The sequence below is a fragment of the Pelobates fuscus genome, chromosome 1 (assembly GCF_036172605.1).
Source record: "Pelobates fuscus isolate aPelFus1 chromosome 1, aPelFus1.pri, whole genome shotgun sequence".
In the NCBI taxonomy this organism is placed as follows: Eukaryota; Metazoa; Chordata; class Amphibia; order Anura; family Pelobatidae; genus Pelobates; species Pelobates fuscus.
In genome coordinates this window covers 178,938,627-179,010,715 of record NC_086317.1, presented here as the reverse complement: position 1 = coordinate 179,010,715, position 72,089 = coordinate 178,938,627, and the positions used below count along the sequence as shown (strand labels likewise).

Sequence of the window (72,089 nt, the reverse complement as noted above, 5' to 3'; positions counted from 1 at the left end):
GACCTGAACCAGACAAGCCAGACCCATAGACTCACTTCGTCTTGCTAACGTTAGACAACATAACGGTTGGATTATTAACCTACTCTATACCATAGCCTGTTGACGCATTTATATTTGTATTGTAATATAAAATTGTGCTAGTTCCATATACTACCCCAATGTAAAGCATGACATGAAGCCAGAGGAATGCCTTTGGTAAACATGTGCAATTTGCTTGCTTCCGAATGTTAATTCGGATGAATTTCAGGCAATTTGGATGAATTTCGGGCAATTCGGACATTCGGATACTTCCGAATGTCCGAATAGCTGAATTGCCGAAATTCCGAAATTGCTGAATTTCCGAAGTGTCGAAGTTCCGAAGTTCTGAAGCACAGTATTGCCGAAGTACTAATATACCTACCCAGTGGAAGAATTGAGAATGTTCAGCCTGTGGCTGCTCACTGTAAAAAAAAAGAAAAGAAAATGTTTCCCCCCTCCCAAGCCCCCACCCATGCTGCGCGAGTGGGGGCTTCTAACCTGAAGGGGGGACCTATTGCCACCCCCAGGCCCCCACCCATGAGCGGTGGGTGGGGGCCCTAAAGAAGAATGAGGGGGACCTATTGTCCTCCCCTCCAGCCCCCACCCCTGAGCGGCGAGTGGTGGCCCAAAATTTGAATGAAGGGGGGACCTTTTGTCTTCCTCCCTGGCCCCCACCCCTTAGGGTGGGGACCCTAAGTTTGAATAAGGGGGGACCTATTGTCCTCCCCCCAGACCCCACCCTGAGCAGCGGGTGTGGGCCCTAAATACCAATAATGGGGGGGACCTATTGTCCTCTCCCCTGGCCCACACCCCTGAGAGGTGGGTGGGGGCCCTAAATACCAATAGGGGGGACCTATTGTCCTCCCCCTGGCCCCCACCCCTAAGCAGCGGGTGGGGGCCCTAAATAAAAATTTACCCCCCCAGGTGTCTAGGGGTCCCTAAAACCCTAGTCACCCCCCTCCCAAAAAAACAAATTCACCCCTACCTACCCCCTCACCCTAAAATAATGAGGGAGGACCATAAACTAGGTACCTGTAAAAAAAAAAAAACCTTACCATTTAATGTCTTAGTTTTTTTTTAAAATCTTCTTTTTTCAGCCCAAAAGGGCAAATAAATAATAACCGTCGCACTTTGAAAAAAAAAAACCAGAGCGCAAAAAAAATGATCCATGTTCACCCATGGAGGGCTCTGTGCAGACTGAACTCTGCAGGGCGGGGGAAGACTTATAAAACCTTTCCCTGCCCTGCAATTAGGCTCAGACCACTGGTTGGTTGGTTTAGGCCATCCAATCAGAGTGCTCTGACAGGTAAATGAAGAGACTGACAGGTAAGTCTCTACATTTACCTGTCACAGCACTCTGATTGGTTAGCTTGAAATCCAGCCAATCAGAGTGCTCTGTGTCATTTTACACAGCGTGGGAAAGTTATTTGGAATTTTCCTACGCTGTGTAATTTGACACATAACACTCTGATTGGTTAATTGAAAGTAACCAATCAGAGAGTTATGAGTCAAATTACACAGCATGGGAGTAGGACTAGAGTAGGACTTAACCCTTCAAGGTAAATATTGCTGTTTATGAAAACTGCAATAATTGCACTTGCAGGGTTAAGGGTAGTGGGAGAAGTGTTCTGGGTGCCTGGAGTGTCCCTTTAAATGAGTCCAAGACCCAGGCCCTTTCATTCCACTTAAATCATTTAGAAGTCACCACCCTTAAGAGATTGTATCAATTTGATTGGAGAAACGAATATTTGGAATACCAAGGCATCAATTTTTGCAAAAACCTAGTAAATATGCATATCCATAACCTGGGGAAAGCCTGTCCGGTCCTACAAAGAGAGAAGGAGAGATGAGGCGGGATGAAACTCTTATGGTTGGGGAGGGTTAAGATGACAATCCTTCCCAGAATTTTTTAGTATTTCAGGACCATACCACTGTCCATCCTGTTATCTTTTTTCAATAAAGTTAATTCGGTAATGTTAAAGTTTATATGGGGGAATAAACTTAGCAGGGTTAAACTTACTTCCCTGCAGCATCATAAATCTGACGGCAGTATTGGTGTACCGGATATCCGCAAATATTATTTTGCAACTAATGCTGCAGCGATTGTGAGTTTTAATAGTAAAGGTAATAAGCCAAGATGGATGGAAATGTAAGAGTCAAAAATTATTCAATTTAAACTCACGGAGACACCTTGGGTGTGTCCTGAAAAAAGACCTAGAATTACTAAATTATTTTTATCAACTAAAACTGCGCTCAGAGCCTGGGACATTGTTTTTAAGAATAATAGCCATAATATAAGATTGTATAGAGCAATGCCAATGGAATCATTGAAAGACCATATACCATCTTTGAATATAGAATTATGGAAAAAATACTCCATAACAAATTTAGATAGCTTTTTCCATGGCAGTGCCATTCTTTCATTTGAAAAATTGAAACTTAAGTATAAACTAATGAATGACTCTGAATCTGAATGCATATTATCGAAAAGTTTAAAGACTTGTAAAAAGTATCAGAAACTGACAAAAACTATAGGTCACTAGAGATATCAGCACTGGAAAAATTATTTTCATATTATCCAAACAGAAAGGGTATAATATCTAGGTGTTATTCACTTTACAACACCAAACCTATAGTTAAATTGAAACATATGGTGTCATGGGAGACGGAGTTAGGTACACAAAATGAGCAAGAGGAATGGTTCAGTTTCTTTAAAGCATTTCGAAAATCATTACAAACTTTTATATCACTGGTACTTGGCTCTGTCTAGACTTCTCAATATGAATAACAGGTACTGTAACCGGTGTTGGAGTGGGGGTATGGGACATATGGCCCATATATGGTGGTACTGTCCCAAAATAACTAGATATTGGAAAATGATTCACAAACTAATTTTCAAAGTGGATAGATCCGCTGGTATCTTAACCTCAGAACTTGCACTATTCAAAAAATTCCGTCAATAGAACATATAAAATAATAATAGGCCACATTCCAGTAATCAGCACACCCCTTCCTTCCCTTAACCCCTAACACTCAGTCATCACTCTTCTTACTTCTGCTCATTATGCTTTCCTCAAAGTGCCTACTCATAGGAGCAATGCTCTATCTTCTCCTCTTCTCCTTTTCTCTCATCTCCCTAAGCATCAAAATATCTCCTTACACCCACTTCCCTCAACAACACAATCACATTAACATTAATCCCTCATTTCTTCACTCCCCCTTCTCTCATCTCAAGCCCTGCACTCCTTTCTCTATTCTCTCTCTCCTGCTCTAACTCAATATCATCCTAGACCCCACTCATACAAACCCCACTCACACCTTCTGTCACTATCTCTCCTCCTACTTCTAGCAGCTGGTGATGTCTCAGCCAACCCGGGGCCCTTCACCTCATCCGCTTACACTAAGACAACCAGAAACCACACAAACCTCATTCACATACCCTGCCGTTTATCCTCCTTTGCCAACATTCAGTGTGCACTCTGGAACGCTCATTCAATCTGTAGTAATACTAAATCAACAGCTATACAAAACCCTGTTATCTTTAATTCACTCACAATACTGGCACTCACTGAGACCTTAATGTCTCCCTCTGACACCACTACCCGTGCTTCTTTATGTTTCGGTGGATTACAATTCTCCCACACTCCCAGACTCAACTGTAAAGGAGGCGGTGTAGGCATCCTTCTCTTCCCATAATGTACCTTTCAACCTATCCTCCCTGCCCCATGCACTTTCCTTTACTTCCCTTGAAGTTCACACTGTCTGCCTTTTTTTTTTTTTTTTTTAATTCTTTATTTTTATTGCGCAGGTGTGTACAGTATCATTGACAAACGCCACAACAGCGTACATTTGCATACAAAATAGGTTTTACAGTGGCATTGATGAGAGCGCTTTTTGAAATTATAAATGAATACAGGCTTAATTAAAGAGTGGGGTTACAACGTTTAGAGGTACAGGTAAATAAGCTATGTGCCTCAGGATTGAAGTAAGTAGCAATGCTATAGTTATGCCTATATTTCAACATACCAGTAATAATAAGGTACATGCTGGAGTGAGGTATGTTGCTTCTATAAGAACAATAAAGCAGTGTGAGGCTTTCGCTTATATGCATATTATGCATCATAATAGTGGAAGGAAAACGTGTGATTATCACCCTGGTGGATCGGGGCACCCCGAACTGCCTCCGTGGGAGAGGGTTGGTATCTCAGTGAGTCCAAGACTATTCATAGAGGTGCAGTCCTGTTTTACCCTGATACCTGCTCTGTGGTGTCTGTGTAGTGGGAAGCAAGCGTCTTGTAGAGCAGGGGTAGTCAGAGTGTAAGTCTGATCCTGTCAAAGGCTGAGTAGTAAGCGGGTACAGGGTTGGTCCGCTTCCAGAGGTGTCTTGCTGGGTGGATGGTCGACGCTGGATAACCGGTCTCCTCGGTGTCGCTGCTGTCACCCGCACCTTCCATGCGCCAGTTGCTTGCGTTGGTGGTTTGTGTGGTAGCGGGGATAAACCCGAGCATTGCTGCTTATCCTTGTGGCGGTATCTGCTAACAAGAGCTGTGTCGTGGGTAGTGGACGCCAGGAGGGAGGTTTGCCCTGCATGCATTCGGCGCACGTGGCGCCCGCCATCTTGGAGGCGGCGATCAGGTTCCCCGGCCCCAGATGTGGAATCTCGCTTGTGGCCACCGGGTGTGGACCGGGATCACCCCCCCAGTCCATAGGGGGGGGAACGGAGCCAGGTCCGCGCCGATCAGAGCTTTTGGCCGGGCTCTGTGGTGCAGGATAGCGAGGCAGCGGCCGTCTGCCTCGCTCACCGCTGGAGAAGGCCCGGGTTAGGGCACCGCGTCCCTCTCCCCTGGGGGACTGTAGCTCAGCGATCCAGCCTCTCCCCAGGTCCAGTTGTGCCTCGGCACTGGGCATCTGAGCTGTCGGTTCGTATTTGATGCAAAAATACCGGTTTTGAGCGTGTTTGCAATGATATGTTGCCGGAGCCGCTCTGACTTGCGACCGACCAGCACGGCGGCCCCGCCCCGCCCCCACACTGTCTGCCTTTTTAAGCCCACTCCTTTAAGAATTGCCTTCATCATCCCAAGAACGTTCCTCCGGGCCATAACCTTTCCAGTATATGAAGTATTCTAAGTGGCGTATTCTGGAATCCAAAATCTCTTGGACTTTATATTCTTCAGAACCATGGACAATGACAGAAGCAGGTGGGGTGTCATTGCGCTAAGGAAACCTGTTAGAGGTCCATGGCTTTAACCCCTTAGTGACCAGACCGTTTTTCAATTTTCTTACCATTAAGGACCAGGGCTGTTTTAACATTTCTGCGGTATTTGTGTTTAGCTGTAATTTTCCTCTTACTCATTTACTATACCCACACATATTATATATTGTTTTTGTCACCTATAAATGGTCTTTCTAAATATACCATTATTTTCATCATATCATATAATTTACTATAAAAAAATATATAAAATTTAACAAATTTAAAAAACAAACACTTTTTCTAACTTTGCCCCCCAAAATCTACAACCGCCAAAAAACACCAATGCTAACGTTTCTAAATTCTGTCCTGTGTTTAGAAATACCCAATGTCAACATATTCTTAGCTTTTTTTTGTGCAAGTTATAGGGCTATAAGTACAAGTAGGACATTATTGTTTTAAAATATATATTTTTAAAATGTATCAATAGTGACATTGTAACACTATCAGCTGTCATAAATCTCTGAATCACATCTCATATACCCAGGGTATTCAATATGTGGTATGTCCAGTCTTTTTAGTAGCCACTTAGTCACAAACACTGGCCAAAGTTAGCATGTATATTTGTTTGTGTGTTAAAAATGCAAAAAACTATTATGAAAGCTAACTTTGGCCAGTATTTGTGACCAAGTGGCTACTAAAAAAGACTGAACATAACCCATTTGCAATACTTTGGGTTGTCTTCTTTTGCAAACGGTATGCCATCATGGGAGTAATTCTCATTCCTGTGCTACCATACACTCTCAAAGGCAACATAACCATTCTGGCAAATTTAAATGTGAAAAAACTGAAAATCAAGCCATATATTTGACCCTGTAGCTTTCAACAACACTATAAAACCTGTACATGGGGGGTACTGTTATACTTGGGAGATTTCACTGAACACAAATATTAGTGTTTCAAAACAGTTAAACGTATCACAACAATATCATCAGTGAAAGTGCTGTTTGTGTGTGAAAAATGGAAAAAAACGTAATTTTCACTGACAATATCATCGCTGTGATATGTTTTACTGTTTTGAAACACTAAAATTTGTGTTCAGCGAAGTCTCTCGAGTAAAACAGTACCCCCCATGTACAGGTTTTAGGTTCTCTTGGAAAGTTACAGGGTTAAATATAGTGCTAGCAAATTAAACTCTCTGGACTTTCAGCATGGGTTGTCAGGCAGGTCCCCCAAATTGCAATTAGTAAAATTACTTAATTGTGTAAAAATATTACATAAATATGCACGTAGAATTTAAATATATGCATATTTATATATTTTAAGTCTACGTGCATATTTAGGAAATTATTTATGTAATAATGTATAAGGACATATGTACACTTCATATTATTTTTATTTATATATACTAGAAATGTGCATTCGTTTTCCGTATGAATAAGATTTCATCCGAAAATTCTTTTTTTTTTCGTATTTGTTTACTAAAACGTAAACAAAAGCCCTATAAACTAAATATAAACAAAACGAAAGGGCAAATGCCGAATGTATTACCTTTTTGTTTTGTTTGTTTAATAGACTTCATGCTGCAGGGGAATGAACCCCCACAGCACGAAGAAAACAACAGTGCGCATGAACGATGAAAAAAAAAGAGGAAGCCGGAAGCACTATCAGCTCCCTCCTTGTAATAAATAACTATTCCTCTCCCCTGAATTAAAACCTATCTGGGTCACTATGACCCCCATATTAATAAAAGGTAGGTTAAATCCTCCCGCATGCCCCTTCTCGTGGTATGCTGTGAGTAAGGGTATGTCACCTGAACCAATTTAAAATTACTAGTGACTGGGCAGCTATTGCCGCCCATTATTTATTTATTTAGGGTTCCAACCCGCCGCTCATGGATTAGGATCTGGGGGGACATTAAGTCCTAAATAATTGATGTAAATAACAGTCAGCATAATTATCATGTTATTAACTATTAAGAGTACAATTCACATTTTATTGAACAAACCTCCTAATGATAACAGTATTTGTTTTAACCCCTTAAGGACCAAACTTCTGGAATAAAAGGGAATCATGACTTGTCACACACGTCATGTGTCCTTAAGGGATTAAACATAAAAAACTTACAATGCCCTGTTCCAAATTATTATGCACAGTAAGTTTCAAAACACATTATGGGTTGTAAATAACTGAAAATTGTCATTTGTTGTGTTTGCAGCATATTTACTGAAATCAAAAGCTATTTTAATCAAACTTATAACAACATTTTAACATTTTAAACATTTTTTTTTTAATTCTTTATATATGTCGTGCATGGGTTGACAAACAGAGTTACACAGCCACAATAGCTGGTGCAATCTTATCAATAAACAATAGTGAACAACAGCGTGGCTTTATGTACAGTGCACATTTTCTTTTTTTTTTTTAAACAGTAGAGGATTATTTTATGAGCTGGAAATATATGTCTAGATTACGCATATATTGCATATTTACCATAGGATGTACTGTCTAGACTGAAAGTAAATTATAGCAAAAAAAAAAAAGAGATTGAAATACACCACAAGTAAAAACAAAATTCTCTGCATTCATGAGACATATTAGTAAGGCGTGAGTGTGTGCCCTGTGTTAGACTGAACCTAAATGGCAGCAGCAGGCTGGACTTTAGTGAAGAGTAACTGCGGTGCTATGAGTTACAGCGGTACATGTCTGGCATGTAGTTTGTGTAACGGTTAAGTGGCTTGAGATTAGGCTCAAAGAGTGTAAGTATCGCTTAGTAGGGCGCTAGGACTTAAGACCAGGAGACAAAAAGCAGTGAAAGAGCAGTGTCAAACATAATATGTTAATGGTATTTAGGCTTACGCTTTCCCTGAGCGGGAAGTGCTGTGTGTGTGTGTCTAGACAGGGTTGTAGCCATCAAGCGCTAGGGGACAAGCTAGGGTGAGCTTAATCTATAAGATAAATTGAAGGGATGTAGCCGGGCTAACATTATATCAGTGTAATAACAGCGTTAACCTTTGTGAAATTTTGTTGTTCTTGTGCCGTTGGGTTATCAGCAGCTTAGGATAGAGTCCCTGTCCAGAGGCTAATCTTGGCTGGCAGTCAGCACCCACTGTTAAATAGTTAGCCGATTCCCTGGCTGGGCTTCCATCTGCCTTGTGTGTAAAGTCTGTTCCTGGTCGGCAGTGTACGATTTGGGGTGTTGAGGTATGCCGTGTGAACATGGCCCATAGAGACTGTCCTGTGGCTGCCACGGTGCGGCCCGTCAAGTCTTGCTTAGGCCGGTGCGACTGGCTGAGGCGTTGCTGGGGCTGGTCAGATGGTCTCCCAACTCGCTTCCCTTGTCTAGTAGAGGTGGGCCTGCTCATGCGGTGGGTGGTAGAATGCTTTCGCCCCTTGGTGCACCGTTTGGTCTGTGCATTTACGGGTCTTGGGGTTCGCCGCTGGGTCCCAGCAGGTAAGTGCCGGCCTGGCAGTTGCTGTGGTGGGCTCCGCTTTGCTGCTTGTGTTGCCCGCCGGCCCTGCCTGCCTGTGGTATCCCTTACGGGCGGTGCCTGTGTGTGGCCAGGGGGTGAGTTTCGGTCGCTTGGTGGGCTGTCTTGGTCCTCTCCTGGGTCTGGCCTAGAGAGGGGCCTCCACACATGCTTGCCCCTCGGGGTTATGTGCTGCTGGGGGGTTGTTTCCATGCTCCGCCCGGTCTTCCGTGGGGTGCTCTTGTCAGCGGCTGAGAGTGTCCCACTAGCTTCAAGCTTCTCCCAAAATGCGGTGAATATTTTATTTAGTCGCATTTCGGTTTCCCGCCATGCGTTGAAAGGGTCAGCAGTGCTGCAGGCGTCGGCCATTTTGGAGGCTGCAGGGACTTTGGGCTCGGGACCCCTTGGAGCCTGTGCTGGCTCGTTGCTTCGCTGCAAGGGTATGTAGGGATGGACCGGGATGTAGGGGGGGAACGAGAGCTCACCTCCGAGCGCCCGACTTGGTGTCGGCTCCAGGGAGCGGCCGTCTCCCCGTTGTCCGCCGTGCTGGTAGGCCGCATCGTGATTTGGGCTCCGTTTGTCGCTTGTGAGGTGTCGGTCAGTTTGTCTCGGTGCCCTCTCTCATGTAGCGGCCATTTAGCCTTGATTAGGCGCCGGTGTGGCAGCGTAATTCAGCCTTGAGTGCCCAGCTCAGCAGGAGCCGCCGAGATGAACGTCCTCGTGGCTCTGCGGTCAGGCTCCGCCCCCCTAAATTTTAAACATTTTAACAGGTCACGTTACATTTTAACATGGGACCCCTTATTTGATAGCAGCTTCACAAGTCTTGCATCCATTTAACTTGTGAGTTTTTGGACAGTTTCTGCTTGAATTTGTTTGCAAGATGTCAGAATAGCCTCCCAGAGCTGCTGTTTGGATGTTATCTGCCTCCCACCCTCATAGATCATTTGCTTGAGGATGCTCCAAAGGTTCTCAATAGGATTGAGGTCAGGGATTCTCTCCTTTTATCCCCATAGCAGCCATCAATGCAGAGGTATTCTTTGCAGCATTAGATGGTGCTTTGTCATGCATGAAGATTTATTTATTTATAAAATATTTTACCAGGAAAGATACATTGAGATTTCTCTTGTTTTCAAGTATGTCCTGGGTCCACAAATCATTGCATTGTTATATTAGGGTACAATAAAGTACAAAAACAATATTAATACACAATGAATACAAAATTTAACATAGAACAGGTAGGAAATATATAATCAACCATGACAGGTGCATTCTGTTTTGAGGTATGTAGAGAGGGATCTCCTAAAGGACTTTAGGCTTAGGGAAGATTTTAAATTGTGCGGGAGGTCGTTCCACAATTGCGGTGCTCTGCTGGAGAAGGAGGATCGGACTGCTTCCTTTTTGTATTGAGGTAGACTAAGTAAAGTGTTGGTACTGGATCGGAGGTTATAGGAAGTGGGAAAAGCTGGGGAAAGCATTTTGTTCAGGTGGTTCCCAGAAAAACTCTTAGACACAAGGCTGGAAAGATGAAGGGTGCGTCTGGATTCCAGCGACAGCCAGTTTAGTTCTTTTAGCATGTCACAATGGTGGGTCCTGTAATTACATTGTAGCACAAATCGGCAGAACGAGTTATACAATGTGTTGAGTTTATTAATGTGGGATTGCGATGCAGATGCATATACTACATCCCCATAATCAATGCTTGGCATCAGCATTTGCTGTACAATCTTTTCCTTTACTGTAGGGCTTAGGCAGGATTTGTTTCTGTACAGGGCACCTAGTTTTGGATAAAGTTTAGATGCAAGCTTTTCTATGTGCAGGCCAAAAGATAGATTGGGGTCTAACATCATACCCAAGTATTTGAAAGAGTGGACTGCGGTCAGTGTGCCATTTGAATTTGTTTTGATGGATAGGTGGGAATTGTGTAATTTGTGTAATTTAGGTACTGTTCCAAAGATCATTGTGACAGTTTTGTCAGTGTTCAGGAAGAGTTTGTTTTTTGCGATCCACTTTTCTACCTCTGTAAACTGGTCTTGGAGCACAGCCTCAAACTGCGGTAGATCGGATTTGCTCGCATAGATTACTGTGTCATCTGCGTATATGTGTACATTTGAGGATTTGCAGACATTAGGCAGATCATTTATAAATAATGTAAATAGTAGGGGTCTGAGAATGGAACCTTGGGGAACACCACACGAAACCAGGTTAGCGAACGATCACCAATACCTGAGTTTTTGAGTTTGTGCAGTAGAATGCCGTGGTCTACTGTGTCAAAGGCCTTTGCAAAATCAAGGAAAATAGCTCCAGTTAGGTCTCCTTGTTCCATGCCAGTTTGGATGTCATTGCAAACTTTTAAGAAGGCAGTTGTAGTGGAGTGGTTCTGGCGAAAGCCCGATTGATCAGGGGTCAGATAGTTTGATTGTTGGTAGTACTCACATAGTTGTGTGTGGACACATTTTTCTAAGATTTTTGACAATACCGGAAGCAATGATATTGGGTTATAGTTAGAAACCAAAGTAGTGTCACCACTTTTATGGATAGGCACTACTCTCGCAGTCTTCCAAAGTTTGGGTATGCATCCAGACACCAAGGATTCGTTAATTAGAGTTGCGACGGGTTAAGCAATTGCCAGCGCACTGAGCTTCAACAGCATTGCTGGGATTTGATCAGGTCCGGATTGTTTTTTCATTTTTAGATTATTAAGATTTTTTTTAATGACACTAACAGGTACAGGTCTAAAAATAAACTTGTCTATATTGGGCTTTTGCAAATTTAGTGGGGCCTGATCCACATTTGTAGTTTCAGGATGCGTGTCATTTATTAGCTTGGCAATCAGGGCAGTAGAGCATCCGACAAAATAATTGTTAAAGGCATTTGCTACATCTAAGTGAAGTTGCAAGGTTTGCTTATCCACTTTGACAGTGGAGGGTTGGGAGTGGATTGGGGGAGTTTGTAGTTTATTTATGACTTTCCGAAAGTTTCTAGGGTTTGAGATGTTATTGTTCAGATTTTCATAGAAATATTGGGCCAATTTTGTCTGTTTTGTGCATATATTTCGCCATTGTCTATATGCACAGTGATCATTCATAGAGCCAGTACGATTAAACTTTGACGACAAAGATGATTTTATTACAGAGAGCATAGTTCTTCCTTCTGTACCAGGGAAGGAAGTGGTCATTCAGAAACTCCACATACTTTGCGGAGGTCATCTTTACACCTTCGGGGACCCTAAAGGGGGCGACCAGCTCTCTTCCCATAATTTCGGCCCAAAACATGACTCCACCACAGCCTTGCTGACGTCGCAGCCTTGTTGGAACAGGGTGGCCGTCCACCAACCATCCATATTTTTCTGTCCAATGCAGCCATTTCTGCTTGTGAGCATTGGTTAGTGGTGGCCGAATAGAGGGTTTATGCACAGTTGCAAGACTCTGGAGGACTCTACACCTTGATGTCCGTGGGACTCCAGAGGCACAAGCAGCTTCAAATATATGTTTGCTGCTATTTAATGGTATTTTAGCAGCTGCTCTCTTGATCCGATGCATGGATCTGGCAGAAATCGTACTCAATGTGCCTTTATCTGCACGAACCAGTCTGTGCTCTGAATCAGCCACAAATCTCTTAATAGTGCGATGATCATGCTTAAGTTTTCGTGAAATATCCAATATTTTCATACCTCGTCCAAGGCATTGAACTATTTCACTCTTTTCGGCAGCAAAGAGATCCTTTTTTCTTCCCCATATTGCATGAAAATGGTGCTCTGCTTAATAATGTGGAACACCCTCCTTTAGTAGCTTTTCCTTAAATTGAGCTCACCTGGCAATCTAATTATCACAGTTGTCCGAGATTGTTTTCAGTGATCAAAAGAGCCCTGAGACACAATGCCATCCATGAGTTAAACCGGAAAACATTTTTTTTAATCTTTGTGACACTTAAATAGAATTTGCATAATAATTTGGAACAGGGTATATATACATAGATATATAGATACAATATCATTCTAAGTGTATTTTAATATATATATATATATATATATATATATATATTAATATCAAAATACAGTTAGAATAAAATTACATATATATATATATATATATATTATTTTATTATGATTTTTATTTTTTTTAGCCATAACCACTGGCCAGACGAGATCCAGGAGCCTCCTGCCTACAGCCGGGCTGTCAGAAGGGCCGACCGCAGCTGCATTGGCTTCCTACCCAGGAGCTACGAGTCCAGGCTGGTAGCTGCTCAAAGAGCGCTCTCTCTCCAGTGCTACCCACGTGGAGATATCCACTGGAGAGAGAGACACAAGCCACAACAGAATCCCGGGAACTGTGAGGCCGCCTGGAAGTCCGTGCCAGCCAATAGGAGAAGGGCTACTGTTCAAACTAGTTTCTCCTGATTTGCCGGTGAAACACCTCCCCGCCCAGAGCGCTGATTGGCGGGATTTGGTTTCACGCCCTTTTCCCTGTTTGGCCGGTGGAATGCCTCCCCGCCCTGAGCGCTGATTGGCACAATTTGGTTTTGTGCCCTTTTCCCGGATTGGCTGGCGCAACGCCTCCCCTCCCTGAGCACTGATTGGTGCAAATTGGTCCGTGCCTGTCTCCTAAATGGCCACCGCTTGGTTTAGGCGCGAAGTTTGAATTCACTGGCCTAAACCAAGCGATTCCATGGTTAACAAACCCCTACAATATTGCCTGGGAACCTCAACCCTTTTTCCTGCTGTAACAGATCCCCTCTGTCGTCTTTCACTGGATCTGTAATGTATGTGAACTAATCATTCGTCTAAAACGTCCGTGTAAGTTGACTGTAATGGACTACAATGCAAGACGCTCAAAATCCCGAATTATATACCGAATAACTAGACCACCCTGCAATGGAAGTGTGGCTTCAATTGACCTCCCTGTTTGTTTAATATCAGCTACATTGGAAATACACGAACGCTGTGCTGAAGTCCCTGGGTGGCCGCCATTTCGGGAGCCGAACACGTGGCGGCGGCCATCTTAAACTCCCGAACAGCGGTGTTTGGTCGCCAAGTGTCTGGAACTCAAATCGGACACTCAACTAAGCAAACACCGCTGGGACCTCCAGAGTGCCAGAACCGACTGAAGGAAACTACCGAACGAGCCACCGTTCGGTAGAAAGACTAACCTGAACATGGGGTTTCACACGAACACCAGGATAACCACGGATGACAAGCCTTTCGGGATTTCTCATTCCCTGAACAGAGATCGACTGCAAGGCCAAAACTTATGGAACTGTTTATGGCTACTGTTGCCTGTGCAAAATTTTAAAACCCCATAACTCCCGAACCCCTGGCCCGATCTGGGTGATTTTTGAATATGTTGCTCGCCCAGATCAGGACTATCAGGGGATCATGGGTGTACGCCAGATATTTGGGGTACATCCAAAACTTGGGGAAAAGTGTGTACTTGTTAATTATGTTAAATGCTTATCTAAGGGGAGGAGATGTGCTGGTTGTACTTTGTATTTCATATAAAAGGAGAATACCTGCCATTAAAATTCAGTTCTTCTTGACTCTTCAAAACGTAGCCTTGTCTCGTTATTGAAAGGGAACCTGCTCATCATAATTACTAGCTCTTTTAAGAGCTCTGCCTTGCTCTATACTTGGATCCAGCGGATGGGATAAAGCAACTCCACTACTGCACAGCATCTTGCCGGGAAGAAGGACGTCTCCAACGGCTGATAACCCCTCACCAACTGGGGTAGCCGTTACACCATGTAACTGTTTTCAGGGATGTACAGAGCCCCAATACCAGACTTTACACAATGATTTGCTCTGTACATCCGATCGCCCCACTATTTGCAGGGGTCCTATCTGGGACCCGGGACTATCCAGAGATATATGTTCCCTGTATGTGCCCCGTTCCCTTCTCAGGGTGTGGAGCCCCTACATTCCCCAATGTGTATAATGTATCTTACTGTTTGTCCTTGTTGTGCTGTTGGTATCTCCCAGTGCGGGAGATGGTTATCTGTAAGCCAACCACCTTGAGCCTGGGGATTGTACTGAATTGAATGGAGACCCCTTGCAGGGGTCTGTGTATAAATGAAGTCTGTACCAATAAAGCATTGTCAGTGTTGTACTCCAAGAGCTGTGTCTCGTCTATTTACGGGGTGGGAAATGGATGCCTGCTTGTTGTTGTCAGGACTTACCTGTCAAATCCCTTCGGCTCCGTTCTGACACTTCCAGGTATACGGAACAAGTCCCCGCCCCCTTCTCTGACGCGGCTCTCTCACGCCCTTATAGAGAAACCGCGCCAGTTTTAAAATTGCTTAGTGTATGAGTTAGGTTACTTCCGCATTCATATTGCCGGCTAAGCTCCTCTTTGTTGAAAATTGTGTACCGAACACTTGGATTGTTAAAACGGATTCCCTGCCATCTCCTCTCCTTTGATCTCGGACTGAATTTGGATTATCCTGCTCTCTCCAACCCTCAAAAAAACGGACTGTTAGAAAGTTTATGCTCCTTCCTGACTTCAGTTACCCTGCCTGTGGAAGACTACTCCCATCATACTCTAAGTATACATTTAATCATAATTCTGGGAATTGCATTATTAATGACATTAACCTGCTTGCTAACTATCTCCCGCTACAACTTTGTTGCCACTATCTCTGCTACAATTGCTATTGCTTTTGCTTTCATCTAACTACTTCCAGGATCCAAGAATCCTTAAAGCTACAGTAATTGTCCTTACTTAATGGACTTTTTCCTTTCATTAGTTATACACTGTTAAAAAAGAAGGAATTTTCTAATCTAGTTGTGTTCGACATCTATTCTACTTGTGACATAACAGTTGCAAGGGTTCCTGATGGGCTTCATTAGCGTAGGTAACCGGTCGGGTTACCTGGGGTCCGCTACATACAATATATATAGTTAAAAAAGGTATTACAAGATACGCATTTTCTCTGTTTTCTACATATATATTAAATATAAGTGTATTTTTATATTAATATACAGTGCCTTGCAAAAGTATTCACCCCCTTGGCATTTTTCATGTTTTGTTGCCTCACAACCTGGAATTAACATGGATTGTTTGAGGATTTGCATAATTTAATTTACAGAACATGCCCACAACTTTGAAGATTTTCTTTTTTTTTATTGTGAAGCAAAAAACAAATAGGACAAAATAACAGAAAAAGTAAATGTGCAGAACTATTTACCACCCTAAAGTCAATACTTTGTAGAGCCACCTTTTGCGGCAATCACGGCTCCAAGATGCTTTCTATAAGTCTCACACATCTTACAACTGGGATTTGTGCCCATTCCTCCTTGCAAAACTGCTCCAGCTCCTTCAAGTTGGATGGTTTGTGCTTGTGAACAGCAATCTTCAAGTCTGACCACAGATTTCCTATTGGATTGAGGTCTGGGCTTTGACTAGGCCATTCCAACACATTTACATGTTTCCCTTTAAACCATTCAAATGTTGCTTTAGCAGTGTGTTTGGGGTGAACCTCCGTCCTAGCCTCAAATCACGCACAGAGTGGTACAGGTTTTGCTCAAGAATATCCCTGTATTTACCACTATCCATCTTTCCCTCAACTCTGACCAGTTTCCCAGTCCCGGCTGCTGAAAAACATCCCTACAGCGTGATGCTGCCACCACCATGTTTCACTGTGGGGATGGTGTTCTTTGGGTGATGTGATGTGTTGGGTTTGCGCCAGATATAGCGCTTTCTTTGATGGCCGAAAAGTTAAATTTTAGTCTCATCAGACCAGAGCACCTTTCTCCATACATTTTCGGAGTGTCCCACATGCCTTTTCGCAAACTCAAAACATGCCATTTTGTTTTTTGCTGAAAGTAATGGCTTTCTTCTGGCCACTCTGCCATAAAGCCCAACTCTATGGAGCATACGGATTATTGTCGTCTTATGTACAGATACTCCAGTCTCTGCTGTGGAACTCTGCAGCTCCTCCAGGGTTACAATTTTGGGCACCTGTTCTAAAGAAGGATATTATGGCACTAGAAAAAGTGCAGAGGCGGGCTAAAAAATTAATAAAAGGAATGGAACATATCAGCTATTTAGTTTAGAAAAACGTCGCCTGAGAGGGGATATGATAACATTATACAAATATATTCGGGCCAATACAAACCATTGTGTGGAAATCTATTCACAAACCGGACTTTACATAGGACACGAGGCCATGCGTTTAGACTGGAAGAAAAAAGATTTCGTCTAAGGCAAAGGAAAGGTTTTTTTACTGTAAGAACAATCAGGATGTGGAATTCTCTGCCTGAAGAAGTGGTTTTATCAGAGTCCATACAGATGTTCAAACAGCTACTAGATGCATACTTGCAAAAACAGAATATTCAAGGATATAATCTTTCAATGTAAGGTAATAACTGCTTGATAGTGATGTCGCGAACACAAAGCTTTCGGTTCGCGAACGGCGGACGGGAACTTCCGCAAATGTTCGCGAACGGGCGAACCGCGCGAACCACCATAGACTTCAATGGGCAGGCGAATTTTAAAACACACAGGGACTCTTTCTGGCCACAAAAGTGATGGAAAAGTTGTTTCAAGGGGACTAACACCTGGACTGTGGCACTGTGGCAAAACTCCCATGAAAAATTACACAGTTGATGCAGAGTCTGACTTTAATCCATAAAGGGCAGAAATCACCTAACATTCCTAAATTGTTTGGAATAACGTGCTTTAAAACATCAGGTATGATGTATCGATCAGGTAGTGTAAGGGTTACGCCCGCTTCACAGTGACAGACCAAACTCCCCGTTTAACGCACCGCAAACAACCGCAAACAGTCCATTTGCACAACCGCAAACTCCCCATTTGCACATGTTTTAGTGCAAACTAGTCTAACTACTAATATAGTTGAAACATGCTACTTTTACTCATGCCAGACAACCATGCAGGCCAGACTAACAAATATGCCAGGGCCAATCAAAGTTAACCACCTCAGATAGTAACAGAGTAAACATGGCTCCCTCTATATACAGAGTAACATGGCTCCCCTCTATATACAGAGTAACATGGCTCTCCTCTATATACAGTGTAAGAATGGCTCCTCTCTATATACAGAGTAACATGGCTTCCTCTATATACAGAGTAATATGGCTTCCTCTATATACAGAATAACATGGCTCCCTCTATATACAGTGTAAACATGGCTCCTCTCTATATACAGAATAACATGGCTTCCCTCTATATACCGTGTAAACATGGCTCCCTCTATATACAGAATAACATGGCTCCCCTCTATACAGAGGCGTACCTGGAGCATTTGGCACCCGGGGCGGATCGTTTATTTGGCACCCCCCTCCCCAACTTTGAAATGTAAAAAACAACTGCATTTTTTTAAATGTATGTGTATGCAGTGTGTGTATAGTGTATGAAGTTTATGCAGTGTGTGTATAGTGTGTGCAGTGTGTGTATAGAGTGTGCAGTGTGTGCATAGTGTATGCCGTGTGTGTATAGTGTGTGCATAGTGTATGCTGTGTGTGTATAGTGTGTGTGTAGTGTGTGTATAGTGTGTGCAGTGTGTATGCAGTGTCGGTAGTGTGTATATTGTGTGCAGTGTGTATGCAGTGTGTGTAGTGTGTGTGTATAGTGTGTGTGTATAGTGTGTATGCAGTGTGTGTAGTGTGTGTATAGTGTGTATGCAGTGTGTGTAGTGCATGTAGTGTGTGCAGTGTGTATAGTGTGTGCAGTGTGTGTATAGTGTGTGCAGTGTGTGTATAGTGTGTATGCAGTGTGTGTATAGTGTGTAAGCAGTGTGTATAGTGTGTATATAGTGTGTATGCAGTGTGTGTATAATGTGTATGCAGTGTGTGTATAGTGTGTGCAGTGTGTATGCAGTGTGTGTATAGTTAGTGCAGTGTGTGTATAGTGTGTGCAGTGTGTATGCAGTGTGTGTATAGTTAGTGCAGTGTGTGTATAGTGTATGCAGTGTGTGCAATGTGTATGCAGTATGTGTAGAGTGTGTATAGTGTACGCAGTGTGTGTAGAGTGTGTGCAGTGTGTGTATAGTGTGTGTGCAGTGTGTGTTGAGTGTATGCAGTGTCTGTAGAGTGTGTATAGTGTGTGTAGAGTGTATGCAGTGTGTGTATAGTGTGTGTAGTGTGTATGCAGTGTGTGTGCAGTGTATGCAGTGTGTGTGCAGTGTATGCAGTGTCTGTAGAGTGTGTATAGTGTCTGTAGAGTGTGTATAGTGTGTAGAGTGTATGCAGTGTATGTAGAGTGTATGCAGTGTGTGTATAGTGTGTGTAGTGTGTGTGCAGTGTTTGCAGTGTGTGTGCAGTGTATGCAGTGTCTGTAGAGTGTATAGTGTATGTAGAGTGTGTATAGTGTGTGTAGAGTGTATGCAGTGTGTGTATAGTGTGTGTAGTGTATGCAGTGTGTGTGCAGTGTATGCAGTGTGTGTAGTGTGTCTGCAGTGTGTGTAAAATGTGTGTAGTGTGTATGCAGTGTGTGTAGTGTGTATGCAGTTTGTGTAGAGTGTATGCAGTATTTGTAGTGTGTATGCAGTGTGTATAGTGTGTATGCAGTGTGTGTATAGTGTGTGTGCAGTGTGTATAGTGTGTATGCAGTGTATGTATAGTGTGTGTAGTGTGTATGCAGTGTGTGTAGAGTGTGTGTAGAGTGTATGCAGTGTGTGTATAGTGTGTGTGCAGTGTATGCAGTGTGTGTAGTGTGTATGCAGTGTGTGTATAATGTGTGTAGTGTGTATGCAGTGTGTGTAGAGTGTATGCAGTATTTGTAGTGTGTATAGTGTGTATGCAGTGTGTATGCAGTGTGTGTATAGTGTGTGTGCAGTGTGTGTGCAGTGTGTATGCAGTGTGTGTAGTGTGTATGCAGTGTGTGTATAGTGTGTGTATGCAGTGTGTGTAGAGGGTATGCAGTGTGTGTATAGTGTGTGTGCAGTGTATGCAGTGTGTGTAGTTGTGTATAGTGTGTGTAAAGTGTATGCAGTGTGTCGAGTGTGTTCAGTGTGTGTAGAGTGTATGCAGTGTGTGCAGTGTGTATGCAGTGTGTGTAGAGTGTATGCAGTGTGTGTAGTGTGTATGCAGTGTGTGTATAATGTGTGTAGTGTGTATGCAGTGTGTGTAGAGTGTATGCAGTATTTGTAGTGTGTATGCAGTGTGTGTATAGTGTGTGTGCAGTGTGTAGTGTGTATGCAGTGTGTGTATAGTGTGTGTATGCAGTGTGTATGCAGTGTGTGTATAGTGTGTGTGCGCAGTGTGTGTAGTGTGTGTATAGTGTGTGTAGTGTGTATGCAGTGTGTGTAGAGTGTGTGTAGAGTGTATGCAGTGTGTGTATAATGTGTGTATGCAGTGTGTGTAGTGTGTATGCAGTGTGTGTAGAGTGTATGCAGTGTGTGTATAGTGTGTGTATGCAGTGTGTGTATAGTGTGTGTGCGCAGTGTGTGTAGTGTGTGTATAGTGTGTGTAGTGTGTATGCAGTGTGTGTAGAGTGTGTGTAGAGTGTATGCAGTGTGTGTATAATGTGTGTATGCAGTGTGTGTAGTGTGTATGCAGTGTGTGTAGAGTGTATGCAGTGTGTGTAGAGTGTTTTCCGTGTGTGTAGAGACCTACTGTCCTCCCCCCCGCCCCCACACCTGAGCGGCGGGTGGGGGTCCTAAGTTACAATAAGAGAGGGGGACCTACTGTCCTCCCCCCGGCCCCCACCCCTGAGCTGCGGGTGGGGGCCCTATAAAAGAATAATGGGGGGGGACCTACTGTCCCCCCCGGCCCCCACCCCTGAGCGGCGGGTGGGGGCCCTAAATGAAAATCCCCACCTCCCCCATCAAAGGTGACTAGGGGTCCCCAAGCCCCTAGTCACACACCCAAATAAAAAAGCCCCTACCTACCCCCCTCACCCTAAAAAATAGTGAGGGGGGAATAAAATTACTACCCTGTAAAGTAAAATTCAACTTACTATTCAATGTCTTCTTTTTTCTAAAATCTTCATTTTTCAGCCCCAAAAAAGGCCAAATATAAAACCATCATACCCGTCGAACTTAAAAATAAAATAAAAAACCCGAGTGCAAAAAAAATATTAATCCATCTTCACCCATGGAGGGCTCCGCGCAGACTAGGATATTAACATATACCCTATTGTTACAATTGTTACTTGAAAAGCATGAGGAATGCCGTTGGGGTAACACATGCTCATTTGTTATACCTCCATGCATACAAAAATAAAGAATTTAAAAATAAATAAATAAATAAATAAAAAAATAATAAAAAATAAAATAAAAAAAATGTATGCAGCTTCCAAATGAATCTAAAATGGATGCTGTCCAGGAGGTGGGAGGGTCTGCTAGGGAGGGTGTGCTGCTGATTGGCTGGAATGTGTCTGCTGACTGAGGTACGGGGTCAAAGTTTGCTCAATGATGACGAATAGGGGGCGGATCGAATCGCGCATGTGTTCGCCCGCGGTGGCGAACGCGAACACACTATGTTCGCCGGGAACTATTCGCCAGCGAACAGTTCGGTACATCACTACTGCTTGATCCAAGGATAAATCTGACTGCCATTCTGGGGTCAAGAAGGATTTTTTTTCCTAGCTTGTTGCAAAATTGTGCTTCAAACTGGGTTTTTTTGCCTTATTTTGGATCAACAGCAAAAAACAAATGTGAGGAAGGCTGAACTCGATGGACGCAAGTCTCTTTTCAGCTATGTAACTATGTAACTATGTAACTTTAGGTCTCTGTGCTGCCTCTCTGATTAATGCCCTCTTTGCCCGGTCCGTGAGTTTTGGTGGGTGGCCGTCTCTTGGCAGGTTTGCTGTTGTGCCATGTTCTTTCCATTTGGTTATGATAGATTTGGTGGTGCTCCTGGGGATCATCAAAGATTTGGATATTTTTTTATAACCTAACCCTGACTTGTACTTCTCAACAACATTTCTTCATGGCAGTTTTTGGTTAGTGATGCCTCTGGGGCCTTTCAAAAAAGGTGTGTATATGTAATGACAGATCATGTGAAACTTAGATTGCATACAGGTGGACATCATTTCACTAATTATGTGACTTCTGAAGGTAATTGGTTGCACCAGAGCTTTTTATGGGCTTCATAACAAAGGGGGTGAATACATAAGCACATGCCAATTTTCTGTTTTCTATTTCAAAAAAATAGTTTTATGTATATATTTTTCTCATTTCACTTCACCAACTTAGACTATTGTGTTCTGATCCATCACATAAAATTCAGATTAATAAGTAATTAGGAATGGCGCGGATGTACTAGGTACGACCGAGGTCCTTAAGGACCGTTTTTGTCGGACGTACTTAGTAGATCCGTGGTCCGGAAGAGGGAGACATGGAATACAGGGTGTAATTTGTACCTTGGAGGGAGTTCCAAGCGTCCTGCCACTGGGTTGATCATTTTGATTGTCTTGAACGGACCAATGTAGTGTGATCACTTAGTCGTGATTCTATGGAACTATTTTCCACATGAAGACTTTGCAGTTCCCGGTCGGTCCCCAGCGGCACTTAGCCGCGATTCTATGGAACTATTTTCGGCTAAGGGACCATGCGGTTACAGGTCAACTTGGTCCTGCGGTTTGTTCCCTGTTCCAGCTAGGAAGCGGTGTGATAATAATATTCCATATTAATTAAGAATGATTGATTGATCACTATTGAGCAAATTAAACTATTATAGATAGTTAAGATGGCGCCGGTACGCACATAAGCACACACAGGCAGTGTCAGGCCTGGATGCCACAGCTACTAATACACAGCACTGAAAATGTTAATAAAACCACAAAACACAGCACCAGAATGACCCCTGCATACCATCACAAGATAATTATTAGTACATAGCTAGTTTTTAGATAAGAGATAATTAACCGCACAGACATGGCATGGCATTGTTGGTGGGCCTGAACAGCCTGGCCAGCTGCCGGTCCCATCCAATGCTTTTGCAAGGTATTTGCTATGCTGCACTGATAAGGAGACTTGGTGGAAAAGTACAGACTATCCATCCCATTGGTAAAAAAAAAACGTTTAAAAGACGAGAAAACTTGGCACTCGCTTGGAGTACTACCCACCTGTAATACGGACGCGTATTACTGGTTCTTTCCTATTTCCCAGTAAGAGATGGTCCCCTTCAAGCCTGACTGCCAGAAGATCTCTCCAGCACTACTTCAGAACTATGGAAGGCAAGTACTGCCGGGCAGTATCCGGCTTCAAGGCCAGGCTCCAGCAGTGACTACAGGAGGAAAGAGAGACAGAGTGGAGGGTGGCGCTTTGAATCAATCTCTGTAATGAGGACCTCGACGAAATTCGACCCTTCCAGAGTGAGAAAATCCCGACCACCAACCAGCGCCAAGTGGAACAGCTAGAACTGCGGATGCTGTTCCTGGGAAACCAGAGAAATGAGTAAGCAAATTGAAAACCCTAGTTGAGACCGAGGTGGGGCTGGATGATTCATACCGTGCCTTGCGGTGGCAAGCCTACCACCTCTACCCGTGGCTGGTCAAGTATAGGTATATTGAGGGTGGAGACTATGATGGCCCTGGTTTGTTGTGGGAGCCTTTTGAAACTAGTCTGGGGTTTGGAGAACCCAACAGTGCCCGTTTATGGTCCATCCGAGCTGAGCGGGCAGACAATTGGGACCTTACCGACATAGCAAACCTACAGCTGGACCTGTCCTGTCTGGCCAACCAGGAGTGGGAATTAGAACGGGATTATGTTGCCCTATTTCAATGGGTAACGCCATCTGTCTCCGACATGATGGGGCTTATGGACTGTATACCACAGGGAGCGTTGTGTTTCATCCCTCCTCCCCAGCAGCTAAGCCTGTCATCAGGAGACCTGGGCATTGTACCACCTACTTCCCAACCAGCCCGAGAGATAAGAGACCTTATCGAGAAGACCAAGATGCGTCCATATAGAATTGGTGCTCCAGGGAGTAGGTCAATGGGGTAATCATATGGACGCCTTGGTGGTAAGACTTCTGCACTTTTTTTATTGAATACATCCACTGCATACTCCACGTACTTCTCGGGAAGAGAAACAGAGGCTGTAGAAACAAGGGATAATACAGGGGTATGACCAGACGACAGACAGGTGTTATTGCAGAGTGATGAGGAGAACGTGAGGACACCTTTTTCCCAATCTATGGATGGGTTATGGGTTCAAAGCCAGGGTAAACCAAGTATGAGAGGGAACATCGGAGAAGGTACAAGATCCAGACAGAGAGATTCAACATGGCGTTCTTCAATGTGCAGACTGATTGGTTCTGACTCATGACAGACTGGTCTTTTCTCGATGGGGGTTCCGTCTACCACATTTAGCAGTAGCAGATAGGACTTATTTCAAATGGGTATAGTCATGCTTTGTGCTGGGGTTATATCTAGGAAACATCCACTAGCCAACTGAATCAATAATAGCTGTAATAGGATGTTTTTTATTTTCCCACTGTAGAGGGAGAGAGAGAGGTAAGTAGACATAACAAGGACTGCTATATTCCATGAAATATGTGCAATGGTTCCTTTACCCTGTGATGTTGTTGGGCGAACCGGGCAGTCTCGGAGTTGATGATCATGTTTTCCACAATACAAGCAGAGACCTAGAGAGCGACGCCTTTTCCGGGGTGGCGAACCAGACCAATCTGCATATGTTTCTCAGGCATGACCGAAGACGCAGAAGAAGCAGGTGCTTCAGAAGAATCTGTGAGTCGTAAGGGAGGCAGGGCTTGTGTTCTTTCCATTCTCTGTTCGCGGAAGCGCCTATTTAGCTGGGTTACCAACAGAATCAGCTCTGCTAGGGACGCAAGGACCACTCTTGCCAACTCATCTGTCAGGGATTCTGATAGTCCTATTGCTTCTGCTGTAAGTTCCTGCGAGTTCCATAATGGCTTGGTTGTTTGTTTGTTTTTTGGTGGGGGGGTTTACACTTTGATACTCTTTAATATTTTGCAATTTGCAACATTTTTTTTTATAATTTCTTTTTATTTGTTTTTCATCATAAATGACATTTATAAGGCAACAGATAACAATAGTAAGTATTGAGCAGTTGTACATTGTAATAATGGATAGTCAACGATTAACAATTGGAATAAACTATTAAGACATTGTTACATTGGTTGTCGGTATAAATCCTGAGGTATGGAACTAAGTATTGTTAATTTAATACATTTTCTTCCAAAGTATCAGTAGGTATTAAAGTAGTATAGGGATGTAAGAGGAAAGAATTTGTAGACCCTTGGGATATCTATTTGACTAGTTTAAGTAAAGGTAACCTTCAGTCCCCTTGCATTCCCGCCTTGTTAAGGAAATTATTCCAAGGTCCGCATATATGGTGGAATGTTTGGAGGTTTTTAGTGGTAGCAAAGGTGAGTTCTTCCATTTGTTGTTTTTTTTTTTTTTATTTGACAATTTTTATTTTTCAAATGTAATGGGATACAGAAGGAAAGAGGGTTAAGGGTTATTGGGGAAAGATTTCACATGGTAGTATTGCAGATACCATTGCAGTAAATGTGCCAGGACATTAACATTTTCATGCATGCAAGTATCCGACAAAGCAGTTTGAACATACAGTAACAGTTATTGCAAAAGAGTGGCCCAAGTTGGTGTGCCACCTGTGTTTTACATTTCGCTTCTTTTTGTGGAGGTTGGGTGCATGATTGCATGCCATTGTGTGGTAGTGGGGCAATGTTTCGTTTCTGCTGCTTGCATGCTACACGTGTTATGGGTAGGGGGGGTGGGGCGCTGGGGGGAAGAGAGGTGGCTCTAGAGGAGGAGGGTGCAGGTGTAGTGTATGCCAGGAGATGATAATGAGGCGTCTTCGAATTGTATGGAGTTGGGACTCCAAACAAGGAGTGTAGTTGTCGCTGGTATATAGGTCATGATGTGTGTCTTTTCAGGTGCAAGTTTAGTTTGTCCCAGCATTCCCATGCCGGGGGCCAGTATGTAGCTGTCGGTCTTGATTTCCGTGCCATAATCTCGTATTGTTTAGTAGTTTCGATAGTTTCGATACATTGGTCGATGGAGGGGCAGGATGTCTGTTTCCACTGCCTACTAATGACTGTGAGGGCCGCAATGATGATATGGTATAGAAGGTATTTGTGGCTTTTTTGTGGGATATTTGGGAGTAAGAGCAGTAGGAAAGTTTCTGGTAGGTAGGGAAGTCGTATGTTCGTGCATTGAGTTGCCATAAACGACACTTGCTTCCAGTAATTAGCGAGTTTCGGGCATTGCCACCAGATATGGATCATGGTTCCCCTGGCTGCTTGGCATCTCCAGCATACATCTGGGATGTCAGGGTGACTGTGGTGGAGCCGTGCTGGGACTAGGTACCATCTGTAGAGTATCTTTCGGGATAGCTCCAGGTGGGTTGTGCACAGTGTGAGACGTTTGTGGGCTTGAAAGACGTCATGCCATTGTTCTTCTTGGAGTGAGTGACCAATGTCTTTTTCCCACGCTAGTTTGAAGGACGGCGGGTGTTTTGGGGATTGGGTATGTTCGGAGGCGTACATCGTGGATATAAGTTTAGTAGCTGGTTTGAGTCTTGTGCAGACATTCATCATTGTTTTCCAGTGTTGGTTCTGGGGTGTCGCATGGTGCTGTGGTGGTTGGAGAGCAAACCATGAGTGCAGCTGCATGTAGGAGAAAGCGGCTGTGCTGGGTAAGCTGAATTCTGTTCTAAGGTCTGAGAGGGGTTTGAGACGACAGTCATTCATTAACTGTGACATCGTGGTTATACCATGCCTGCACCAAAGCTTATAGTTAAAGTCAGGTATGAGTAAACGAAGCGTTTCGAGTGGGAGTGCGGGTGTAAGTAGGGATGTTTCACCTAGTCTTTTCCTATATCCCAGATTGAGAGGGTAAGCGCTGTAGTCGGTAGTATGGTTGAGTGTTTTGGTCTGTGCGCTTTCGGCAGCCAGGCCAGTAACGGTAGGGGGAGGCCGTGTGTGTAGGCACTTTCCAGAGTTGCCCACGTCGTTGGGTCTCTGCGGTGTGATGCTGCGATCAGTGGGGCAATTTGAGCTGCGCGGTAGTATCCCACTATATCAGGCATTCCCATCCCCCCTTGTGTAAATGGTCGATACAATGTGGTTTTCGCTACTCTAGGTTTTGAGTCGTCCCATACGTGGGCATTCAAAAGGTTTTGTAGGTCTGATGGGTATTTTGCGGGTATTTTGAGTGGGAGACTGCGGAATAGGTATTGTATTTTCGGTAGGATGACCATTTTTATCGAGGCTATTCTTCCCGTCCAGGAGATGTATTTTCCTTTCCAACCTTGCAGAATAGATTTGACTTCGTTAAATAATTTGATGTAATTTGCTTTAAAGAGTGTGTTAGGTGTGGGTGTAAAGTTCACCCCTAAGAGCTTAATGTGGTCATGTCTCCAATCATAGTCAAAGTTTTTTTTCAGGTTTGTCAGGTCATGGGCTGGGACATGGATCCCTAGGGCTAGGGTCTTGGCAATGTTCAACTTGTAGTACAAGCATTTGCTGTATTGAGATAAGATCATATGGAAGTTGGGCAGGGATATATGTGGTTGTTCTAGGGATAGGATATCGTCTGCAAATAATGATAATTTATGTTCGTGGCCTTTGACTTGGACCCCATGGATATTCGGATCATCACGTATACGTTGTGTTAAGGGTTCTAGAGCAATGATGTAGAGTAATGGAGAGAGTGGGCAGCCTTGTCTAGATCCATTAGAAATGGCGAACGGTTTAGACATGAAGCCCCCGTTCACTACTCTAGCAGTTGGTGTGGAGTACAGTGCTTCGATTAGTGATAGAAATTGGGGCGGGAAGTCGAATTTTTTTAGGACTGCTATCAGGAATGGCCTATTGAAGCCTATCGAAGGCCTTCTCTGCATCTAGGGATAGGAGGATACTGGGGGATTTCGTGCTCTGCATCCCGTATAAAAGATTAAGAGTTTTCCGTGTGCCATCAGCTCCCTGTCTGCCCCCCACAAACCCCACTTGGTCCCCCCCAATGATCGTTGGGATGATATGCGCTAGCCTATTGGAAAAAAAATTTGCAATGACTTTTATGTCAGTGTTTAACAGGGATATGGGTCTCAGGTTTTGGCATTTGTTCGGGGCTTTCCCGGGTTTGGGAAGGGTGGCCACGTGTGCCATCAGCATTTCAGTTGGTATCGTCCCCGTCTGGAGAATGAAATCAAATAGGCGTTTTAAGTGCGGGGCAAGGATAGGGGCAAAAGTGTTTATAGTATGAGTTGGTGAGCCCGTCTGGGCCTGGTGACTTCCCTGGTGGGAGAGAGCGAATTGTGTCTAGTATTTCTTGTGTGGTGATTGGGTCTTGGATGGCACTTCGTTGTGAGGCCGATAGTTTGGGCAGTGGAATAGGTCGTAAGAAGTCGTCAATGTCCTGTATGGTGGGTTGGTGTATTGTTGGGTCTGATTTGAGATTGTAGAGAGAGTGGTAGTAGTCTGCCATGTTGTCGTTTATTTCTTGTGGATTATGAATTTTGTCCCCTGAGGTTGTGAGGAGGTACGGGATTTTGGAGTCCGCCTGTTTTTTTTCTAAGTAATGTAGCTAGATGTTTCCCTGCTCTATTGCCCTGGGAGTATGTAGTTAGTTTCAATTTTGTGAGGATGTGGGTTGTTTTCTCCAGGGCCAGGGTGTTAATTTGGGTGGTAATGGTCTTTATGGTGTCGGCATGTATGTCCGATGGATTCAGGAGTTGTGCTTCCGTCGCATCTCGTAGTCTCTTTAGGAGATCTGCATGTACTTTGTCGCGTTGCCGCTTGAGAAAGGACGCCCGGCTTATTAGTAGGCCTCGCATGACCGCTTTGTGGGCCTGCCAGATGGAGGCGGTTGAGGCTTCAGATGTGGCATTGCATTGGAAGTAGTCTTGCATGTGTTGTGTCAGTTTGGCTGTGAATGTGGCGTCGTGCAGGAGCGTATCGTTAAGGCGCCATGGACGCCTCCCCCGGTGTTGGTATTGGTCGTGTAGGGCCATAGTGACCGGTGCATGGTCTGACCATACTATATTCCCTATGGAGCAGTTTTCAATTTGTGGAAGTAAGGAGCCTGATATAAGGATATGGTCTATTCTGAAGTACACTTTGTGGACTTTGGAGAAAAAGGTAAATTCTCGTGCTGTTGGGTGGGTGGTCCTCCAGGTGTCATACAGGCCAAAGTCGTGGATGAGTTTCCTAAATGCTGTGTTATGGGATTTGAGCTGGAGGTGTCTAGCAGAGGTGTTAGGGGTTGTGGAGTCAATGCGGGAGTCCATAGTGTGGTTTAAGTCCCCACATATCATCGTGGGGGTTGTTGAGTCTGTTGGTAATTTTGTTAGGACCTTGTGGAGAAAGTTGCGTTGCTGGTCGTTAGGGCTATATAGGCAGACCAGTAAAAGGGGGTTGGAGTTTATCGTGCAGTGGAGGAGCACATATCTGCCCTGGCTATCTTTTTTAACATGGAGTGTTTCTACCGTAAGAGATTTGTGTAGAAGAATGGAGACCCTACTGGATTTGGACGAGTGGGTGGGATGGTATTGTGTGGGGTAGTCTTTTGTGGCAAACTTAGGGGTGCGGTTGGTGACAAAGTGTGTCTCCTGTATGCAGGCGACATCCGCCTTAGAGCGTTTCAGGTCTTCTAGTAGCATGCGCCGTTTATGTGGAGTTTATGTGGAGTGTTGAGACCTCTGGTGTTATGTGAATAGATAATCATTGCAGCGATGTGTGTGTAGATTTGTGTATTTATTTATTTTTTATATGTTTAAAATTTTTTCTTCTGTTTATTTTTTATTTTTTTTGTGAATGTGTGCGTGTGTGTGTGTTCGGTTCGTTGCTTTGTCTTTCGTCTCGTATAGACTGGCTGTCCTCTGGCCTTGATGGTGACGGGGTGTGTGAAGGCTAAGGGGGGTGGGGTAGGTTGGGTGATGGTGTGAGATATATACAAAGACCGTGGTGGTCTGGTACTCTAGTTGTACCGTGGGGGTCGAAAGAGGAAACTTCCAAATGGGTGGCTATGTGGGCTCCATTTGGGATTTGCAGTGTAGCAGGAACATTTTAGAAGAGAACAAAAAATATAACATGTGATATAACATGAGAGACAACATGAGAGTATGGTATCACGTTAGGGGTGATAGCTTATGGAAGGTGTGCAAGTATCAAAGTTATCAGCATACATAGGGTAGTTTCTGATTGTAAGTAGCCGTCTGTAAGTCGCCCTCAGTGCAGTGAGCACCAGTCGTTGGGGGATCAGGTCAAGTGCTTTGGGTCGCTAGATTGAGGCAATGCTGGTAACGTTCCCCACTTATTAAGAGTCAGCCCCGGGTGGTATACAACAGGCTGTCAGGGGGTTCCTGAATCGGTCTCGGGCATGCTAAGGCGCGAGGCCACTGTATTTTCCACGGGTCGCCTAGGACTCTTGTCGCTAGATGTCCCCTGGCGCTGGGGATAGCGTGTGGGTCGCCTGGTCTGGAGCGTCAATTCAGGTGGGTAGTTACTGGTTCTTGGTATATAGTCACTAGTGCTCCCCATCACCCTTGCGCCCAAGGCCGTCCCCGTTGAGCCCTGTAGCTTGTCTTGAGGCCTAAACCTCAGTAATTGATGGCTAGCAGTGTTAGGGGTTGTGTTGGTGTCAGAGGCCTACACAATCAATCAGTCAATAACATATTTACACATAGAGGCATTGTGATACTTGCTGCGATGTGGTTGATTATGATTAAACAGGCAGTTTATGAGCTGAGTCCACCGCGTTGTTGCGGCCTTGGCGTTGGGGCACAGGAGTTGTGCCTGGTGCCGGCTTGGCAGGGAAGACCCATTTTTTAAGTGTAGCGCGACCTTCTTGAGGTGTAGAGATGATCACCGTTTCTCCGTGTCTGGTCGTGATGAGCTTCGTCGGGAATCCCCAGCAGTATCTGATGCCTTGATTTCTCATCTCTGAGGTGACAAGCTGGAATTCCCTCCGTCGTCTCAGTGTTGCCGCGGAGAGGTCAGCCATGATACGGACTGAAGTGTAGTCTTCATGCGGGTCGGGTTTGCTGCGGTACGTTTTAAGGATCAATTCTTTAATGTGAAAGTAATTAGCCCGCAGCAGTACATCGCCGGGTGTCGAATCCGGCAGGTACTTCGGCTTTGCCACCCTGTGGACTCTGTCGATCAGGAGCATATCCGCAGGGATGGCTGGGGCATAAGCATGTAATAGTTCCCGTACGTATAATTGTAGATCTTCTGGTAGGACGGACTCAGGAACCCCTCTCAGTCTCAAATTGTTCCTGCGTGCTCTGTCCTCGTAGTCGGCCATGCGGGTTTCCAAGTCGTCCATCTTGGTCTGCATTGCTTGCATGTGGCTGGATAGGTCAGTTTGTGCAGACGCTATATCGTGGCATTGCAGTTACACTGTTCTGGAGGAGAGGTCTTTGACTTCTTTTCTAATTTGGTCCGCCGTGGTTTGCCATGCATGGATTAATTTAGTTGCCATCGCGTCCATAGCTCTCTCGAAGTACCCTCGTGTGAGACACTCCGAGGTCTGGGGAGTGCCCGATATTGCCGTGGGCGGGACAGCATCCGAGTCCCCGGCTTCATCTGGCGGCGGGGCCTGTGTGGCGTCTTGTGTGGCGGACGGTTTTTGTCCAAAAAAAATTAGTTTTTCCGCCTTCGAGGTGGATTTCTTTGTTTTAGTAGTAGACATGCTGTGTCCCGTGTAATGGTAGGCTTCCTGCGGGGATATTAGTGAGATTTTAGGAGCCCATGTGCCGGAGCAATTCTCTATGCGGCCATCTTGCTCGGCGGTTAGCCACGCCCCCCGTTCTTCCATTTGTTTTATTCCTTCTACCCTATTCAGCCAATCCCTAACCGAAGGGGGGGGTGATGGCTTGGTTGTTATGTAACAAACCACTGGGGTCGTGTTCAGTCCTGGAACTTGGGTGCAGTAACAGCTCTCCCTTACAAGCATGATTCATAGAGATCCTGCCAAGGAGCTTGTTCATGCTCTAGTAATCTATCACATGGATTACTCTTAATTCTCTCTTAATTGGTCTCCCCAGAAGCCGTACTGCCCCCTTACAATCTGTGATGAATGCTGCTGTCAGGCTGATCTTCCTCTTATGTCGCTACTCTCATACCTCACCCCTATGTCAATCCTTACATTGGCTTCCTGTACCCTACAGATGCCAATTTAAAATACTAACCCTTACCTACAAAGCCCTAACCAACTATAGCCCCTCTTACATTTCTTCACTAATTTAGACTCTCCCCTAGACTTCAATCCTTTAAGAAGTCCTTCAAAACCCATCTTTTCAGGATTGCTTATGGTCTCCAAGAGTAACTTCTATCTCTCAAACCTTCCTCTAGCTCTCTCCTATAGGGCCACACTCCACTCTCACCTCCAGTTCTGCTACTTTCCCACCATGTCTATTTGCTGTCTCCCTCAATACCCTTCCTATTGTGTTTTTATACCCCACTTCCTCAAGATTGTAAGCTCATTTGAGCAGGGTCCCCAACTACCTATTGTTCCTGTTACATTTTGTTATTATCTCATTTGGTAAATTCCCCTTTTATTGTAAAGCACGATAAGCACTAATAAGCTGGAACTATATAAATATCAATAATAATAAGAAGAAGAATCCTGAGGTTTAGAACAGGATTCTGAAGGCAAGGAATCCGAAGAAGGGTCAGGCAGAAATCAGAGTCAGACGATCAAGAGGTCAGGGCGGGCAGCAATTAGCAAAATCCAGAGAGCAGGCAAAGTCAGGAAACCAGCAAGGACAGGAAACAAACGCTAGGAGTTGTGAGGCAGGCAACAAAAGAACCAAGCACTGAGTGAAAGGTGTGCTCTGCTTATAAAGGAGTGGCTCAATCACATAACCTGGTCTCACCTGTAGGCGGGTTTACCTGAGGTCAATGTGACAGAGTGTGGAATTCCGCCCCTCAGCTACACCTCCTTCAACCTCTGACCTACAGACCAGTCTCCTCCTGCAGCGGCTGCCATCTTGGAATGCTGGGGCAATCACTGAGTTTCCTGGCTGTGAATCGAGTTACAGAACATGCAGACTGGGGAGAAGCAGCCACAGGCACTATAACTGTTGCAGACTGACCTCCAGGGTGTTGTGGAGGCCCTGGGACAGATGAGTACCATCAGCGAATGTGACAGGTTTAATGTAAGGGTGAAGAAGGGCGACTTTATTTGAGTGAATGACAAACTTTTATACCAGGGTCCCCTACAATGGACAATATCTGGCACCTAGGTGTTTGTACCTGACCAGATAATCTTATTAGCGGTCAGACACCTTGGTGCCAAATAACATTTTCAGATAAAAAACTGGGTTTCCATACCCTTATCCTCAAACTTGTTCCATCCCCCCCCCCCCCAATAGTTTTTCCAAGAGTGCACATGCCATCCAAAAAGAGATCAGATCAGAGGTGTCTAGCTCAAATAGTCTGGATGTAAATTTTTGACTGGGCCATGAGTGTCCTCCTATCTGACAGAGTTCCATAGTGCTGGGTGGAAGGTCCTGGTCACTTTCGCCGATGGCACTTTTCGTTGGTATATTGAGCTCCCTCAAGTCTCTAGTAACGTTCAATGCCTCAACACCTCCTTTGTCACCCTTACAAATAGTGCCCTGTTTAGTAACCCTGGGACCGACAGAGACCTCAAAGAAGTTTCATCAGATCACAGTAAATCCACAATCCAATTTGGAGTTACAGGTGATTTGTGGGTTCCCAGTCAGACGAGCTGTGCCTCTACGAGTTTCTTCCTGGCCTCTGATGTCTGGCACAACCGGATATGGTACAGTGTAGGGAGGTATGGTTTGGAGGAGGAAAATGTGGGTGATTTTAGTTCTTTTAGGGGGAGGTGGTGGTTGAGAGCTATATACAAGCCCTAAGTGACTGGGTGGTCTTTCATACATTTAATATAGTGAATAAAACCAACATATAAATGTATCTCAATAGCAAGAAAGATATTACCAGCCAGTAGAGGCTAAATAGCAGAGCAAAACTCTACTTTACTTTTTATCAGTTAGTCTCATAGAGAGCATCAGATTTGTGCACCATGCCGTTTTGTCATACATACGCAATAGTCTCCCAATGCTTACTTTATAAAGCATTGGATTTTCTGAGATCGATGACTGGTCATGCAGTGAACACCGTGGCATGGAAGAAAATGTTAGAGAAATATATTTTCATTTGCTAGAAGGAAAAGGAGTGGAGGCTAGAGCTTTCAAAATATGCATTGGGAAGGTAACTGCTGCCTCTGTAAAACTACATATAGTATTACTACTGGGGGAAAATAAAGTAAGGTTTAACTCAGAATACCAGAGATTTCATCATTGAAGAAGGCACCCGAAGCATCAGATGCAGCTGGTGGCTATGATCACTTGACTCGGCAATCCGTAAATGGAACTGGCGCAGACGCAAGTGCAACCGCCCAACGTAAGAAGAAGATCAAAGGAACAATCAAGGGAGACAGACAAAGATGGACTCTTTATATGAGAACAAATCTTAAAGAACTACATGCACTTGAAGAAGGCTTTTTATGACAAAACGCATCTGCACTTTAATTGTGGGAGGCTGGTCAGCGGTATCAAACAAACTGTGAAGTATTTATACAAACTGTTAAGTATTTATAGTGTTTTACCCTATATTTAGCAGGAGTATTAAGTCTACACTTTGATGTATATTTGTATTCATATTTCTTTTTTTAATGAAATATTGTCACTTTTTACATATTCTACTGTGGAATATACATAGTCTGGCCATGGCTCTACTTTATGTGAATGCCCAATTGCCGGTTTCCCTGTTTTAAAGAAACAAAATGATGTGTTGCGCCATCATTGCTCTCTGTCTAAAAAAAAAAAAAAAAAAAAAAGTTACTTGTTCACTATCCTACATCACTATGTACATTTAACCCCTTAGTGACCAGACCATTTTTCAATTTTCTCACCATTAAAGACCAGGGCTCATTTTACATTTCTGCAGTGTTTGTCTTTAGATGTAATTTTCTGCTTACTCATTTACTGTACCCACACATATTATATACAGTTTTTTCTCACCATTAAATGGTCTTTCTAAAGATACCCTTATTTGCATCATATATATTTTACTAGAAAAAAAAATATAAAATATGATGACATTTTTTTTTACTTTAAATTTTTTAACTTTGACCCCCAAAATCTGTTACGCATCTACAACCATCAAAAAACACCCATGCTAAACAGTTTCTAAATTTTTTTTTTTTTTTAAATTCTTTATTTTTGTTGTGCATTGCATTACAGAGACGTATATTTGACATTTTCAGCAGAGTAAACAGTGTGAAACTGTACGTGTTACACATATATATTGATCTTGATTATGCACATTTTTGTTTTGTTTATCATGGGTGGGTCCCTAGTGGGCTATTAGCGTGTATGGTACATAGTATATAGGTGTAGTCTTGTTCAAGCCCCAGGAGGGTGGTGCATGAGGTGCATGTTCCTAAGGCAATATAGGGGTTTACAAGTCGGTCGTTTTCGCTCATGTGTGAGCAAGTTTGGAAACATGCGCGGGTCTAGGGTTAAATCATGTGGTTTTCTGCACTTGGGTGCCGATATAGTGTGTGCTGCCCTCCATAATGGTGGAGGTAACTACCTTTGGCTACCTTCGTGCATGGCTTAGCCGTGCGGTGGAGGTGTTGCCCCTAACCAAGGGGGTAGCGGGGGGGGTGTGTTTGCGGTGCAGTAGCGAGTTGTACGTGGCTTTATGGAACCGGACTAGGGCCTTATGTGGTACTGCTTCGAGGGTGCATGGTCACGATATAGTGAGCCTGGAGACCCAGGTCAGTGTTTGTGTCCCCGTATAAGTGAGTTTACATTAACAAACGAAAAAATAAGGCAATAACTGTGAATCAAAATCAAAATTTGACAACTTAACAACTTTGCAGCCTATGGCTGCTGGATCGGTGAGTCTCTCCAATGGGTTTGGATTGGAGCTGGTGGCTTCCCTGTCAGTCAGGTGTCGGGCGGATGGTCAGCTGCAGTCCTTGGTACAAATGGTACCACGCTGGATGGGTCCCATCCGTGGGCGCGGTTTAATCCCGCTGGGGCTGTCATCGCATTCGGTATGTCCAGTGTTGCGAGGAACGCAGGAATATCAGTCCCAGCGCTCAGTTTTTGTACGGTCCCTTTGTGGGAGACGAGGAGGGTTCGTGGCGTTCCCCACCTGTAGGGTACTCCTGCTGCCCGCAGTCGGGTGGTGACCGGGTTCATGGATTTTCGCCATTGAAGTGTGGCTTTGGATAAGTCCTGGTAGAAGGACAATTGCGCTTCTTCGAATGCAAGTGGGGTCTTATTTCTCACCGCTGCCATTATTTGCCCCTTATCTTGTGGCAGTGCGCAGCGGAGTATGACGTCGCTGGGCATTGTAGAAGTGGTTGTGGTGGGCGTCGGTATGCGGTATAGCCCAGCAATGGTGATTTTTTTCGCGGTAGCAGGTGGCAACACCGAGGCCAGCAGCCTTCTCACATAATGTGGTAGTTCCTCCTGGGAGACGGTGGTCGGTATGCCCCTTATCTTTATGTGGTTGCGGCGGTATCTGTCTTCCTGCGCCGCCACTTGTAGTGAGAGCGCCTGTTGGGTTGCTTGTAGGTGGAGTATAGTTGTTTGCATGGTAGAGGTGTCTTGTCGGAGCTCTTTAATACCTGTTTCAGTTGTCTCTATTCTGCCTGTCAGTTGTTGTATAGACATTTTTAGAATGGGCAGGTTAGTAGTGAGGAGGCTTTGAATATCCTGCAGCATTGTGTATAGGATTTGGAGGTCCTGTTTGGTTGCAGGCTCAGTAGCACCTGCTGAAGTTGTGGGCTGTTGCTGCATGTCCTCTGTTGGGCTCTGGGTCTGGGGTGTGATAGGTGCAGCTGTGTGGGGAGCCTCTAGTGGAGTATGATTTTCGGCGGACGCCATTTTGGCTGGAGTGTGCCGCTGGAGCATAGCTCCAATATCCCTCTGTTCTGGGGCATTACCTGGTGTAGGTTTCTGGTTCCTGCGCCCCATGGGTGAATAGGCATGTGCTGTATGTGGCGACCACCACTCCACTGCGTCTCCAGCAAGATCCCCGCTCCAGAGGTACTCGAGGCCGCGGTCTGTGGGCCTGCAGTAGGCCCCGGTCTTGCGTTTCGCCTTAAGGTGTTTCGGGGAGTATTGGAAGGGCATCAGGGGATTCTGCAGGATGTCCCCCGGCAATATCTGGTGTTTGCAGGGTCGCATGGTAGATAGTTGCCGAGATTAAACTTAGATTTAGTTTTTCATTAACGGAGCTGGGAGAAATGGCGTCCGGTCCGGTTCAGTGCCAGGCTCCGCCCCTGAGTTTCTAAATTTTGAGTTTAGTATAATGCCTAATGTTAACATGTTCTTAGCGTTATTTTGGAAAGGGCTATAAGTAAAAGTAGCACTTTGCTATTTCCAAACCATTTTTTTTTCATAATTAACACAAATTACATTGTAACACTGATATCTGTCAGGTATCCCCGAATAACCCTTCACATGTATATATTTTTTAAAAGAAGACAACCTAAGGTATTACATTTGGGGTATTTTGACTCTTTTCATGCAACCATTTTACCATCAATCTATGCCAAATAAAAAAAAAATGGTGATTTTTTGACACACATGGTAATTTAAGAATACATGTACAGAGAACTTTAAGGATTACTGCCAGAGAACACCCCCAATAAGTGTTCATCTCCCCATGTATAAGTGTGTCGGGTTCTCTGGGGGCTAAAAGACCTTATTTGGAGGGTGCGCATTCCAATTTTCCAACTTGGAATTTTCTCAGCTGGTCATCATGCACCCATTTTTGAAGCCGGCCAGTGTAATTTACCCACATTAAACCTTATATTTTTGAAAAGTAGACACCCTAGGGTATTTCAAATGGTGGTATTTTAACACTTTTCATGCACTAATTCTACCACCAGTCTTTGTCAAACTTTTGGGTATTTATTTATTTTTTGTACATTTTTTTCCCGACACATTGTACTTTAGGCATGGATTCTCAGTTCCTGTTATGTGTTACTGACAAATAATATCTCAATATGTGTTCATCAACATCTCTCAAGTACAACAGTACAGGTTTTATGGATTTTTGAAAACTTATACGGGTCAAATGTAGGGCTTTCCCCTTTTTCATGTTTGCACATTGAAATTTGCCAGATTGTTTTGATGGGCCTATGTTGCCTCTGAGACTGTATAGCAGCCCAGGAATGGCATACAAGATCCAGCACACTCCACATATCCACTGAACAGCAACTTCAATGCTGACAGATTTTTTTAATTTAATTTTTTGAAAACACCTAATCTAGGTTAAAAAAAATTGGGGGTTTAGTTACATTATATGATCATACATTGCTTAATACATATATATATATATATATATATATAAATATATATCAAAATATTAAAATGGGTTAACTTGTAACATACATAGTATCAATGCACCATGGATAAGTAAAAACAGACCTTAGTCACAACTGAGTGAATGTATCTCAATAGATGAATATACACTGTATCAGTGCATGTAGAAATAGTCCACAGTTTCAGTTCAGATAATAAATAAAATTATAGTTTAGTGATCAGTCCAAAAGTGTCCTTTCACTGTAAGCTCATATATATATATATATATATATATATGAGCTTACAGTATATATATATACTGTAATATATTTATATATTAATGTATTTATATGTTTATATAAATAAAAAATCTGGCTTCTATACCCTCTATGGAAACAGCAGGGGAACTGGCCAATGTGATCTATATATGCTCTAGTAACAAACTAGTATTTCAATCAATAGTAGTGTGGTACATGAAACATACAAAAGAGTATTATATATGTAGAAGTGTGAGATAGACAGTTCTACAACTATTATCAGTGAAAATCCAGGAATATTATCTTCTGGTGTCAATCATTGAACTGTACAGTATATAGTTCAGATACATATAAAAGACTTTATTAGACTAAAAAATTGTAGCGGTACTTACCTTATCCAGGGGCCGGACGCGGTCCTCTCTTCAAGCCGCGCGCGGTCCTGCGGCTGCACGAGCCGCGCGCGGCTCGTCCGACTGTTCAGACAGGAAGGCGGGCAGTGACCGCGAGAAGCGGTCACGTGTCCCGCCTGCAGCTAAGAGCGCGCCGCGAATCTCGGGCGCGCTCTTAAAGAGACAGTGGGAGCCTAAATTGCAAAAAGGCTCCCATTGGCTCCTGTCATGCCAATCACCCCATACACTTACCTGTTGGGGGAGTGGAAGTGACAGGAGCCAATCACATTAGTTTGAAGGCTACTTATACTTACCCTTTTCCCTTAGTTCGTTGCCCTATCGTGGTTTCTGCTACAGTTCCCTTTAGTGCTTGTTGTGTTCAGTTGTGTTTCTCCGTATTTGACCTTGGCTTTGTATTCTGACTTCGTTTTCGCTTTATCCTATTCTGTACTGTTTGCCGGCTTGCTGATTCCTGTGTACCAGTCCCCGGCTAGTTTTCGTTTACGCTGTCTCTTTGTGCCCTTGACCTCGGATCGTTCCTGACTCTGTCTTATCCTATTACGTCGAGTCCGGCCACTCTAAGGTCCGGTAGACGTATCTCTCCTCTGTACTGTCTTCTGTTAGGCTGGATCCTGCGTGTAGGGGTATATACTCGTTACAAAAATATACATGTATAAAATATGAAATAAAAATAAGCAATCGCTCACAGATAGCATAAAAAAGGGAACCTTCCTTTGGTGTCTTCCTCCCACTCTGATGAAGTGACAGGACGTCTATGTATGTTACAAGTTAACCCATTTTAATATTTTGATATATATTTATCCATCTATATACTTTTTATATATTTTATTATTCTTTGGGTGTTGGTATACACTCCTGGTTAAAGCAATTAGACTGGTTTCTCCTTGCTTTTTATATTTTACTGCCTATTTATTCAAACTAGGGTGTAGGTTGTTTCACTAGTTGTTTAGTGGATATACCCCCTTTCTTTAGACCATAACTTTTCCTTCCTATTCATCCAAGAGGAAGCATTTCCCCTTGGTTTCTTTTATACATTGCATAAGCCTTCCACAACGTCAGTGTACCCCATCTTTGGCAAGTCCTACTCTAACAGCCTAATGTCTGCTCTTATGAGATTAACCCACTTACTTGGGGGAAAAAAGAATTCCATCTGGGACTCTCTGCAGTACAAGGCTAAATAAGGACCTGGAATGAAGCTGGGAAGAGAAGAAAAAAAAAACACACACTTATTTCCTATAGATGTATAATATATTATAACGAAAGTATTTTATAATATATTATACATATGTAATGCATATATAAGATTTCATTATAAATATTTTGAGAGGTGTATATATGTATAATATTATAAAATGCTTTAATTATTTTATAGTATATTATACATATATATGTACAATATATATATATTTTTTTTACATTTACTTTTAAGCAGCCTGGGGGACTGTCTCACAGCTCAAACAGTTCCCCTGCTGGCAGCTCCTAGACTCCTATTGCATCAAAGTGATCATGGTGATCACATGGCCCAGGGTGGCCAGAGCTGCTGCAGGGGGGCTGCTGGGGTCTCCGACAGTCCCCCCCCACCCCAACTGTGATCGCTGGTCCAGGTCTCCAATTTGCCACGGTCGTACTAGGTACATCCGCGGTCCTTATGACCGTTTTTTGTCAGACGTACATAGTACGTCCACAGTTGTTAAGGGGATATACAGATATATATATCTTTTAGAGCGGTCACAAATGGCCCCTTGGGGTCCTTTTTGCAGAGGGGGGACTGTTTGGGCTGTCAGACAGTTCCCCCCCCCATAGAAGAGGAAGACCGATTGCCGGCGGGGGAACGGCAGCGATCGGTAAGTACATAGAAGGAGGAGGGATGGAAGGTAGTTAATTTTTATTTTCTTTTAATTTTTATTTTAACTTTAACCAAGTGCCTCGACCTCTGCTTGATGGCTTCCGATGATACACTACCGGGCTCCACATGGAGCAACCCGGAAGTGATCGCTCCAAGGGGAGCGATCATCCGGTGTTCTCTGGCGGTCCGGCAGTAAGGGCGTATTGCTGCAATACCATTAGAGCTGCTGGAAGCGATCATGATCGCTTCCAGCGCTCTAATTCCCCCAGACATATCAGGAGGATGTCCTTAAGGACTGTTGTTTGCCGGACATACCTGATACATCCTTGGTCACTAAGGGGTTTAATAACTGGAGGTTTTTTTTTTTTTAGTATCACTCAAATGGCCATTTAAAAGTAAGCTCACCTGTGACATCAAGACAAAACCTCTCAGGTGAATCCTACTCTAACAATTCACCTTGCCGTTTTCAACTAGATGGTAAAATCTCTAATGAGACAGAGAGGGTATTTTTCTATATCCCTACATACTTATTAACCCTTAATAGGGAACACATGGGGTGGATTGCAGCACTATAACATGGCTATGTAATTTAAAAGCTAATACAATATAAAATAAAGACCTGCATTCAATCTCCCACTTCTTCCTGGCGATAGTAATGAACACAAAAAAAAACAAAAAACAAAAGGGAAAAGTTACCTGCACACAATCCCAAATCCCTATGTACATATAAATAACTGGAAGGGAGGCATTTGCAGTAGTGGGAGTTTGAGTGCAGGACTTAATTTTGTATGTTTGTATTTGCTTTAAGGGTAGGGGGTTTATAAAAATATGCCTCTCTGCCATTAAACATTTTACCTTTTAGCTGAAAATCTTAGGTGAGTTTTACACTGACAATTCAACTTAAGAGGTTTTGCCTTGACATGTGGCAGGTAAGCTTATACTTAAATGGACATTGGAGTAATAATAAAATACCTCCAGTCATTTGAATTTGAGACAGTGTGCAAGTAACTTTTTTTTCTTTCGTTTTTATTGTATGCATTGGGGCTGATCTGTACTATAGTCCTTGCCGCTGCCCAGGAGTAGTGGGAGTTTGATGGCAGGACTTACTTAGTATGTTTGTAACTGCTCTTTGTATGTTTCTTTATGTAGATATTCCCTTGCAAACTTGGATACAATAAGATACTACATACCATCATTACCAATAAGTATTAATAATTATACATATAGTTACCATTATTGGGGTGGTTTATTATATTTTATGCATTTTGCGCTCGCTCTTGAAAGTGTGAGAACACCTTTTATGAAGAGCAGCACGTGCACAATTTATTAACTGGTGTTTTAATTGGATTCAGAAGCACTACTAACACTTATCAGTTATTTCATTATCAGTTATTTCATTAACTTGGAGAAAGCGGTTTAAATGTATATGAGATATAATTATGTATTCAACACTTTATATGCAAAGTTATGCCATAAATTTTCTCCCTACGTTTTATTTATTTATTTTACATGTTAAAACATTTTTGGGGAAAATAATGCATAAATACTTTTAAAGGATATATTTTTATTTAAAAAAAAAAAATGAAACCGTACTCCACTTTTAATTAGATTATTTTTTTGCATCTTTCTTTGTGGTGAGTATTCAGAGAGTATGAAGTATTGTAGCCATTTTAAGCAATATAGGGCTTGTTTGCAACCTTGTCACTGCTTGTAACTATGTCTGTGGTTACTGGTGGTGACCAGAGGTTGTTTGCCAAATGATAAATTTCACAAGCAGCGAAGGGGAGTTACAAGCTGCCACTACTAAAAGCCAGTGACCATGTAGCAGCAAACACCTCCCATTATTTCCAGTGAGAGTCACAAACTGTTACACAGCCAGTGAAAAGTAGCAACAAGGTTGGAGACGAGACGTGTCTAAATACTGGCTGTGCTATGTAGCAACAAAGTTGCAAACAAGACTAAAATTGATAGTTAAAATGTTTCCCCTGTTAGCACTGTAAATAAAAAAAAAGTTATACCTTTGTGTGTAACTTCAAATAGTAATATAGCGAGAACACTATAGGAGGTTTACCATCTTAGGTTTATTTAGTTGTATGTTTTTTTGTTTTGTTTTTAATCTACTTAAAGGGACACTATAGTCACCCAGACCACTTCAGCTCAGTGCCAGGTCCCTCAGGTTTTAACCCTTCACATGTAAACATAACAGTTTCAGAGAAACTGCTATGTTTACATTTGGGGTTAATCCAGCCTCTAGTGGCTGTGTTCCAGACAGCCACTAGAAGCGCATCTGCAACGCTGGAGGCGAATTTCGCCTCCATCGCGCAGAGCGTCCATAGGAAAGCATTGAGAAAAATTTCTTAGTTCGAACAGTGTTCTCTCTCTCTCTCCTATATTCATTTCTAACATTAGAGTTACCCCCTTCTCTGTCCCAGATTTATTTTTTTTCTGGGACATTTCAGCTCCCAACGTTCTTTCTAACTTCAAATATGCCTATGGAATCTAGCCATAATGATTATTATTTTTATAGCGCCATCAGATTCCGTAGCGCTGTACAATGGGATATATGATACATGCAGTCTATAAATAGCTAGGTCAGGATGATTTAAAGAGACACTATAGGCACCCAAACTTTTTCAGCTCATTGAAGTGGCCTGGGTGCACTGTCCCAAACCATTTTAGCCCTGCAATGTTAAATACTGTAGATTACATTGTAGTGCTGAGACAGCCTCTAGTGGCTGTTTACCAGACAGCCACTAGAGGCACCTACGGCATTTTATCGGATTTTAGGTTGCCGGTCGCTGGACGTAGACCCATTCTGCATGAGGATAGCCAGCGTCAGTAAAATCCCCATAGAAAATCAATGACGCAATGCTTTCCTATGGGAAGGGCCTAATGGGTTCACCACACATGTGCATTAGGCACGTCAGAGGAGGCACAAGTAAAATAATCAGTAAATAAAGAATGTATTATTAAACCCTTTACGTGCTGGGGAGGAGGTGGGTCCAGATGACACAATAGGGTCAGGAATAAATGTTTGTCTTCCCAACACTATAGAATCCCTTTAAAACAACCAGTGTACAGGTTTCATCAGCTGTCACTAAAGCTCTGGATGAGACATTACCAGTCTGTTGGTCTACTTCAATGAGTAATTTGCAGCAGCTCCTGAGGACATTAAATCTCTATACTTTTGACATATTTTCCCCCTACTTTGTTTATGCTATGGCATGTAAATTTCAGATTTTAAAAAAAATTATATATTTTTTAATGGTTCCAATAACTTTCTCAGTTTTTATTCTATTTCGCTCGATTACTTTCTTCTACATCCAGGACTACTTCAACTGCTGATATTCTCTAGTTTTACCTTCTACTCCTATAATCTCCAAATGTTTTTTTTAAAAAAAAATTGAATTTGGAGGGATTTCTTCCTTCAATAATTGGACGGCTCTTATTTGGCTTTTTTGTTTTTATCCATGTAACAATTAGAGATGAAAATAATACACTGTGTTTGCATTCACTTTGTTTTATTTTGCAATTGAAGTTTATGGAGTTTTCTTTAAATTAAACATGAGAACATCACTATACAATATGACAAACACACAATGAGGAGGGGGAAAGAACCTTCACCCAAAAGAGCAAAGTCCTTACAGCACACACTTAAACCATAATAGAATTGGTAACTGCAAAGGTCATGGTGCAGCACTTCCACCTAGTGTAGAAGACACCTATTGAAATATTGCAATCAAATGACAGAGAGTGTCCTGAAGAAGATAACCTCCTGAGAAGAGTAAGGGTAAGGAATAAAAGTGAGATTAAATAGACTCGATATAGGGATAAGGGAGGGCAAAGGGGAAAGAGGCAAACAGAGGGAAAAAATGAAAGCAATAAAAGTGACTGGTGAGAAAAGAAGCAAGGGAGTAAAGCAATCTAAAGGTTCGTTTACAATCTTTCGGTAAATAGATTCTGTAAGCTTTTTGTACGTCATAATTAACAGCCAGTAGCTTTTAGAGTCTACAATTAACCACGCCGCTATATTTTTGTAGCGTATTTCTCATATAGCAAATCACTCACATATTAGTGGCTTGCTGGTAAAGCACAGAAACACACCTGAGAATGTGCACTTCACCCTGTGTGGCCAGTAGTGACAGCCAGGTAGCAGCTGGCCAGTAAAACTTAGTGATGGGTTAAAAATAACAGTTTTTTTTTTCAATGGGATTTAGCGGTTAATATCTTTATACCAGCCAGTAATGAGTAGCGACAAAGTTGTACAACAGTCAGAAACTAGTCACTACCATTACTGGTAGCCACTGGTTGCTACTTGGCAAATGGCTTTCAGTATATGCAGCCAGTATCTACCTGTTGCTACTTGTGACGTTTTTCAGTAGGGAAACAGCAACTACTCATTAACAGTAGTTACAAGCAAAGTAATGAATAGTGAATAGTCACTTAAAAGTAGGAACAAGGATGTAAAGGAGCCCTAAGTTAGCCATGCACAATGAGTTTAAGAATAAAGAGGAAAAGTGCCTATCCAGAGGACACTTATTTTGGTTTGGTTTTTAAATGAAAAAATTGTTGGTGTTGTGGATTGAAGTTTTTCCATTGACATTTAAAACCGGATTTCAGGTTCCACCTGTAGATGTTAAGAAGTAAAAAATGTCCCAGAAAATCTCCAGATTTTTTGTCAAAACGACTAGATGTATCAATATGTAAATGTAAAAAGTTGTTTGTTTCCTTTTTACGTTTGCTGGCAGCGAGGAAATCTCCTCATTACTTGCAATAAACAACCGAAAGCCTTTGTCGCAACTAGATGACAAAAATACATTTTTTTGTTGTTGTTGCTGTGATCAACTTAAAGTCAATGGATCAGGGATACTTTCCACAATTAAATTCTGCATTTCAGTAAACATTGCAATGGCTGTTCACAGATTTGGTGTGACATACATATTGTGAAATTGTTTCTGAGAATTCAAAATAGTAATATTATAATAATACTTTAAATAATTAATTTTTATTTTAAGGGGAGGAAGTTATTTAAAGCTCCTGGTCAGTTTCACACAGTCACTGAATGTAGTATGCTAGTGGTTCAGCAAATTTTAAAACAATGATCGTTAGTGACATAATGTTAATGATGTGAAATTAACATCATCCACTGAACTGAAAAATGCAATACTCCTAAAATAGTGTAAATTTAAAGACACATTTTCCTATGCCATATATTTTCACCTCACCTGTACATCTGTCTATGAAGTACCAGGTGCATGACCAAGAACAAAAAGACAATTGATGCTTCCAAATTAAAGGACATTTGCCATACAAATCAACAGGGCACTGCATGCATGTCACGGTCCATTGTAGCAACATAAACCATGCACATCTGAAGGCACAACCGCAAAACTGGTCTCAGTGATCCCAGTGAATTAAATATTATAGTTTTCAGACTACTATGGCATTTTTACTAAATGTAAAACAACTGAGAATTTATGAATTTGGCCAACTTCAAACTAAGTCTAGCTAACCTTGGATACATAGAAATATATTGGAAAAATTTTAGTTTTAACATGTCGGAAAAATTATAACTAAACATATCCCTTTGTGGTTGATGTTTTACTTGATGTGTTTTGAATTCAAAGCATTCTTGTATATAACCATTATTTACTTGGAATCAACCCTTAATCAGCAGACATTTCTTAAAGTTACAACGGTTAAATATTAACCTTTATTGCAAACCTTTGACTATAGTCTAAAATGAAATACTCACTTAAACAAATCTCTCTCAACGTAAACCTAGAACAAACAGGTTAGTATTTTCTACATTACATTTTGACACATCAATATATAGATCCATGCAAGAGTCCCATCATTCCCAAATGTAATTTGCAAAACAAATGGGATACGTACTCTCCTCAGCAAGAACAAAACAATTGCACACACACCATTCAAATCAGACATATTATTTATAAAATAACTTGGGTTTCTTCCTAATTACAAAATATTAATCAATAGGCAGCAGGTAAACCAAGATTGGCAGCGTACTCAGCATCATATGTACTGACTATAGACTGCTATTCATTCCTGAATGAGCTTTAGTTTTGTCTATTATTGAGCAAGTATTTTAACTTATCGCTATGATTATACATACATTTCCAGATAGCCCCATCTTTTTATGTACAAATATAAACCCAGGTATACGTGTTCATACCTGTATGTAGACATTAGATTTAAATAATAATATTAATAATAATACATTTGCACTTAAAATAGTTATGAACCAAATGCTGCCCTTCAATTCAGTGCTAGGGAAGCTATTAATGGAGCAGTTCTCTATGCATTACTCTCAAACCAATGTCCAAAACATTTCAGCGTGGCAGACGTCAGGCTGTCACATCACGCAACGATGCCCGTTTGTACTGGTGATAACCACTTGTCCAGCCATGTACTACCTGTAGAAAGATTGGTGCATTTAGAAATGTACAGCATGTAGTCAAAATAAGAGAAAGGCAAAAGTGGAAAAGATTATAAAGGGTGATTTGAGAAAGTATTTTTTTGAGAAATCCTTGTTGAAGGTGAAGCGCATTAGTGTTATTGATTATTATACTGTTTTTACTTTTACATCTATTTTAAAGTGTAAATAAAATAGTTTTATTTTATAACACGTCAGGACCTACCTGGTTTTCTTCCCTTGGAGATGGACCACCTGTGTACTGGGCAAAACCGATACCCCTCCAATATTTTATTATTTTGTATATTTTATTATCAACAGACAGCACTATATTTTTATTTCTTGTTTTTATCTTATCATATATTCATTGCTGGATTGCCTATAAATGACCCAAATCCGTAAATAAGAATTATACCACTTGATGCTGCTTACTAAAAGCGAGTTGGAGGCTCCATAATTTGTGAGTGCATTTCCACTTACATAGTTGACTTTATTCCTATACTTTAATATGCTACACTTGATTAAGATTTGGTGCACATGCTACTACAAAGGATATCCAGGCAGGGATTATAGGTGCATAAAGTAGAGCTACTTCTAGCTCTATATACTGTACGTCCATTTCTTTATTTTTCTGATCCACTTACACCAATGTTACTGCACTATATTTGGCATTTCTTCTCTTTTATTGCATATCCTGCACCATTCTGAGAATCTCTCATGATGCAATTTCCTTCCTCCATCATGAACATCGGTTTGGGTTGTCTGAGTTGCCTACATCATCCAGCTTGAAAAAGACCTTTGTTGGTCGAAACGTTGCTTGGCGTTGCATTTTTTCCTAATAAATCTGCATACGGTTTCAATTTGGAGTGCCTGTGGTCCTTTCTTCTTTCGTGTATAAATCTGGGATTGCTGGTCCTGATCCGGAGCACCCTTGGCCGTTGGGATTGAGTGCGGTTCCCACCATCTACTTTACATCATCCAACTAAACCTGACATCCTTTTATCTTTAAAGTTCTAACAGTGCAAAAATCAAAAGGAGCATTCCAGTGTTTGTTACACATTGAAAAATGTAGGTTACAATTGGTCTTATTGCAGAACTCTTAAAATGGACACTATTACCACAAAAACAACTATAATTTAGCAAAGCAATGTTGATGTATAGATCATGCCCCTAAAGTGTCTCTGCTCGAACCTCTACCTCTTTGTTTATGTAATCCTAGTCACACGTCCCCTAGCGCTGACCAACACAATCAACCTTCACACACACACACACACGTCTTATTCCTGCTTTGTTAATGGCCTAATAGAGCAGGCAACAGCCTGTTGTGTGCAATTAAAGTTCAATTAACAGGGTAGGAACTTTTAAAGCAAGCATGGCAAACTCAAAGACTAACACAGGCCAAATAAACAAGGTTTAAGTTTATATGGGCTGCAAAAAAACAAAAACTTCTGTTTTTGTAGAAACGTAGGTTTATTTAGAAAAGTACAGTGTAAAAAAAAAAAAAAAATTCCTGACACTGGACGTCCTCACGCTTGTAGGGCTTCAAAATGTAAACAAAAGAGCAAATATATTTTAAGGATACGTGCCTTTGCATATAACCAATGTTTCAGTCCAACTACCTTGACATATTAAGAAAAGTTTGCTAATGGGACTGAAATGGTGAATGTATGCTGTTGTACAGCTGTAAAAAAACGTTGTTGTTGATTTTTATGTCCTATCAGTGTGTTCGTCACTTTGGCTGAGATCATCAAACTTTATGATCTCAGCCAATCCTATTCTTTCCCATATTATTATTATTACTGGTATTTATAAAGCGCTTTCTTTACATTATCATCAAAGGCGGAGATTTAACAATAAATGAGAGAATTACAAAAACTTACGGGAACAATAGGTTGAAGAGGGTAGAAAAGCACTGGGGGGCTATTGTGCATGTGTGGGAAAAAGCTGCACAGCCAATCAGCATCTCCATGGGAAGCGTTCAGCGCCCCCATGCAGACCCAATCTAATACACTGCCCCATCCCCACATGCTAATACACTGTCCACGAATCCAACATTGCCCCAAGTCCAATACACTGCCCCCTTCACAATACACTGCCACTCCTCCTTCCACTCTAATTGAATACACTTATACACTGCCCCCTCCCTGCCACCACACTAATACACTGCCCCCCCCACCACTCTAATAAACTGCCCCCTCCATTCCTCCACACTAATACACTGACCCATCCCTCCCTCAAATAAATACATTGCCTCCCCCAATTTAACACACTGCCCCCCCTCCCACCACTCTATAAACACTGCCCCACTCCCTCCCCTAAACGAATACACTGCCCCCCTCCCCAAATACACTAGACCCCATCCCTCCCGCAAATTAATACAGTGCCCACTCCCTCCCCCAATTTAATACACAGCCCCCTACCTCCCTCAAATTAATACACTTCCCCCCTCCCCAATATAGCACACTACACAGGAAGGTCCCCCAAATCCCTCTTCCCCTACCTTAAGATAAGCTGCCCGTCCTCCAGTTCCAGCCCTGCTTTTCTTTGCTCAAGTAGGCCAGACACTCCTCTAGCACTGCTAGCAGGAGGGAAGGGGGAGTGGTCTGTGGGAGCATGTGATCGGCCGTAGGAGGCAAGACAAGAATCAGACAGGAAATATCTTTCCTGTCTTGCGGCTGGTCGCAGCCCAAAACAAAGTGGCCCCAGGGCAGGTGGGCCGCAAATATATCCATTGTGAGCCACATTCGGCCCACGGGCCGCAAGTTTGACATTATTGTTTAAAAGCAAACACAATGTGCTGTAAGTTCGGATTGAAAATGAAACCATTTGTTCCATGGAGGCTGTGAAAGTCTAAGCCATAGGGAGCCATCTTTAGATTGGGAGCTTTTTTGGGCAAGACACTCTTCACCTCCTGTTCCCGTATGTCATACATGTTTTGTTAGAATAAATATTTGTCTTGTTTCCTATTGTAGAGCGCTGCAGAATATGTTGGCGCTAAATAAATACCGTATATACTCGAGTATAAGCCGAGTTTTTCAGCCCATTTTTTGGGCTGAAAAACCCCAACTCGGCTTATACTCGAGTCAAGGTCTGTATTATGGCAATTTGCATTGCCATAATACAGACCGGGGGAGAGGGGGGCTGGCAGAGCTGTACTTACCTGTTCTGCAGCTCCTGTCAGCTCTCTCCTCCTCCGCGCCGTCCGTTCAGCACCTCGGTCAGCTCCCAGTGTAAGTCTCGCGAGAGCCGCTTACAGTGTGAGCTGATAGAAGGAGCTGCACGGACGGCGCAGAGGAGGAGAGAGCTGACAGGAGCTGCAGAACAGGTAAGTACAGCTCTGCCAGCCCCCCTCTCCCCCCCACTGAACTGCCACTGGACCACCAGGGAAGGAGAGCCCCCCTCCCTGCCATGTATCAAGCAGGGAGGGGGGACGAAAAAAAAATAAAATAAGAAATAATAATAAAAAAATAATAAAAAAAAGGGGGTATAAGGACCACTGTGGGAGGGGGGGGGGTATAAGGACCACTATGGGAGGGAGGGGGTGGGATAAGGACCACTATGGGAGGGAGGGGGGGTATAAGGACCACTATGGGAGGGAGGGGGGGTATAAGGACCACTATGGGAGGGAGGGGGGGATAAGGACCACTATGGGAGGGAGGGGGGGGATAAGGACCACTATACCACTATGGAAGGGAGGGGGGATAAGGACCACTATCGGAGGCAGGGGGGTGGGATAAGGACCACTATGGGAGGGAGGGGGGGAGAAAAGGAACACTATGGGAGGGAGGGGGGGGATAAGGACCACTATGGGAGGAAGGGAGGGGGGGGGATAAGGACCACTATGGGAGGGAGGGGATAAGGACCACTACGGGAGGGAGGGGGGGGATAAGGACCACTAGGGGAGGGAGGGGGGGATAAGGACCACTAGGGGAGGGGAGGGGGAAGTAAGGACCACTAGGGGAGGGGAGGGGGAAGTAAGGACCACTAGGGGAGGGGTGAGTCAGGACCACTGGGGGAGGGGGGTGAAGGAACACGGGGGTGGGGAGGTAAGGACCACTGAGGGAGGAGGAGGGGAGGTCAGGACATATGGGGGGGGCAAATATCCTTGCACCGGCCCTGCACACACTGCATTCATACACTGCATTCATACACACACACTGCACTCATACACACACACTGCATTCATACACACACACACTGCATTCATACACACACACGCTGCATTCATACACACACACGCTGCACTCATACACACACACGCTGCACTCATACACACACACGCTGCACTCATACACACGCTGCACTCATACACACACACGCTGCACTCATACAGACACTGCACTCATACACACACGCTGCACTCATACACACACACGCTGCACTCATACACACACACTGCATTCATTATACACACACTGTAAATAAATATTCAATTAATATATTTTTTTTAGGATCTAATTTTATTTAGAAATTTACCAGTAGCTGCTGCATTTCCCACCCTAGTCTTATACTCGAGTCAATAAGTTTTCCCAGTTTTTTGGGGAAAAATTAGGGGCCTCGGCTTATATTCGGGTCGGCTTATACTCGAGTATATACGGTAATTGTAATTGTATGGCCAGGGCTGCATAAACTCCAACAAGCCAGACCACTTAACAGTGAGACTGAATGGGGATGATCTATACATCAAATTTGCTTATTTGCTTCAATAAGAAAAAGTTGTTTTGGTGTTTAGAGTGTTCCTTTTAGGTCTTTATGACCACATAAAAGCCAGGGATCCAACACACCTTAGTATCTTGTCCTAGTAATTCTTGTTCAGCCTCATGTATCTCTTCTGCAGGATCATAGCTATATAAAGGTAGAAGATGATGCCTTAATCGATCCACTCTGCAAAAAAAAATTTTTAAAAAAATGAATTACTGTGACTTCTGTGCAGGAGAAAATATAAGAGGAAATGTCCTCTTAGTAAATGTCTATAGGAATTTATTAAGTGAACAAACTAAAAAAACAAAAACAGAAAAAAGTATTTTGTGTCCACTAATTTGAGAGATAAGGCATGATGAAAGCATACAATTTTAACTTGCTAAGCATTATTCTTGAATATTTGTGTGTGCACGTGCACACTCCTTATGAATTCCTTAGTCTATAAAAAAGTGAAAAAGATATGTATAAACATGCAGAAGTTAAAGGAGCCCTACAGTTGCTTCATTACAAATACCTCTTCCTCTTCTTTATATACATGATCTGAAAGAAAGGAGGAAAAAAAGGAACTTGTTAGCCTATAACCATCATGATTAAAAGCTGTTTACATAGTTACAATGGCAAAGGAAGTTGCATCATAAACCACACAAATAGAGCTTAGATTAAAATCACTGCATAAAAAGTACTAACGACATGGTAAAGTTATTCCAGCACCAGAACTGAGAAGAAATCTGGTTTGGTTAAGTTTAAAAAGGTTTTTACAACAAAATAAATGACATACTATTCGGGGGAGGGAAGGGAAGGGGAACCTGGAAAAAGGGAGGGGTATCCATCCATAATATGAAGAAAGGTATAAACAAACATACTATTACATTGATATTTTGTTGTACATCACATAATCATGACAGTAAGTTTAGATTATAAAGGATGGGTTATTTTAATGCAGTTTTCCCATTTATCCCAACAATGTTGAAGTTTTATGAATAAGTTTGAGCTTTGTCTATATGACATTTCGTGCATTTTATTTTCTAAAACCAGATTCAAAACTTCTAAGTGTTGGAGTATTAGCCGATTTCAAAAACTGTGGTAAACACGAGGTAGCAGCAATTGGGATGTGGCCTATGATGATTCTATCAATTTTGGTAACAGATTCCGGGAAGGTATGACAATTCTGATGCAACATAGAATTCTACATAAAATATGAAGTTGTGGGTCTATCCTGTTTGTGTTAATGGTTTGGGCTGTTAGTATTGTAAGGCTGCAGTGAATATTTTCTTCTATTCTTATTTAAATGCCACAGTTACCAGAATATTACTGCTGACATGTACATCCTTTTATGACCACAGTCTAAAAACAGCAGAATAATGCTTGATGTCACAAAGAATGGCATTTCAATGTGGTTCCACAAATATGACAATGGGTTTAGTCTACTCCACTGGCCTCTACATTCTCCATCTCAATCCAATAGAGTGCATTGGGGATTTGGTTGAACGTGTGATTTGCAACACTAATGGGCAGCCAACAAATGTGCGGTGACTGCATGACGCTATCCCTATCAACATGAACCAGAATCTGTAATAAAAAGTTATAACTCATAAAGTGTCCACTGAGTGAAAATCTATTATATATATATATATCTCAAAAAAAAATCAGCACTCGCAGGTATTTGACACAATGTATTATGACACTGTCACTTTAGACACTTTAATTCTTGTATTAAGGACCTGTGGTCCTGCCCTAGAAGGGCAGAGCTAGGATTATGCCTTCAGTGGTATTCCTTTGGTTCAACAAAGCATTACTGTTCACTTTAAATGTGAAACATAGACCATAACTGATCCTTTTGAGAATATTTTCTGTAAGCACTATCGCTTTAAATTTTGAATAAAGATCATACTAGATGTTTTTGACAGCACTTTATGATATTTTTTTACATGCACATAGCACTTTACTAAATTTCCTGCACTATGATATATTATGATGACAAACAGATCCACATGTGGTTTAATAGCTATACAAGTTGTCGGCACTTTGGTGTACTAAGTAACTGTGAGATATGGTGTAACAGAATTGTGGTGTTGGAATACATCAGTGTCCAGTTACAGTGATTTTTGAAAGCTCCGTGGGTGGGCGGCATCCAGCTCCCGGTCTGCGAGTTACAGGCAAAAGTGTTCTACTTAGCCGTAATTACGCATGCGTCAATATCTCCTAGGAGATACAGAACGCTCATTTATATATACACATACACACATACAAAATACCAGAGTATTGCAGTATGCAATGATACCTTTTTTTATTGGACCAACATAATATTTCAAAGACAAGCTTTCGAGAGTTTTCCTCTCTTCCTCAGGTCTGAAGCAATACTGATCAATTTGATAGAGTTAAACTCTATACTCTAACGGCAGAATGAATAGGCACAGACACTCCATTAAACACCACAAAGAAGAATTGTACTGCACTCCTGTGGGACACCATTTTACCCAGCCTGACCACTCAATGACCACCCAATGAAGGACCTAAAAAGCAAAGTACTGAAAGGGTTACACCCAAGAAAGAAAAACTTTTGAAGTCAGAATGATCAAACTGTTTAACAGCAAGAATAGAGCACTAAATGTTGATTTGGGTTTCCTGTCCCACTACCAACACTCCCCTGGCATTATCTTTCTGTTCTGTCATATGTATCAACATTTTAAAATGCATTCCAATATGTTTGCAGGGACAGGCTATAGACACCAGAACCACTTCATTAAGCTGCAGTGGTTCTGGGGACTATAGTGTCCCTTTAATGTAAGGTAAATTAGAGATTAGTGTCACTAATAATATACCAGATTACCTACTTACAACCAGATGAGGATGGTGATGGGCTCTGGCTGCAGTTTGGCTCCACTGGTCTGGTGTAGAACAGGATCTCTGGAGGCGGTTTGTAACTGTGGTCACAAAATTCAATGTTCTGGGAGAACGGGAAGCAGCTCCATTTTTTTGGGGCACCTTACACAGCTCAAGGTCTGATGGTGAGTATGCCCATAAGACCACCTACATGTTCCAACCATGAGTTCGCTCACAGGCAGTGTAGTGTAGGGGATGTTTTATGTGTTATTGTAGAGGCTCTAATGTGTGTGTGCGCTTTTGGAATGTAGTGTATAGGGATACCAGTTTGTGTAGGTGATGCAGTGTGGTTGTGTGTAGTGGAAGCAGTGTGTTTTTGTGTAAGGGATAGAAAGCAGTGTATGTTTGTATGCATAAGGGATGCAAGGTGTGTCTCTGTGTATGTAAGGGATGCAGTGTGTGTCTGTAAGGTGCATTGTGTTTCTGTGTGTGTGTAAGAGAAACAGTGTGTGTTTGCATGTGTGTTTCTGTGTATGCGTGCAAAGGATGCATTGTCTTTGTGTGTAAGGGTTGCATTTTGTGTATGTGTAATGGATGCATTGTGTATTTCTCTGTGTGTAAAGGAAGCATGTTGTGTTTCTGTGTATATAGGGATGCATTGTGTGTTTCTGTGTATATAGGGATGCATTGTGTGTTTCTGTGTATATAGGGATGCATTGTGTGTTTCTGTGTATGTATAGGGATGCATTGTGTGTGCGCGTAGTGTGAAAGAGCTCCCTGTCCTACCCCCTGTCCTATAGAGGTCTCCGTTCCATCCCTTAGTGGTCTCTCCTCTACTCCCCTGTCCCTTAGTGGTCTCTACTCTCCTCCCCCCCCCTCCCTTAGTGGTCTCTACTCTCCTCCCCCCCCCCTCCCTTAGTGGTCTCTTCTCTACTCTCCTCCCCCTCCCCCTCCCTTAGTGGTCTCTACTCTCCTCCCCCTCCCTTAGTGGTCTCTTCTCTACCCCCCCCCCCCCCCTCCCTTAGTGGTCTCTACTCTCCTCCCCCCCCCATCCCTTAGTGGTCTCTCGTCTCCCCCTTAGTGGTCTCTCCTCTGCCCCCCTAGTGATCTATCCCTCCCCCCCCCAATTTCCATTAGTCGTCTCTCCTCTTCCCCCCTTTCCATTAGTCGTCTCTCCAAAGTCCCCTCCACCCTTAGTGGCCTCTCCTCTCACCCTCCCCCTCCCCCCTAGTGGTCTCTCCTCTCCCCCTCCCCCCTAGTGGTCTCTCCTCTCCCCCTCCCCCCTAGTGGTCTCTCCTCTCACCCTCCCCCCTAGTGGTCTCTCCTCTCACCCTCCCCCCTAGTGGTCTCTCCTCTCACCCTCCCCCCTAGTGGTCTCTCCTCTCCCCCTCCCCCTAGTGGTCTCTCCTCTCCCCCTCCCCCCTAGTGGTCTCTCCTCTCCCCCTCCCCCCTAGTGGTCTCTCCTCTCCCCCTCCCCCCTAGTGGTCTCTCCTCTCCCCCTCCCCCCTAGTGGTCTCTCCTCTCCCCCTCCCCCCTAGTGGTCTCTCCTCTCCCCCTCCCCCCTAGTGGTCTCTCCTCTCCCCCTCCCCCCTAGTGGCCTCTCCTCTCCCCCTCCCCCCTAGTGGCCTCTCCTCTCCCCCTCCCCCCTAGTGGCCTCTCCTCTCCCCCTCCCCCCTAGTGGCCTCTCCTCTCCCCCTCCCCCCTAGTGGCCTCTCCTCTCCCCCTCCCCCCTAGTGGCCTCTCCTCTCCCCCTCCCCCCTAGTGGCCTCTCCTCTCCCCCTCCCCCCTAGTGGCCTCTCCTCTCCCCCTCCCCCCTAGTGGCCTCTCCTCTCCCCCTCCCCCCTAGTGGCCTCTCCTCTCCCCCTCCCCCCTAGTGGCCTCTCCTCTCCCCCTCCCCCCTAGTGGCCTCTCCTCTCCCCCTCCCCCCTAGTGGTCTCTCCTCTCCCCCTCCCCCCTAGTGGTCTCTCCTCTCCCCCTCCCCCCTAGTGGTCTCTCCTCTCCCCCTCCCCCCTAGTGGTCTCTCCTCTCCCCCTCCCCCCTAGTGGTCTCTCCTCTCCCCCTCCCCCCTAGTGGTCTCTCCTCTCCCCCTCCCCCCTAGTGGTCTCTCCTCTCCCCCTCCCCCCTAGTGGTCTCTCCTCTCCCCCTCCCCCCTAGTGGTCTCTCCTCTCCCCCTCCCCCCTAGTGGTCTCTCCTCTCCCCCTCCCCCCTAGTGGTCTCTCCTCTCCCCCTCCCCCCTAGTGGTCTCTCCTCTCCCCCTCCCCCCTAGTGGTCTCTCCTCTCCCCCTCCCCCCTAGTGGTCTCTCCTCTCCCCCTCCCCCCTAGTGGTCTCTCCTCTCCCCCTCCCCCCTAGTGGTCTCTCCTCTCCCCCTTCCCCCTAGTGGTCTCTCCTCTCCCCCTTCCCCCTAGTGGTCTCTCCTCTCCCCCTCCCCCCTAGTGGTCTCTCCTCTCCCCCTCCCCCCTAGTGGTCTCTCCTCTCCCCCTCCCCCCTAGTGGTCTCTCCTCTCCCCCTCCCCCCTAGTGGTCTCTCCTCTCCCCCTCCCCCCTAGTGGTCTCTCCTCTCCCCCTCCCCCCTAGTGGTCTCTCCTCTCCCCCTCCCCCCTAGTGGTCTCTCCTCTCCCCCTCCCCCCTAGTGGTCTCTCCTCTCCCCCTCCCCCCTAGTGGTCTCTCCTCTCCCCCTCCCCCCTAGTGGTCTCTCCTCTCCCCCTCCCCCCTAGTGGTCTCTCCTCTCCCCCTCCCCCCTAGTGGTCTCTCCTCTCCCCCTCCCCCCTAGTGGTCTCTCCTCTTCCCCTCCCCCCTAGTGGTCTCTCCTCTCCCCCTCCCCCCTAGTGGTCTCTCCTCTCCCCCTCTCCCCTAGTGGTCTCTCCTCTCCCCTAGTGGTCTCTCCTCTCCCCCTCCCCCTCTCCCCTAGTGGTCTCTCCTCTCCCCCTCCCCCCTAGTGGTCTCTCCTCTCCCCCTCCCCCCTAGTGGTCTCTCCTCTCACCCTCCCCCCTAGTGGTCTCTCCTCTCCCCCTCCCCCCTAGTGGTCTCTCCTCTCCCCCTCCCCCCTAGTGGTCTCTCCTCTCCCCCTCCCCCCTAGTGGTCTCTCCTCTCCCCCTCCCCCCTAGTGGTCTCTCCTCTCCCCCTCCCCCCTAGTGGTCTCTCCTCTCCCCCTCTCCCCTAGTGGTCTCTCCTCTCCCCTAGTGGTCTCTCCTCTCACCCTCCCCCCTAGTGGTCTCTCCTCTCACCCTCCCCCCTAGTGGTCTCTCCTCTCACCCTCCCCCCTAGTGGTCTCTCCTCTCACCCTCCCCCTCTCCCCTAGTGGTCTCTGCTCCCCCCCCCCCTAGTGGTCTCTCCCTCCCACGTTCTCCTCACATCCCCCTTCCTCCCTCCCTTAGTGGACTCTCACCTCCCCCCACGTTCGCTTGTTTTTTTCCCCTCTCTCTCCCCCCTCACTCTGATCTTCGCATAGGATATTTACGACCCTCTGCAGGAATGGTGTCTATGTTCTATCAAATCTGTCTTCTTCACTCATGTCGCTTTAACCCCTGTATCACAACTCAACTTTGAATTCTATGAGTCGTCTTGCTCAGAAATGCTTTAGACTTGAGAAAGCTGGTCATTAAAAAATTATGTTAGTCCAATAAAAAAAGATACAAATTTTATCTGATTTTTTTTACATATACATATTATTTGGACTGATGCAGCAGCCCACTCGGGGTTCGCTGCAATTTTTGGTAACCACTAGTTCAGGGACGTGTGGCCTCAAGAGGCGCTTGCCTTACCGGCCTTCAGGGAAACTTCAGCCCTTTTCGAGGTTTATCCCATTGTAGCAGCAGCACATACTTGGGGTCATCTGCGGGCCGGTAAGGCAGTCAAGTGTCTCTCAGACAATTTGGCGGCTTGCGATATCATAAATAAAGGGCGCTCTTCCTCCTTAACCATTATGCGGCTAATACGGAGATTGACATGGCTGGCCACCAAATACAATTCTTTCTAGTTTGTGAACACATCCCAGGCATCCATAATATGGCAGCTGATGCGTTGTCCCGATCAAACTTTCAGGCTTTCTACAAGGTGCACCCTTTCGCCAACCAGCTCCCATCCAGAATACAGACTTTTCCAGAGTTAATTATGGATAAACTAGATTATTGTCCCACACACGGTTTCTCTTATGTACCACTGTCTGCCAACACCAAAACAGCCAACAGGGCTGTGACTGAGTTACACGTTTTGGGCGGGGAATTTCAAGTTTTATGACAATAACTCCTTCGAGACCGTGGTGGCTTTTGGCTCTTTTTTGTCCACCTACACTTAAAATTAGCACATATCACTTGGTCATCTAGTAGCCATTTACATCGCACTCTACGGCCTCCTCAGACCCCGAGAGTTCACTGTGGTCCATAAATGGATGTCAGCTCCGGTTAAAAACTGTCAGAACCATACACAGTAACCACTACGTTGGTTTCGGCACACCACAACCAACTTTCCCTCCTCTTCTCTATTTTCATATACGAATTAAGTTCTGACTACATATATACATACAATATATATGTATTGTATAGTTTGCTTTTGGTTTTGTTTTTTAACACCTAACCTAGGCAAAATTAGCGGGGGTTTAGTTACAGCATATGATCATACATTGCATAAGCCTATATATAAATTATTTTCCTGGCTAATCATGGCAGCATATACACATGGGTTAGCTCCTCCCCTACAGCCGATAGGACAGGAAAACCACCAAGGTTTTAAAAGGAGGCTCCATCCCTAAGGTCCTCAGTCTTTTTCCTGTCCTACAGCCCTTAGGACGTGAGCAATTTGCTCCCTTTACTTACGGACATGTATGTTTTTTTATCTTCATTACTTTATTTGCCTGTTTTACTGTAGTACATTATGCAGTTGTGCTTTTATGCTGTGATGCATTTAAGCTTCAATATCTTTAAACTAGTGCATTATTTTTTAGATTGTGGTACATTATGCGATTGTGCTTTTGCTAGGAAGCATTTAAGCTGTGTGGCATTTAAAACTTTCATTTAAATTAGGCATTTAATACTATTGCATGTAATACCGCAAATCATTGGAAACTGCTGTACATTTGGAAAACTGCCGTGCATTTGAAGACTGATATATTTTAAAACCTGTGATACATTTTGGAAACTGTGTTACCTTTTATACCTTGAGGCCTTTAGACTGTGGTGCTTTTAAACTTTGACCTTTTTTGCACCTGGTGGCCTTTTAAACTCCCTTGCAGGCACTTTTGTTATCTATTTTGCTTCCTCTCGGTCCCAGTGATTTATTCCCGGCACCCTGGGTGTTTAGGGGCCATGTAGGCTTCAGACAGAGTCCTCCCTGGTCTCTACACAGCAAACACACTCGGAATAGGCCCACATGTGTGCAGTTTGTGCCTTATTGGGCCTAATACAGATGACTTGCATTGTGGGAATACAAGTTGTGGCAGCCATCTTGGATAAGGGCAATTGCCAGAAAGTGCCTAAAATAAAGGGAAAATTACAGTAAACATACCACACTTATTTGGTAAGTATTTGCAGGGTCTCCAGACATGGATAAGTGCTGTCTTCAGCCTGTGTTAAAGCTGTTTCGCTGGTTTCTTATAGAATTTAACAGTGCACAGGTAATATTTAGTTATTATTATTATTTGTCAGGTGTCTGATTCTTCACCAGGATTTGGTTATGCACTGACTTCCTCCAGAAGGTTGTCGCTTCAGCATGACCTATCACTGTGCAGCCACATGACATGCAGGCAGGGCTTACAAAGTAAGTTCCAGAGGCCTTAGGGGTAAGAAAAGAGTCCAGGCTTTACCCTGTGGAGGAAGTGATTTCCAACCCCAGAACTACACCACCTAAGTTGCACACTTATGGATCATAGGTGGACGCAGACCTGTCCAAAATGTTACGCCTACCATTGCAGGAGGCCAGCCAGCTGTGACTTCCGCTGCTGTTTCTACAAACATGAAGTATGTGATTAAAGATCTAAAGGCTACTATGGAGAGAGATATTAAAAGCCAAGATTGAAGAGGCAGTCTGAGGTTACAACTGACTTCTTCACAGAAACTTCCCTAGATGTAACTAGGATTTTCTCTGGATCAAATGGCTTTATCTATAGCAGCTAAGAAAGCATTATGGTTCTATTTCTGGGATGATGACTCATCCTCCAAGTCTGCCCTCTACACCATTCTATTTAAAGGGGTGGTGCTGTTTGGGCAAACTTTGGATAATTCCATTGAAAAGGCGAATGAGGGCTGCAAGATATTGGTACTTTAGGATGGAAGTTCCAAGGATCCCAGCTCCTCATAGGCTGACCGGAGAACCTTCAGTGACCAGTATTTCTGAGATACATGGAGCTACTGGCCCTGCAGGGAATACTCCAGAGGTGACTCATGGCAGTTGGTAAACCTGCCTTTCAAGGTTCTAATGGAGCTATAACGCAGTCATTTTGCTCTTCAGCAATGAACATATCTCCTCCAGTACTAGGAGCCTCATTTTTCTGATCACACATACCTGGGCTCGTCATACTCTGGAGGCTTGAGTGGTATCCATGGTCCAGATTGAAATAGACTGGAGTTTTTTTATTAACGGGCACAGGAGTCTCCATACCAACAGGCCAATGAATCAAGAGGTAAAGCACTGAAGGAAGAAGCCTTCTGGACGAAGAGGTGATTTTTTTTAGGTCCCAGAACAAGAGCAGTTCCAGGGACAAGTTTCGCCTCTCTTCTGGTGCTAAGAGGAAAAGCACATGAAAGCCTACACTGGGCATAAGAGGGGCCAACAAGAGGCTGAATGTCAGAGTCTTCGGGATGGAGTCAATCAGATCCATATCTCAAGCAATCTGGAAGGATAATTTCCTTACCTCTATATATCTCAAGGATGCTTACTTTCAGTCCAATCTGCAGAGATCTTCGGCATTAGCTCAGAAGAGAACCTACCATTTGGCCTCAATGTGGCCCCAAGAATCTTTATATGTGCTTATAGTGTTATTGAGAGTCCAGAACTCCACCTGGTTCCATTATCTGGAGGATCTACTTCTGATAGCCTTAGACCCTCAGAAGGCAGGCACACAGAGGTATATAGTTCTTTCATAACTCCTAAAGCTTGGCTGCTTGATGAATATCAAGAAAAGCGGTTTCAGACCAGCTCAGCGGTTGACATTCCCAAGTGGAAGATTCTATGCTCTGCTTTTCCCTATCTCGGGAACAGTTCCACAGATTGAAAAGGTTTTCTCTCCCAGTTTCTTCATTTCTGCTTGGTAATAGCAAGAAAATAGATGCAACTACTAGGAATCCTGGCTTCCACTAGCAGACTTGTCAGATGGGCTCAATGGCATCTCTGGATTCCTTACAGATCCTTCCTATCTTGGTCTAACAAGAGAAAGATTATTGGAGCCAGCCACTTACTATGTCCCCATCAGTGGAGTTACACCTTACCCTGGCAGCTGAAAGAGGGATTAGATCTCTGAATTTCCAGTGAACAGAACCTCATTGGTCGATTATTAGCTTGAATTCCAGTTTTTATAAGATTGGTTGCACAGTGTTTGGACCATGTTGCACAATATTTCCATTCATTTGTATGGAACTAAGTCATTTTCAAGGTTCTTCTTCACTTCAGAGGCTTGCTGAAGAATGAGTGGGTCCAAATTTGCTCAAATATCAATGCAACTGTATCCTATATCTACCAAGATGGGTCTCACAGATACGTATTGATGGAATTCCAGCCCATAATGATCAGGGCACAGAAGAACAACCAGTGGCTCAGAATACAATGGCTGTTTGCTGGAGCCAAATAACTGTGGACAAGGTGGATTGGCAACCATGTCCTGACGTATCCTCAGGGTTGATACAGATTGTCTGATACCCTACATAGATCTGATGGCCCTTTCTTAGACCTACCAGGTCCAGAAGTATTTTTCATGCTAGGACCAGAATGCTCAGGTTCAGGATACACTGACTCAAATTTTGAATTTTAGTGTGATGTACATATTTTCCTGTTTTCGACTTTCCTAAAAGGCAATGCAAAAGGTGACAGTGGAAGACTGTGTCGACTCTAATTCCTATGATGAATAAGATGATTCTGGAACCTCCAAGGGAAATTCCTGTACATCCAGACCTATTACAAGGCCCCATGACACACCAGGATCCTCAAGTTCTGGTGTTGATGCGGGAGTCCATATTAGTATAGGCATCCCTGAGACGATCATTGAGATCCTCTTACAATCCTATACAGGCTTTACTAAGCTTGACATGCTTTTGTCTGTTGGAATTACTCCTTGTTCAGGCCTTGAAAGGTTCTGTGTTACAACACTCTAGAGGAGCACTTAGCTGCACTTTGCTTCATATAGGCATTGATTGAAATCATGCCTCCACTGAGTGTGGTGAAGCGAATATGTGACGTACCACTGGTCTCACGGGCCCTGACTGAACCATTATTCAAAACCTCTAGAAGGAGCTTCAATGGTGGTAGCACAGAAAGTGCTGGTGGCTGGTACCCCAGCAAGGAAAATGGGTGAACTCCAGGCTTGATCCTGTGAATCCCCTTTCACTACTTTTCAACAGATATGGTCGTCTTGCATTTGGCACCTGAAGATCCTGCCTATGGTGAATGCTTATCTATGTCATTCTCTACCTGTACTGAAGGGTACCGATTGAGCGTTGATGCCCCTGGTGCTTTGCTTCATGTAAGCAACAATTGAACTCAAGCCTCCGCTGAGAATGTTGAAACCAATATGTGACGTACCACTGGTCTCACAGACTGACTGAACTTCTAGCAGGAGCTTCCATGATGTTAGCCCAGACGTTGCTGTTGCTGATGACTGGTACCTCAGCAAGGTGAATGTGTGCACTTAGCTGCACTTTGCTTCATATAGGCATTGAATGAAATCATGCCTCCACTGAGTGTGGTGAAGCCAATATGTGACGTAGCACTGGTCTCACGGGCCCTGACTGAACCATTATTCGAACCTCTAGAAGGAGCTTCCATGGTGGTAGCACAGAAAGTGCTGGTGGCTGGTACCCCAGTAAGGAAAATGGGTGAACTCCAGGCTTGATCCTGTGTACCCCCATTCACTGAATTTCAACAGGATATGGTTGTCTTGCATGTAGCACCAGAGATCCTGCCTAAAGTGAGAGCCTTTCAATGCCATTCTCTACCTGTACCAAAGGATTTGGGGCATTCTCCACTAGTACATTCTCCACTAGTACAGCATCTCGTGGGCTTCCATGGCAATGGTCTCTGCTGAAACTTTGTAAAGTTGGCATTTGGACCTCTTTGAACTAGTTTGTCCTGCATTTCATATTGGACATTGAAGCAATTAATGAGGCATAATTTGGACGTCACGTCCGTTCTCTACCTGTGCTGGAGGGTATCAGGGCACTCTCTGTTGCTGTTGCAGCATCATGGGTTGCCATGGCAATGGTTTCTGCTGACACTTTTTGTAAGCTAGCATTTGAACCTCTTTAGACACGTTTGTCTGGCATTTCATACTGTTCGTTAAAACAGTCTATGATGCACAATTTGGTACTCAACTCAGTTCATTCTTCAATTTATGTTGAATTATTCTGATTATTTGATTGGCTATTCTGTCCCTCCCTTTGTAAGCTTGGGTATTCCCCATGTGTATATGCTGCCATGATTAGCCAGGAAAGTGGAAAATTTATTCATACTTACCGTAATTTTCTTTTCCTGGCTATTATTCATGGCAGCATATACTTCCCACCCATTAATGTCTCTATTTATGTACTGTAGAGCTTGTAAACTGACTGAGGACCTTAGGGATGGAGCCTCCTTTTAAAACCTTGGTGGTTTTCCTGTCCTATCGGCTGTAGGGGAGGAGCTAACCCATGTGTATATGCTGCCATGAATAATAGCCAGGAAAAGAAAATTACGGTAAGTATGAATACATTTTCCACTATTTTTTTCCCTTTTAATTCATTCCCTCCCCCATTGCAGAAATGTAATAAAAAGGGTTGTGGAGAGAATAACAGTATGTATCTCGTTCCATAGCCCCCATTCCCAGCTTATAAGTAAAAGAAGAGGGACTGAATCAATTACATTCCAGAGCAGCTGCTGCATTAGAGTATGATGCTCATTACTCATATGTTGGGAGAGGGGACAATAAGCACATTGCCTTTGTCTTCACAGTTCTGCTCTAGCATGTCAGTAAAAGAAAGAGCTTGAATTAAAGGTGTAGGTCAAAAATAACAGCTGTTGCTTCGGATCGTATGTAATAGTACATCCTTAAGAGTAAAGGAACGCAATACTAGATTACAAAATGTGTACTGTAAAGCAAGCATAATGCTGAATTATGTATATTGCGGTCTCTGGGATCTGCAGACATGGTAAACCACAAGACAGAATTTAGATAAGAAAATAGTACTTCTGGCTATGGATCCATTAATGTCTGATTAGCATCAGCATATAGCTATCCTAGCCTGCCTGAGATTGTTGGGAGTCATTCTCCTATACAGCATCTGATATTTGTAGGTGCTGCCTTTTTGGGAGGGAGAAGTCGGATATACAAATAGTATAGGCTCTTATTGTAACACATAAAATTAGCTTTTGAACTACCGTATATACTCGAGTATAAGTCGAGTTTTTCAGCACATTTTTTGTGCTGAAAAACCCTCACTCGACTTATACTCGAGTTAATGTCTGTATTATGGCAACTTACATTGCCATAATACAGACAAGGACCGCCGGGCTCATTACCAGCCCGGCTGTCCTGTTGGGGGGCTGGCAGAGAGCATTAACTTACCTTCCTGCAGCTCCTGTCAGCTCCCTTCTCCTCCGTGCAGCTCCTCTGTCAGCTCCCACTGTAAGTCTTGCGAGAGCCGCGGGGTCACCGCGGCTCTCGCGAGACTTACAGTGGGAGCTGACAGAGGAGAAGGGAGCTGACAGGAGCTGCAGGAAGGTAAGTAACCGCTCACTGTCAGCCCCCCCCCTCCTACACAGCCCATACACTGGACCACCAGGGAGTGAGAGCCCCCCTCCCTGGCAAGCTAACAAGCAGGGAGGGGGGACGAAAATTAAATCAAATATAAAAAAAATACAATAAAAAATATTAAAATAAAATAAAAAACTTAAAATATTAAAATAAAAAATTTATAATAAAAATGCCCTCCTCCCACCTAGTACACACACACACACACACACACACACACTCTGCATTCTACACACACACACTCATACACACACTCTGCATTCTACACACACTCATACAAACACACACTCTGCATTATATACACACACACTCATACAAACAATCTGCATTTTACACACACTCATACAAACACACACACTCTGCATTATATACACACACACTCATACAAACAATCTGCATTCTACACACACTCATACAAACACACACACACTGCATTATATACACACCGTGTGTGCGTATATAATGCAGAGTGTGTGTGTGTTTGTATAAGTGTGTGTGTAGAATGCAGATTGTTTGTATGTGTGTGTGTGTGTATAATGCAGAGTGTGTTTGTATGAGTGTGTATATAGTTCTAAAAATCACAGAATTTCATAGCCCCAAGTTTTACCCTCGACTTATCCACGAGGCATAGCATATTTCACAATTGTTGGTCACAAAACTGCCCTCGACTTATACACGAGATCGACTTATACACGAGTATATACGGTAAGCAGATACCCATTCTCTTACTCTCTGTTTAAGTGGTTTGCAAATCCCTTGGGTCTTCCTGAAGCAAACAGGTAATCAAGACGTTGTACCCCTGGCTCACTGTGTCTAGAGCAGTATAACCTACACTTCATTGATTAGGTCAACCAAGGCAGAAATGATCATCTGGGTTTGTTTTGGACATGTGCACTCATTGCATTTGTCCATAAATTAGTTCAACAACAAATCGATTTGTTGAAGCAAATAACTGGGAATACAAAATCTTAATAACAAGCCAACGAAAATATTTAGTTCCTTGAAAACAAAGAGAAAGTGTTTTTTGTGTCAGACAAATTTATTCATTTATGGGCGAATGCAACAAACGCACATATGTAGTTCCCACGCTCTCTCATGCAGAGGGAGCTTTCCATCATATCAGGACTAGAATGCCCTTTTGGGTGGAATAAGTCTGATGAAACAAAGAGTGTAAACTAGTTTGAGAACTTTGCATGGGCTTACCAAAGGTCAATTTTTGAATTGTTGCCAATTATTTCTTTGCTCTCTGTTTTGTCCATTATTTCTGGACCTGTGCAACTACTGGCATGCCAGGTAGAGGTCTTTGGAAAGTGGTAACAGTGTGGTAACAACCCCTTTCCTAGAATATGCATAATGGGAGGGATTTGAGGTCTGTGGAGAGATAGGCTGTCAGCTGTCTCCACATCCTCTCTACTGGCATGTCAGTAATGGAAAATAGTATTTAAATTCAGCCGCTCCCCCTCAAATTTAATTTAAAAGTGCATTACCTTTTTTCCATTTATACCAAGCATCAATGGGTTACACTGCAGGGCTAAAATTACAGGGGGACTACACCTACACTACTTTAAAAAGGCCTTAAATGTCATGTTTCTGTGTTTACAGATGATGCAAAACTTTCTAAAGTAATACAATGTGAGCTGGAGGGATTTAGACAGATTCGGGGACTGGGCACTTAAATGGCAAATTAAATTTAAAGTAGATAAATTTAAAGTTATGCACTTCAGGGTAAATTAGGGATATCAATACAAGAAGGATTTGGGAATTGTTATAGACAAACTAGGCAACTTTGCAATGTCAGCAGTTGCTGAGGCCAGTAAAGTATTGCCATGTATAAAAAGGAGCATTAACTCTCAGGATGAAAATATAATTTTGTCTCTTTAAAACTCAATGGTAAGACCACACCTTGCATATTCTGTGCAATTTTGGACACCTGTTCTAAGAAATGATATATTGGCACTAGTGCAGAGGCGGGCAACAAATTAAAAAAAAAAAAAGATTGGAACATTTTTGTTATGAAGAAAGGTGAACAAATTGAAATCTCTTCAGGTTAGAAAAACAGTGCCTCAGAAGGAATATGAGAGCATTATACAAGTATATTTGGGGTCAATACAAATCATTGTCGGAGATCATCAATCTCGATGATCTCAGCCAAAGAGGCGGAGCATCACCAATCTCGATGATCTCAGCCAAAGAGGTGGAGCATCACCAAGGCTGCAAGGTAGAAAAGGTAAGTAAAATTAAGATGTTTACTAGGGCAGTATTGTGCTAGGAATACACATTTGTATTCCTAACGCTATAGTGTTCCTTTAAGGACAGCAGCTGAAAACAACATCTACTACTTGAACCTGCAGACTCCTAAATGTGCGGACGCTAATGCCTGCAAAGTCGGTTACCAACTATATGAAAGCGATCCACGTATTTGTTCAGTGAGCTTTGATTATGTATTACTAGCATTCATAACATGTGTGATCTAAACTGGATGGGATAAAGCACAAAGTGAAACATATCCACAAAGTTATTCACTAAAATGTGAATAGCCAAGAATTCAACATGCATTTCATATTAAAAGGCCAATACAGTTAAAACTGAAAACAAAGCTAACTGGAAAATATGTGTAATTAGGCAATTATGGTCTAAAATTTAAAATTCATTTTGAATTCCTGATAATCCACATTTCTGTTAATGGCCATCTTGAAAACATTTATGGATCGGCCACCATTAGTACTGAAAAAACAGAAGTCAATTAAATCAGGTTTTAATTGTTGTTTGAATTAAAAAAAATGTTTTGATAAGTGTTCTAGATGGAATTCTGCTTTAGCTGTGATATCCGCATTACTTAATCAGCGCAAATCACTAATGAGTGTTACGATTTCACAGTGCTATATTTCCCCTTGATCAAGCAAAGCAAGAAAATATTGTGTTGACCACACAGGTTACTGGTCTCTTTAAAGGGACATCATAGGCACCAAGACCACTTCATCTTATTGAAGAGGTCTGGATGCAATGTCTGTCCCCTTAACCCTACAATATTATTGCAGTTTCTGAGATGGAGTAAGATCGGCGCTGAAATCGAGTAAGTACAGTAAGGGTTTATTAACCCTTACAGTGCAGGGAGTGGGGGGTAGGGAGGGTTGGTGCAGAGGGAGTTATAATGCTAGGAATCAATCTTTATATTCCTAGCACTATAGTATCCCTTTCAAATAAGGCAACGTCTTGTCGGATAAAGATTGCTTAACGTAAAAATAAAGATGTATCACTCACCACAGCCACTACGACACCCACTACAGTGATAAGGAAGAATGGCACCAGCACAATTCCTCCCATTGAATCAGCAGCTACATTACTTGATCCGGAATCCGTAGTGTTACTCATGATGACTGACTGTAGCATGAGTATGGGCAAGACATGCGATGTACAGACAGGGCAATCAAGGACAGCTCCGAACAATAATATGACTGTTTGAGAAAAATAAAAAAGAGAAAATAAGCTATTAATGGCTTTAGAAATTCAGGAAGCATCAGACAAGAAATACAACAGCAGAGTTAGTAACCTATGACACATAATGTAATACCCATAAACATAGAGTACAGAAACATAACACATCGTGCAATTCATGGACTAGAGATACCCTTAATAATAGCACCAGGGCAGAACAATGACAATATCTGAGAGTGCTGTCACGTGTAATGAAAGCTCTCAATAAACTGTAAACAATCACAGACAAGTAACACAGAGAACTATAAAATAAAACAGTAATTAATGGTCACTGCCGCCATCGTATAAAGACAAAGGCCATGTTTTAGGCTGTAAAACAAAGGTTTAAATTTAATTTTAAAAAAGCAGCACAGGAGACAATCCAACCCACTTATGATTATCCTGACAGAAGCCTCGCCTGGAACCCGGAAGTGAAAGTCAGAACGCGTTAGCCAATCAGGATGGAGAAAGGCGGGATTTGTCTTACACGTTCGGAAACAGTGAGAGAGGGGGGGGAGGAGCAATGCGGTTACTATAGCAACAGTGACAGCTGCACGGTGAAAGGGAGTGCTTGCATCCAGTGCTTTACTTCAATGATTATCTATCAGGACTGTGGCGGCCATGACGGAGTCTCGGCTGGGGTGAGAGACACGTTTTGACAGAGGCACACTATCCGTCAAGACAGAGAGTTGTAGACTGGCAAATTTTCCCAGATTTGAATTTAGTTTCATCCATTTTAGCCCCAGTTTTATCATTTGGAGTGCAGCTTATTACATTGGGGGCATATTTGGTATATCATGCCCCTTACTGCATTTCCTTTTCCTCAGTCCATGGCATTACCCCTTTTACTGCCATACTAATGCCACTAATCTCATTGTATTTGCTATGCTTCTCTACCTCCATTGACATCAATTTCAAGCCTAAACCTCAGGTTCCTCCTTCACATGAATTGCACACAATACCTCTGTCAATCTCATACCTCTATTTCATATATTCTAACATTGCACTGTGTCAATTCAAGGTAGCAGGCTATGACACAATGAAGGGCTGATTGGAAATAGGGCCACCAAAAAAAAAAGTGGAGTTTCAGCCTGGTGTGAATGCACTCCAGACTGGCACTAAGGAACGATGACCGCCCACTGGTGTGAATGCACTCCAGACTGGCACTAACTGGTGTGAATACACTTCAGGCTGGTTTTAAGAAGCGATAACCATTCAGCCATACCGAAACACTCAGTTTGCCATTGCCTGAATGCCCTAATAGGTTATACAAGAATATTCTGTGGTGCCTAAAACAAAAAAGCGTAATTAGAATAGAAGCACCTTACCAGATAAAAAAAAAAAAAAAAAAGCAAACTTTTTTTTATGTATACCAAATAAATGTGTACATGTAAAATGTTTGGGAGCACACTTTGAAAACATATCTATATAAAATAAAAATACTTAAAATAGTTTAACCCCTTAAGGACCAAACTTCTGGAATAAAAGGGAATCATGACATGTCACAAATGTCATGTGTCCTTGAGGGGTTAAAATACCTCCAAAATATCTAGTCAAGGTGAAAATATTGTTATAAATAAGATGTAAAAAAAAAACCAGATACAATTTGTATTTTGTATGCATAGACATGTTTTTAAAGTGTCCTCCCAAACTGATTTTCCTCTCTAGTCGGTCCTCTCACACCTCACCCCTTTGTCAGTCCTTACATTGGCTTCCTGTATTGGCTTCCTGCTAACCCATACCTATAAAGCATTTACCAATTCTAGCCACTCTTATATCTGTTTACAGATCCATAGGTATGCCTCTTCTCGGTCTCTCCGCTCTGCCCTTGACCTTCTCCTGTCCACTATTTGCACCCATACACCCAACTCACGCTTGCAGGACTTCTCGCTGGCGGCTCCCTTCCTAATAGAACAGCCTGCCTACCGCCATCAGACTCTCCCCTAGTCTTCAATCGTTTAAGAAGTGCCTTAAAACCTATCTTTTTAGAAAAGCTTATGGCATCCCAGAGTAACCTCTACTTCACATACCTGTCTCTTGCTCTCTCCTAAAAGGCAGCACTCTACTCTCTCCTCCAGCTCTGATTCTCTCCATGATGTCTTTTTCCTGTCCTGTTGTGCTTTACACCCCACCTCCTATAGACTGTAAGCTCGTTTGAGCAGGGACCTCTTCAATCTATTGTTCCTGTAAGTTTTTTTGTAATAGTCCTATTTATAGCTAAATAGAAACATTGAATGTGACGTCAGAGGAACCATTCGGCCCATCTAGTCTGCCCAATTTTCTAAATACTTTCATTAGTCCCTGGTCTTGTCTTATAGTTAGGATAGCCATATGTGTATCCCATGCATGCTTAAACTCCTTTACTGTGTTAACCTCTACCACTTCAACTGGAAGGCTATTCCATCTATCCACTACCCTCTCAATAAAGTAATACTTCCTGATATTATTTTTAAACCTTTGTCCCTCTAATTTAACACTGTGTCCTCTTGTTGTGGTAGTTTTTCTTCTTTTAAATATGATCTCCTCCTTTACTGTGTTGATTCCCTTTATGTATTTAAATGTTTCTATCATATCCCCCCCGTCTCGTCTTTCCTCCAAGCTATACATGTAAAGATCCTTTAACCTTTCCTGGTAAGTTTTATCCTGCAATCCATGAACCAGTTTAGTAGCCCTTCTCTGAACTCTCTCTAAAGTATCAATATCCTTCTGAAGGTACGGTCTCCAGTACTGCATACCATACTCCAAGTGAGGTCTCACCAGTGTTCTGTACAATGGCATGAGCACTTCCCTCTTTCTACTGCTAATACCTCTCCGTATACAATCAAGCATTCTGCTAGCATTTCCTGCTGCTCTATTACATTCAAAACAAAACCACACCATTGTAAAGTGTTAAATATCGTATAAATTACTTAACTTCCAATCAATCTGTAGCCTCCCAAGATCGTTATCCACCCAAAAACGATCGTAATATATGTAGAGAACCAAAAGCAGAAATGGGATACGGCTGTACAGTCTATGGAGGGAGCATACAAAGAAAAAAACAATAGTGTGATACAGTATATACAGTGAATAGTGCGCTTAAAATGGATGCACTCACGAGATAGTGGAGATAAAAGAGCATTCAAGATGCCTCCCCAGAAGATATGGGGGGATACTGGTATCCTTTGCAAATGTCGAGCAGCCAATGGGACACAGGACTCCAGGTGAGTAGTAGTAGAAAATATTCGTAATTTTTATTCTCTTTAAAAGGTGGAACAACACCATAAAGATA

At 43.3% G+C, this 72,089-nt stretch overlaps 1 protein-coding gene across 1 annotated transcript; it reads right to left on the bottom strand.

The window, feature by feature from the left end:
• Positions 1 to 43,978: 43,978 nt before the first annotated feature.
• SMIM29 (small integral membrane protein 29) lies at positions 43,979 to 69,233 on the bottom strand. The gene is made up of 5 exons (XM_063453088.1): positions 69,210 to 69,233; positions 68,606 to 68,799; positions 52,109 to 52,134; positions 51,678 to 51,777; positions 43,979 to 46,894 (listed from the first exon to the last, which is right to left on the bottom strand). Exons 2-5 carry the CDS (start codon positions 68,732 to 68,734, stop codon positions 46,826 to 46,828), a joined length of 324 nt encoding a protein of 107 aa, XP_063309158.1. The 5' UTR covers positions 68,735 to 68,799; positions 69,210 to 69,233; the 3' UTR covers positions 43,979 to 46,825.
• Between the last annotated feature and the right edge of the window lie 2,856 nt (positions 69,234 to 72,089).

Bases quoted from the DNA above. Each gene is read 5' to 3' on its own strand.
- SMIM29 (XM_063453088.1), bottom strand. From the start codon at position 68,734: ATGCTACAGTCAGTCATCATGAGTAACACTACGGATTCCGGATCAAGT. The intron at 51,778-52,108 runs GTATTTGTAATG...TTTTTTTTGCAG, and splicing joins TATATAAAGAAGAGGAAGAG to AGTGGATCGATTAAGGCATC. The intron at 46,895-51,677 runs GTGTGTTGGATC...ATCTTTCTACAG, and splicing joins TACTAGGACAAGATACTAAG to GTAGTACATGGCTGGACAAG.